General features: G+C 49.4%; 1 protein-coding gene across 1 annotated transcript; it reads right to left on the minus strand.

Annotated features, from left to right (window-relative positions):
- Positions 1–13,335: 13,335 nt before the first annotated feature.
- Positions 13,336–34,214, minus strand: LOC111156933 (family with sequence similarity 167 member A). The gene is made up of 2 exons (XM_022518091.1): positions 33,558–34,214; positions 13,336–13,599 (listed from the first exon to the last, which is right to left on the minus strand). Exons 1-2 carry the CDS (start codon positions 33,924–33,926, stop codon positions 13,336–13,338), a joined length of 633 nt encoding a protein of 210 aa, XP_022373799.1. The 5' UTR covers positions 33,927–34,214.
- Between the last annotated feature and the right edge of the window lie 36,949 nt (positions 34,215–71,163).

Raw genomic sequence — 71,163 nt, forward strand, 5'->3', positions numbered from 1 at the left:
GGTGAATGTTGTATCCCAGATGTACCAGCTCTGTTACCATCTGTGATTGATAACGTTATTGCTCCTGGTGAGTCCAACTAATTACAACTGAGTTACTTTTCCCAGGGACACACGGGTAAGGGGCATCAGAGAATACAGAAAACAAAGTTCCTTGGTGCTTGGACTTGAATCGGAGGTCTGTCGTTTCCTCTGTGATCTTGGGAAAGTCACTCAGTTCTCTGAGCCTCAGTTTCCTTTGCTGTAGTAACAGAGATGACACTGTAGTGAAGAGGGGATGTGAGGCTCCGAAAAGAAGCGTATGGGAAGACGTCTGGCCATGGACCCTCATATCCAATGTGGCTGTGGAAGGTTCCCGGTGATGGTGACTGTAACTGTGCATGGGCTCAGCCAGCAACTGCTACAGAAATAAAGTCAGCAGAACCTATAAGTGATCGTAGACAGGATCCTGTCCCTTGTGCCTCAGTGACACCTGGGGCCAAAGGAGGGGAAAGGCATTTCACAGAAAATGTTATCTGCTTTACGCCTCCTTCCTTCTGGCCCCTGCCTCTAGGAATGCATAAAGTTGTGGTTTTCCTTTTCATATATTATTTATTAGTGTTTTTAAAACCTCCTTTTCCCCCAGACTGCTTAGGGTTTTTTTTTTCAATGAACTTTATTGAGTTATAATGTACTGAGGAATAATTTATCATGTGTCCACACCCCATTTTGACGAGGGTGGACAAATGTATATGTTCACACAACCACATCCAACATACTGGATATTCCTGTTACCCCCAAAGTACCCTGTGTCTCAACCCAAGTTAATCCCTGCCTCTGCCCCAGGTAACCACTGATCTGCTTTCTGTCACCATAAACTGAATTTGCCTTTTGTAAATGGAATTATGCAGCATGTACTCTTTTGTGGTTCACTTCTTTTGCTCAGCATATTTCTCAGATTCATCTATGTTACCATATCAGTGGTTGATTCCTTTGATTGTTAAGTGGTATTCTATTGTATCCCACTTTTTTTTTTTTTTTTTGCAAGAAAAAGTGTGCATGCTTGAGCAGAGGGTGGGGTGGGGCAGAGGGAGAGGGAGAATCCCAAGCAGGCTCCACGCCCAACTGGGAGATTGACCGCAGGGCTTGGTCTCATGACTCTGAGATCATGACCCGAGCTGAAACCATGAGTCGGATGCTTAACCGTCTGAGCCACGCAGGCGGTCACCACAATTTTTTTATCCATTCATTTACTAAGGGACATTTTAGATTGATTCCACTTTTTTTATGATTTTGAGTAAAAATGCTATTTTTATCTCATTTTTATGTATGTTGTGAAGGCTAGCATTCATTTTCTTTCTATGTGAATAATATAAGTGTCCAGGTGTTCCAGTACGATTTATTGAAAAAGTTATAATTTCCTCTACTGAATTGCCTTGGCAAATTGTTGAATATCAATTAGTAATATACGTGGGGATCTATTTCTGCACTCTGTCTTCCGTCCATTGATCTCTGTGTCTATCCTTACACTGATACTACACCGTCTTAGTGTCACTCCACAGTGTCTTGAAAGCAGATAGCGAGGGCCTCTAACTTTGTCCTTCTTTCCAAGTTTATTTTGGCATTTGTGGGTCCTTTGTATTTCCATGTAAATTTTAAAATCAGCTTGTCGGTTTCCAAGAAAGCCTTGGTGGAATTTTGTTTGGAGTTGCATCACATCTACAGATTAGTTAGGGAGATTGAGCTTTCTAATCCATTAAAATGGCATATGTCTCCATTTATTTTGGGCCTCTTTGGTTTCTCTCAACAGTGTTTTATATGTCTCAGTTACAAGTCTTAGCCATGTCTTGTTAAATTTCTCCCTAATTATTCATGTTTTGGAATGCTTATTTTAAAAGGAGCAAGTTCTGGTTGCTAATGTATAGAAATACAATTGATTTTTGTACATCAACTTTGTAAGTTGCAACACTGTAAATTTCATTTATTAGTTCTAGTAGTTTTTTGCAGGTTGTTAGGGTACCCTGTATACATGACCACACAGTCTGTGCTAAAGACAATTTTACCTTCTACTTTCCGTGCTTTCTGCTTTATATTCCTTTTTCTTGCCTGGTTACATAGGCTAGAATTCTCAATTTCCTGATGAAGAGAAGTCATGAGAGTGAGCATTTTTTGCCTCTTCCCAAAGGAAGGATGAAAGTATTTAGTCTTTTGCCATTAAGTATGAGGTTATCCCTAGGCTTTTCATAATTCCTTATCTGTTTGAAGAAGTCTTCTATTCTTAATTTACTACAAGTTTTTAACATCCACAAAAGTAGAAGCTCTTCAATTTTTTTCCCTACATCTATGAAGATAATTTTTAAAACAAAATTTATCTTGTTATGGTGAACTATGGTTTTTGAATCTTAACCAGCCTTAAATAGCTGGGATAAATCTCATTTTCTGTGTATTGCTATATTGAATTTGTTAGTATTTTTTTTTTCATGAGAGATATTAATCTGTACTTTTCTTTCTTTTTTGTAGTGTTTTTGTCTGGTTTTGATATCAGAATAATGAGGATCTCATACAATGGGTAGGAAAGTGTGCTCTCCTTTATTTTCTGACAGAGTTTCCATAGGATGATCATCTTCTTTTTCTTTCTAAACATTTGATAGCATTCACTGATGAGTCCAATTAGGCCTGGAGTTTTCTTTGTGGAATGACTTTCAATTAAGAATTCAGTTTCTGGGGGCTCCTGGGTGGCTCAGTGGAGCCTCTGCCTTCAGCTCAGGTCATGATCCCAGAGTCCTGGGATCAAGCCCCGCATCAGGCTCTCTGCTCAGCGGGGAGCCTGCTTCCCTTTCTCTCTGTCTGCCTGCCTCTCTGCCTAATTATGATCTCTATCTGCCAAATAAATAAATAAATAAATAAAATAAAATAAAATAAGAATTCAATTTCTGTAGTGGCTATAAGGTTACTTAGATTTTCTGTTTTTATTTTAGTTAGTTTCAATAATCTTGTGTCAAGGAGTTTTTCCATTCATCTAAGTTGTCAAATTTAGGTAGAAGGTTTTTCATGATGTCCCCTTATTATCACTTCCATAGGAATCTATGGTACTGTTCTCTTTCACTCCTGATATTGATAATTTGTGTGTATTCTCTCTCTCTTTAGTTGATCAGTTTAGCTAGAGGTTTATTAATTTTATTGATCTTTTCAATTAACTTATAGTATCATTGATTTTCTCTATTGTTTTTCCATTTCTAGTTAATTGATTTATGTAATATTTATTGTGTTCTTTCTACTTGTAACACATTTAATTTGTTCTTTTTTCTAAGTTCTTAAGGTAGACAATTAGAAAATGTATTTAGGAATTTTATTTCTTTCCAATAAAAATGTTTAAGCAAATTCCCCTCTAATGATTGTATTAACTGGAATAGCATAAATTTTGATATATCATGCATCCATTTTGCATGGCTTAAAATAGTTTCTTTTTTTTTTTTTTGACTTAATGTATTTTCTGATTTTGTCTTTGACTCATGGACTGTTCAATAGTATGTTTCTTAATTTTCCAATTATTTGGGGATTTTTCAAATGGCTAGGTCTAGGGAAGGAGAAATTTGCACAGGCTCATTTGGTTTACCCCTCACAACTTCTGGCTCCTCTAGGACACAGTATGCTCAAGACTTCTTTTTATCAGTTATCTCTAATGTGTGCTAAAATAATGTTTTCTGTTTTCAAAAAAGATTTTATTTATTTGGGAGAGAGAGAGCACAGGTACACACAGAAAGAGAGGGAGAAGCAGGCTTCCCACTAAGCAGGGATCCCCATGCGGGCCTTGATCCCAGGACCTTGAGATCATGATCTGAGCTGAGTGCAGACACCCAACTGACCGAGCCACCGAGGCTCCCCTGTCTAATGTTTCCTAAACCTGATTTTTTCTGAGAGCCAGGTGTGATGTCTTCGTACCAAGGATGCTTTGATGTTGGCTGTGCCTAGAAGGCGTCTTGATTTGCCTTATTCATGGACAGTTGGAAGGAGCAACAGCAGAGGGGGTCAGAGACTCAGGCCAGGGGAAGTGACTGTCTAGCCGTCTTCTGGCTTAGCTCAATAGTAACCATCGGACAATGCTGTTCTTTCTCAGGATCCAGATAGCCACGTTCTGCAAACACTTGAGGTAGGTGAGACTCAGAAAATCATTCTGAGCCTATTCATTTATTCAGGGCCCTGACCCTTCTGGGTACTGAGTTAGGTGCTAGGAGTATAAAGAGGAAACTTCAGCCTTACTGTGGAGTCAGGATAAGCACAGGAAAAGAGGGTCAAATGCACGAAGGGGCAAAGATAAAATCACACACACACATTTTAATCACTGGTCTAGAGAGTGGGTCAGAAATATTCTGATGTTAAGAGTTACTGTACAGTTTTGTTGCTTAAAATCAGGAAGTTCACACTTAACAATTTAACATTTGGTGACCAACATCCATTTGGAATTTGGGCTGGTCTAGAAAGAGACAATCGCACACCCGACGCCTGATGTTATAGAGGTCATTTGGATGTTTTGGGTTGTTTAAACCTTCCTTTCAATCATTTTTGCATTCAGGTTTTGAGAAAAAAGACGATAGATATAAATTGCATCATTTCTTGAACTTGGGTTAAGAGTAAGTTCCAGAAAGCCCCTCCCTCACACTTTGTTTTAAGGAACTTTGTTCGTAATGTGTCACGTGGACTTCGCTGTGATGCTAATTTAGATCTTGGTCGGCTGCCAGGGCCAATTAAGGTGAAAATATGCTGTTTGTTGGAGAGAAAGGTGGCCATCTGGAGAAAGGGGTGCAAATCTGAGAGGCATCTTCTCCTAAAGGTTAAAAAAACAAAATAAAGCAAGCAAGACCATAAAACCAAAATGAATTGAGACACATCCAACAGAGCACAATTAGTCATGAGGAAACACACAATAGGGAAGGGAAAGGGCTTGCGAATTAATCATTTTGCTTCTAACTCATGGGAAGAAAGATGGAGTGGTGGGGGACAGCAGAAAGATGGAAGGGGCAAAATGAATTGCTTGAGTCACTGTCTTAGAAAGTTGTCTCTCTGGGGGAGAAAGCCAGATTGTAGCTGGAGGCCGAGGAAGACTGCTAGAGCTTTGAAACTGGGTGAAGCCAGTGAGGGGGGATAACCTGGAGTAGTTACGCATTTTGAGAGAACAAGTGACAGAAAAATGGAAAGCTTTCTCCCTTCACACCTGTAATTGGGAAAATGGTCCCAATAATTAGGAACTGTAGCTTGGAAAAGTGAGAAGGAAAGCACCAAATGAAACAATAGATTTAAAAACTTCCCATATGGTTTTCAGATTAGCGGCTAGCTTATTTTCTTTGTGAAGGACTGCATTCTGGAACTGAGATAAAACATGAGTTTCACTTTATCTATTTTTAATGATTTTACTTATTCATCAGAGAGAGGGAGAGAGAGCACAAGCAGGGAGGAGAGGCATGTAGAGGGAGAAGCAGACGTCCATGAACTGGGAGCCCCAAGCGGGACTCAATCCAGAACCCTGGGATCATGACCACCAAAGACACGCTTAACCAACTGAGCCACCCAGGAGTCCCGAGTTTCACTTTAGATAGAGTGAAAGAAACCAAAGTGTTTGTTTCTTGGAATTGGCATAGTGCTTGGCACAAACTAGATATTAAAAAATATTAGGAGATTGATTACATGGTGACAGAGTGTTCTAACTAGAGATTTTGGGTTTTGAGTGGTGGAAAGAGCATCTGAGGTTTGAATTTTTTTAGCAAACATGAACGGTAACAGCACACACGCCGAGAAAATCAGCAAGTATCAGGGTGTAAGTGACTGGTGTTGCTGAAACTCGGGGTGGGGGGTGGGGGGGGGAATCCACACGGAACTTGATTCCTCGGTTTTTCCAGCAGAGGGCACTTTAGGGTTTCTGTGACACACACGCGTCTCCATGACAAAAATGAAAAAATCTTTTGTTTCCAGAAGAACTTCACAGGTTTGTTATCTCAGAACTCTGTGAGGTTCCAGCAAGGTGATAGGAGGTGGGAAGGCTGCAGGGAAGACAGGGTGTTGGGAAGAGCCAGGATCAGGATGCATTTCTAGCTTTGTACCAACTGGGTGGTGACCTTGGCCAGCCACTTCAGCTTCTGGACCTGCTTCGTTATTTGCACTAGGGAAAGACCGTGTTCTGATCGCCAGAACCCTCTGACCTGACCGCATGGGATGCATATCACCTCAGCAGCTTGGGGTCGGTATAAGGCCCCTTTTATATTTTGGAAGATTTAATTCTGAGCCCCATTTCATCATGGCAAGTCTGTGTCTTTCCTCTCCGTTCTTTCCTGAGACTCATCCCTCTCTGAGGCTGCCCCTGGCTTTCTGCTTTGCCCCTTGAAGTGGAGACTGTCTTCTCCTCTAAGGTCTGGGCTCCCAGCGTTCCCGTCCACAAAGGTCTGGTAGCTCTGCACGTCTGTGATTGAGGACATCCAGCCTTCCCCCTGAAGGAGTCAGACATTCGGCTCTAGAGGAACTTCAGAGAGGCTTCAGTACTTCAGAATCTGCAAAGGCATCAAGACCCCTTTCTTTGGAATGCTTCTAGACCCTGACACAATTTGTCCACTCCTCTCCAGCAGTCACAGCGGGAGCTGGGGAGGATGGTCTTTGTCGGTGTCAGGAGTCCTGGCTCACCCTCCCCGAGAGGAGTGCTTACTGACTTGCCTTTCATCTACTTCCTGAAAGGGACCACTCAGGAGGTTTTTCTAAGGGAGACTCACTGTCTCCTCTGCTAGAAAAAGAAGTAGCTGGAAACTTCTGACAGAAACTTGCTCTTAGAAAATCTAGTTCCACCTCCTGGGGCACTTTGTGACATTTTTATGATGGTTTGTTCCATCTTGTCTTTCCTTAGAATTAGTAGAATCAACCCAACTTTAGGCTGGGGTTGGGGGGTTGGTCAGCAGATGACATTTTGTGTTCCTCTGTCTCCTGCAGGAGCAGTGGGGACTTCCTCCCTCCCTGTGGCCAGCCCCCAGGCTCTCCATGATTGCCAGGTGCCCCTCCCTCTGGTCCTTTCAGTAGGGCCCTGGGGGAGCTGTACAGGAGGTGGCCTGCCAAAGGCCTGGCAGAGAGGAAGAGCAGGCACTGAGATCAGCTGCTCTGCTCCAGCTGGGGTGTGGACGCCAACAGGCTGTGGGGTGCCTGGCAATTCCTCTGGCTGCTGGGCCTTGGATCCACGCCTGTCCCCCAGGACTCCATCTCAGAAACCATGATTTCTGGGCCCTGTTCTAAGACTTGCCCAGGACTTTATTAAAAAGGTGGGGGACTCAGCACAGGAAGGGGACGTCATTCCATGTTCTTGGACTTGGTGTCAACGCTACAATTTAGAAAATTGTCTTTTGCTTCTTCTTGTGCCTTCTCTCTGGCCTTATCCCCCTTTCCTCTCTCCCTTCCTCTATATCCTTCCTCTCCCACCCTCTGTTTTCTGCTCTGTGGCCAAGGGGTGCAGAGCCCAGAACTAAGGGGAAGGAAAGCTGTATCCCTTACCCAAGGACTCAAGTGCAGCGAGCAGCTGCTGGTGTCCACAGAGGGACATACCTGTGTGTCCTCTCAGGAGAAAAGCACTGATCCCTGAGTTGCGTGTGGCCCAGCCTAGCACTGTGCAGCTGGCTCAGATCCAGGACCAGTGTCTGCAGGCTAAGGCCCACATGTTTGATGCTGTGCTCTATCCAGAAGAAGTTTTGTGCCTAACTTTCCCCCCGCCCGACAGATTCACACTTCACAGCATCCATTACTGGACCCAAGCATTATGCACATTTAAAACATACTGAAGATAGAAAGAGATGAAAAATATTCATAGGAGTTCACCTCCTTTCTTCTTGCCCCCTATGGCACCATCCTGCACACTCCTGGTGTCTGTCCCACACCTTCGAGTCTGCCGGCCAAGTTGTCCTCAGGGCTACAGGCCCATGGGGTCCCAGGTGGCTCAGGGTGAGGTGGGGAAGGATGGTGGGCATGGTCATTCATCTCCTGGTCCTGAACATTCCAGTTCTCCTCTGCCCTGGCACACGGTAAGCTTTTCCTTCCTCCTCCACCCAAGGATTGGTGGGGCCATGGGACTTGTTCCAGCCAAAGAAATGTGAGCAGAAGTGATCAGAATCACTTCCAGGTGCAAGCTGCTAGAGCCGGGGCTAGAGGAAGAGGGAGATAAAGAGGAACAGCAGTGACTTCGTCTGTAAGAGCTGTACCGAGTCCTCCCGACTTGTGGTCTCAGTAACAGCCATATGCGGTCTCACTGTGCTGGAGGCAGCAAGTTTGGGACTGAGGTGTCCGCCAGGGTGGGTTCTCCCGAGTCCTCTCTCCTCAGCCTGCAGACGGCCACCTTCTCCCCGTGTCCTCACACAGTCTTGCCTCTGCGTGTGTCTGTGTCCCGATGTCCTCTTCCCCTAAGGACACCAGTCCCAGGCTTGTGACCTCACTTTACCTAAATGACCACTTTCGAGGCTCTATCTCTAAATATAGTCATGTTCTGAGCTACAGGGCACTGGGACTTCAACATTTGAATTTTGAGGGAACACAGCCCAGCCCATGACCCCGCACGAGGCTGTTATTTCCTGGTGGAGGGCATCTGCCAAGCCTGCTGAAGTCCAGCACATCACTCCCTAGCCATCACTTTCCAGACCTTCCAATGATTCTGTAGCCCCCAGTTCCCCGTGTCAGATCCTTCCCCTCCTGGAATGCTGGCTGCCACTTCTGCTTTCCCGCCCCAGCTCTGTCTGGTACAGATGGGACAGGGCGAAGAGTGTTTTTTTGGCCCCCGGCCCATGTCCCTTGAACCATGGCAACCCCTTCCAGATGAGGCTCACTGTGCAACAGGTGGAACCCTGCGGTGCCTGGGCCAGCAGCGGGGAGGCAAGGCCCCCCGGGGTGGGGGAGATGAGGAGGATGGCTCATCATTCCCTCACTCAGGTTGACCTTGGGACCCCAGATGCCCTCTAGCGAGTCATCCTTTCTTAGCATTTCAGCCATCCCTGCGTGGAGAAGTGGGTAGGCAGGGTAACAATGGGGGTCGGCTCTCTGTTCGGTGAAATGGTTTAGGAAACACTAGGGGCGGGGAAGCTGGCACAGGGAGCACACTGCCGGTGCCATCCCTGCTGGTTGGGGAAATATCCACACTGAACTTGGCACCCTGTGGTGGTAAGGAGGGGGACCCTGCTTGCCAGAGCCCTCAAACGTTTGCAGTTTTCCTTTCCTGAAGCTACTTCCTTTGGAGACTACCTTGCTCTCTCTGTCACTGTTGGCTTTGAGCCAGTAAACAGGGTGTTTGAAAAGAGTCAGGTCTGAAAACTTGCAGTGAGATGGGCCCATTCCCTGAAGAGAGAGCCCGCTGTTGTGATAGGCTGCGACAGGACCCCTGTCAGCTGTCAGCTGTCAGCTGTAGGGCCCTACCTACCCCTCCCCCAAGCCTTCCTCCCCAGCTGCCCGGGTCACAGACTCCCACCTTTGCCATGGAGAGTCAGGAGCGGGGACAGCCTTCTGCTCCTGCTAAGAAGCCAAAGGGAATGCTGTCAACAGAGTTCAAAACCCTTTCTAAATAAGTTAGATAAGATCTGCAGGGGGGTTTGGAAGCCACCATGGTGGTGATCGTAGTGACCTATGTCATCAGTCCTGGAGGGATACCCTCAGCTGGGGCTGCTGGGCAGCTAGTGTAGCGTCAGGCTGTGCCCCTGAATAGAGCATCCACACCAGCCCTAGAAGGTCACTTCTGCTCCTCCCACAGACCCTCCATTTGGTCTCCAGACCTCTAGATGCCGGAGTCTCAGGAGGTGGTACTTAGAGCCTTTCTCTTAGGTCCTCTCTCTCTTCCTTGAGGACTTATACAGGCATGGTGCTTTTAATATCATCCAAATACCCAAATCTAGACTCCCAAATTTGTGTTTCCAACAATGACCTTTTCCTGAAATCCAGGTCCCTATAGCCAACCACTCACTCACTCCCCACTGGGATGTACATTTAAATGTACCACACTTGAGACACAACTACTGGTCTTGTCCCTCTGCTCCAATCATGCTCCCCTCAAGGCATCTTCGTCTCAGTAAATGGTAGCCTCTCCATCCAGCTGCCGGCCAGCAGGTGGTTCTCCATTCCTCTGTTTCCTTCACACTCCATAGACAAGCTGTTGGCCTCACCTCCAAATTATGTCCCAAAGCATGGCCAAAGTCAATCTCAAACTCATCCTCCCTGCCTCTCTCCCTCCCTCCCTCCTCCCTCTCTTCCTTTCTCCCTCCTTCCTCCCTCTCTCTCTTCCTCCTCCCTCTCTCTTTTTCTTTCTCTGTGTGCTGTAATAGGAACGAGGTAAAAGAAAAGAAATTTCTCCCCCTTATGTAGTATCTCCTTTTGAGATATTTTTATTCACTTCTTCTAACAGCAATATAGAAACACAGAATCATAAAAAATAAGATTATAAATTGTCCATCAATTACGTAATAGCACTTGGTATTGCTACAGGGAGGAGACCCGGGGTTGGAGCAGGCCCTCTCAAGCCTCCCAGGCTCTCCAGGCCTCTGTGATCTCTGCCAAGTCCATGAAGGCATCACGCACTGCCGGGCACGGCGGTGTCAGTGGAGACCTTGTGGTTTACACCCAGGGTCCTTGGGGATGACAGAGATGGGTAGATGATGATTAAACTGCAAACATTGTGTACATGTGGCACACCAGAAGGTGGTCCCAGGATGCTGGCGATGCAGGTGAGGTTACAGGTGACGCACAGACATCACTTGAGCCCCATAAGGCAGGGAATTCACAACACTGAACCGACCTGCCGAGATATTTGTGTTCCCTGGCGGAATAAGGGGCTAACGGACACGGGGGGATGGATGAGTAAGGAGACGCACCCAGTCCATCCTCCTCCACTCTCATCTCTGGTCCCCTCCCCTTTCTCCTCCGTCCTCATCCCCAAATTAAATTCTCTTGGGGTGAACAAAGCAAAAGAGCTGAGACATCTAACCTATTCCAAAAAGTGTGCCTTGATCTCCGTTTCTTCTCAGAGAACAAAGAAAGGAAGGGGACATTAGGCGAGCTGAACAACTAAATGCCCAGTTGATGCCAATTCAGTTGGACCGACCAAATCAACGAAATCAGCTTCCGTTGAATCCAATTTTTTCAATTACTGTGATGACTGATTTCTAGAAAGTGAAAAAAAAAAAAACCAGTTTGGCATTATTTTCAGAAGATGGGATGGGCTTTCCTGCGTGGGTGTGAGTGCGTGTGCCTGTGTGCCTCCCCGGAGCGGGTGGCGGGTGCGGGCCTGCCCGCTCCCCTGCCGTCCCAAGGACGCATCTCAGAGAAGCCTGGCAGGAATGTCTCGGTGGGACTGGGCAATGCTAGTACATTATCCCTGAGAAGAGACGGCTTGGGGTGGAGAAAATCCCCCTCCCTTCCTGCCTGTGGGGGAGCAGGTCTAAAGGGTCGGGCATTCCACCAAGAGGTCTCCTCTGTGGACCAGTCCTCTGGGCCTCACACTTCAGTCACTGCTCAGAGTCAGGCAGAAAACACATCTTAGCTATGTTGCTCTACCTTCTGCAAAGGAAGCATAACGCTTCTGGCTCTTTGACGTCACCAGAAAGAGAACAAGTTCTTTTCTAACTAGGGACCACTCGTTCATATCCTCCCACTGCCAGCCCACCAAAGAAGAACAACCTTCCCAATGTGGGTCAGAGCGTGTGTGTGTGTGTGTGTGTGTGTGTGTGTGTGTGTGTGAGGTGTGCATGGGCCCAGAGAGACTCTACGGGAAGATGAAACATGAAAGAACATCAGGACACCTTACTTCGACTATGGAAGTGTGATGGGTAACATGTGTTCTGTGGGTCCACTTTCCAGGCATTGCTCTAAGTTGGACCCAAATATTCAGGACTACAAAGTGAGAGGTACGCTTGGGGGCTGCACGAGGTGGAGCGTAGAGGGCTTGGCAGTTGGTGGGTTTGGCAAAGCATTAGGACCATCTTTGGGGTTTAAGTTCCTTGATATTTGATCTGTCTTGACATTCTCAATAATGATTTAATCTGTTGGCTGTCTGTAGCCACTAAGGAGTCGCATAATCTGAGGGAAGTCATCCTCTTTCCCTGGCTTCACTTTACTCCTTCATGCACAAGGAGGCTTGAACCAAGTGACGTCAAAAGCCACCCCCCGCTGGCAGGAGAACCCGTACCAGGTGGCGTTCTATGAGGCTAACTTTCCTCCCTGTTGAGGCCTCGGTCCTCGCCTTCCTCATCCTCATGCTTGTCGTCAGGGAGAACCTTTCAAGTCAAATCCTGAACTACTTCACTTGACCTACCCAACTGGTGTCGACACGTGAACAAAAATCAAACAGCTCTGAACACGTTAGCAACAGATTAGTAACAGTCTGATTCAATTAAAATTAGTGGTTTAAATCAGGCACAGAATGTCAGAGGCGGCTCAGGGTGAGCTCCTGTGCTTCCTCAAGTTGTTCTGGGGAGGGCAGGAAGGGGACAAAGGTGACGCCACCAGGAGAATTCGGTGCTGGGAAATCCACTGACAGACTTGCCTGGTTCACTTGGGCACTCCCCTGGAGGAGCAGGGTGACGGCAAAAGGGCTCTTTGGAGATTGGGATTGGTGTGTGCGGCCAGGGAAGGCAGCAGAGAGGACATCCAAGTTTGCTCCGCCCCCGTGGCCCCCGTGTGTCCTGGCACGCACTAGAAACAATCGACACAGCCCTGGTTGTGCCAAGGTCTAAGACTGACAGGAGCCTGGGCGGCCACTCAGCAGAGAAACTGGCGATGGCTATGGGGCCTGTGTTCCCAAGCTCCACTTTGTCACTCCTTCTGGTTTTCCTTTCCTCCTGGGTCCCTGTCAGGGCTGCTAAGTCACCTGTCTGTGGTGAATCTGAGCCAGTACTTAGAGGACAGCAATGGCAGATGGGCTCATCTGAGGTACCTAATCACCTCCTCCCTGGGGGCTCAGTGCCCTTGGGTAAGTTTTCTGCAAGAACCATAGCATTTGGTGGCCCCCCTTTGGGATCTCAGATCATAGCACCAGTGATTCTGAGGAAACGGGAATGCGGGTCAGTGAGGGGAGGATGGAGATGCGTCATGCTAGGAGCCAGGTCTCACTGAACATCTGGATGGAGTGGCCCTTCTGCAGAACACTTTGGGTTACGGACAGTCAAGGGGTTGTGGGGCTCCAAAGCCGGGGCCCCCTGACAGAGGACCTGCCATGGGTCTGAGGGCCCATGGTACACCAACCACAGGGAAGCCCTGCCCCTGGGGAGACTCACTCAAGGTAATGCAACCTCCATGCCCTTCCCGCCTCCCCTCCCCGCCTCCCAAACATTCTGTTCTGGCTCCTCTGACCCCTTCTAGGGCTTCTCAGCACAGAGAGAACCTCCTGGAGTTTATATTCATCTTGGTGACTCCAATGAGCTTGAGTGGGGTGGAGAGACTGAAGGAGGAGGCCAGCGGAGAGTCGCAGAAGAGATCAGACAGCTCGTCCCGTTCCTCCAGCTCGTAGGTGGCATCATTGAGCATTCTCCTATGCAGATCACAGGTCTGCTCGATCTTCAGCTTGCTGATGTCACTGCGCAGGCGCATGAGCTGTCTGGCCAGCTGCTGGTCCTGTAGCCGCATCTCCATCTGGAAGGGAGGAAGGGAGGCATCAGCAAAGAGGTGGGCTGGGGTTGCAGCTCCATAGTCTCTGACAAACACAGACCTGCTGATGGGAGACCTAATTAATGGCTTGTACCACCAGCTGGTCCACCTGGAGATACTGGCACACTCCCTGCTCAGGAAGGTGAAAAGACACACACAACAAGATGACAAATGGGGACAGATGGTTTCCTCCAACAACACTTCATGCCAGGCTAGATTCTATGTCTAAATACTTCTGGAAGAGGCACATGTCCATCCTGGCTTAAAGGTTCAGTCTCATTATTAACAGACACACATGGGTAGAGTAAGAGTACAAAGGACTGCACGGGAGTGGTTTAAGTACCAAACTGAGAAGGCTGATTACCTCTGGGTGGGAAGGAAAGAAGGTGGTTAAGAAAGTTTATGGGGGCTTCAGCTTTATTGGTAATATTTCATACCTTATGTTGGGTGGTGGGTCTGCTGTTAGATCATTCTTTAAATCTTTAAACATTTTAAAATGACTGCAATATGTTTTTTTTTCCAAATATTTTATCTATTTGAGAGAGAGAGCAAATAAGAGAGAGCATGAGAGGGTAGAAGGTCATAGGGAGAAGCAGACTCCCTGTGGAGCTGGAAGTCCGATGCAGGACTCGATCCTAGGACTCTGGGATCATGACCTGAGCTGAAGACAGTCGCTTAACCGACTGAACCACCCAGGTGCCCTGTAATATGTTTTTTTTAAAATATTTAATTAATTTGTTTATTTGAGACAGAGAGAGAGAGCAAGCAGGAGGAGGGGCAGAGGAAGAGGGAAAGAGACAATCTTCAAACAGACTCCCTGCCAAGCCCAATTCAGAGTTCATGACCATGAGATCATGACTTGAGCTGAAGCCAAGAGTTGGACGCTAAACACACTGAGCCGCCCAGGTGCCCCTGCCTGTAGTATTTCTTAATAAAGTTTCAAAACAAACAAACAAATATGTAAATATATGCTAATATTCACTGAATGTTTTACTATGAACCAGGCATTGTTCTTAGTTCTTCAGGTATGTATTAGTCTGCTCAGGCTGCCATATAAAACACCACAGACTGGCAGGCTTAACCAGTAGACATTTATTTTTCATAGTTCTCGTGGTCAAGAAGTCCAAGATCAAGGGGTGGGCTGATTCTATTATTACTGAGGACCTTCTCTTGGCTACCTTCTTGCTGTATCCCCACATGATGGAGAGAGAAAGCTCAGCTTTCCTTCTTTTCAAAGGGACATTAATTTCATGATGGGGGCCCCACACTTATGACCTCAAAATCTAATTACCTCCTAAAGGCCCACCTCCAAATACCATCACACTGGGGGCAAGGGCTTCAACATATGAATTTGGAGGGGGGGGCACAAAGATTCAGTCTATAGTGGGTACATCAACATGCTACAGTTACTCTTCACTACAACTTTGTTAAGTAATATCACCATCATCATCTACAAGTTAAGAGATGAGGAGGCAGCAACTCATGAAATCAGTCACTGTGTCAAATCACAAAGGGCAAAAATGGCAGAGTTGCGATGAGAAACCCAGACAAACAGACTCAAGAGCCCAAGCCACTGACAAGGCACTCCCAATTTTGGCTCAGGTCATAGCTTTGGGGTCCTGGGATCCTTGCTTATTGGGGAGTCAGCTTGAGTTTCTCTCCCTCTTCCTCTGCCCCACCCCTGCTCTCTCTCTCTCTCTAAAATAACTAAATAAATCTTCAAGAATATTTTATTGATTTAGAATAGCAACAAATTAATGATGGCAGACTCATCAAAGAGCAGCTGGTTATCCATTCATTCATTATGGAGCCCTTAGTCATGCCTGAAAGTGGGCTAGGTGTTGTCTGAAACCTTTCTGAAGGAGATGGTCATCAGATTTGTCTGAAAGACAATGCCAGCTCACACCCATTGCTTTATCTAATATGGTCTTCGAGGAGTCTTTTTTTTTTAATTTTATTTATTTATTTGACAGACAGAGATCACAAGTAGGCAGAGAGGCAGGCAGAGAGAGAGGAGGAAGCAGTCTCCCTGCTGAGCAGAGAGCCTGATGCAGGGCTTGATCCCAGGACCCTCAGATCATGACCTGAGCTTGAGGCAGAGGCTTAACCCACTGAGCCACCCAGGCGCCCCTTGAGGAGTCTTGATTGAACCATTTCTCTGGGGTATTTTCTAATTTGAAGATAGAGCTCTTTGAAAAGATAGGAACTTCATGGTTTAGTTTTGAACTCTGGGCCCAGGAACTAGATCTTAGATCTGAAAAGATCCTTTGAAGTTGGAAAGTTTCAGGTTTGAGCAGGTGTCTGGGAGTATCTGTGAGATGGGAAATGTAGGGGTGCCTGTTGGGGGAAAAGGTCTGTTTTTCTAGGGCTAATAGATCCAGACAGAGATCAGAGGAAAATTTAGGGTTGAAATCCCATCAGCGTTAGTTGGACAGAGGGGTGAGTGTAAGGTACGTGTCCAGTTCTCTTTGGTGGGGCCAGTTCACACACACACTCGCTGAGCTAGGATTCATTCAACTTCGCGTAAGGGAAAGAAGAGAAGTAAGACCACACTTCCCATGGGGCTGAGGATTCTGCCCATTCTACTTGTTTTGCCCCAAGGACCACGAGGGGGACTGGAAAGCTGCTGTTTTCTCAGCAGACCCTGGTTCTGAGGGCGCCTTAGTGCGAATATCTGCCCCAGGAGTCACTCAGAGTATCTATGTACTATGATCCCTGAATGTCAGTCCGCTGCAGCATCTGATGCTCAGAGAAACAGTGTTCCAATGCCACCGGGAAAATTGGCCCTGTTGGCCCTATTCTCACTCACTAAGGATTTCCCAAGGGTGACTCTGTACCTTGAACATTAATTAGAGTCCCGCCCCTTCCCCCTGCCCTTAAGAGGTAACTCTGCTGTAATCAGACCAGATCCAGACAGAAATGAGCTCCCACAGCTAAAAAAAATAAAAATAAACAAAAACCAAAAAACACCTAAGCAAAATGTGCAGTCTCCCTGCTGCTCCACCCCTAGAATTTTTGTTTGAGAGAAAGAGAGAGAGAGAGAATGATAGAAGAGAGGTCAGCAGGAGAACAGACTCCTTGCCTAGCAGGGAGTCCGAAGTGGGACTCGATCCCGGGACTCCAGGATCATGACCTGAGCTGAAGGCAGTTGTTTAACCAACAGAGTCACCCAGGCAACCTAGAATTTTTTTTTTTTTTCATTTTTTTTCATTGTGGTAAAATACACAGAACATCAAATTTTTACTGTCTTCATCACTGTTAAGTGTACAGCTCAATGGCATTAAGCATATCCTCACTGATATGCAACCATCTCCACTATCTACCTGCAGATCTCTTCACCTTGTCAAACTGAAACTCTGTCCCCGTTAAACAACTCCCCCTCCCCCCTCCCCCCCCCAGAATCACCATTTCACTTTCTGTCTTTATGAATGCGACTGCCCCACCTGCCTTTTGTAAGTGGAATCACGCAGAATCTGTCCTTTTGTGACTGGCTTATTGCACTTAGCCTCATGTCTACAAGGTTCGTACAGGTTAAGAGGCTTTTTAGATTTTAACCTTTGCAGAAATGTTTAGTGAACGTAAGTCAGTCTTCAAGGCTCCTGCTTGCAGTAAGTTGGAAGAATGGCAGCTCCTGAGGAAGGTGGGAGAGCTGGGACGGGGTCTGGCTGGGGGGATGGAGGCCCTCCTGCCTTTTCTGTCTTCTCTGCCAAGGAGGTATTCAGGCAGCGATGGTCTCACATCCCATCTTCTGCCACATACTGTCAGGTGCAGTGGAAGCATAGCTTTAGATGAGAGCTATTTCGATCTGTGTTCCGGAAGAGGAAACAGAGGAAACCAACTCAGAGAAGTTTAAGGGACTGTCTGTGATTGGCCAGCCAGGGTGTGGTGCACTCGGATCACCCCAGGGCCCATCAGAGCCCAGAACTGGAGGCCTCTCAATGGCTTCCGCTGACCTGGAGGTGGGCTGGATCCCAGAAGCAGTGAGAAGTGGGAAATCCATTGCTCTGGGGTTAGACTCTTGGTGCCAGTGGAACCCCTCTTTACTAGCTATGTGGTTTTGGGTGAGTCACTAACACTTCCTGAACTCCTGTCTCTTCTTCTAGAGAGAAGGGATCCTGTTTATTCCAAGGACTATGAGAAGCATAGCAGACAATGAGTGAAAGCCAGGTGAGCTGAACGCTGCCAGTCAAAGGTAAGAGGTTCACCTTTAAGTTCTTTCTCTGGGCCTAGGTGCAGAATGTGGAAACTGGCCAGAACCTCCCACTTTTAAGATTTCATTAAAACAACTGAGATGCTGGCCCTAAAACCTGGTCCCGGTGACTCAACGATCAGTGTGGGTTAATGCTCTCCCTGGCAAAGACTGCACTGTAGGACATGCTGATTTCTAATCTCCCTGCCCAGGGTGGCCTGTTGTTCCTGCACAATAGAGGCTCTTGCTGGATTCTCGGAGGAGCACCCACAGTGGCTGTAATCCTGTAATTAGGGCATAGTACTTGGTGAAAGGGGGAGAAATGTCAGTGTGTGGTGGCTGTTAGCACATTGCAGTGACAGGGCGTGTTCCCACTGGGTGAGGAAGCCCAGGAAGGAGAAGGTGGCCGATTGATGGCCTGGCAGCAACCCAGGTAGGCTGGCCAGCTGTGGAAATTCATGGATGGACCTCATGGGAGAGGGCTCTGCTGGGAGGTCTCTGGGGCCAAGTCTCAGGGGGAGTTAGAAGACAGGCTGACTCCCGCCTCTGGGCTGGGTGGAGTGAAAGCCGACGTTGCAGTGAACTGATGGGGAGAACAGTGAGGCAGTTCCTCAAAAAATGACACACAGGATTGCCACATGACCCAGCAGTGCCTCTTGCGGATAGATCCCTGCAAGAATGGAAAGTAGGGGCTTGAACATTAACTGGTAGCCCTGTCCATAGCAGCGTTACTCACAAGAGGCGAAGGGTGGGAGTAACCCATGTGTCCATGGATGGATGCAGAGATAAACAAAATACGGTCTGCCCATACAATGGCGTGTCCTTCCGCCATCTTGACATATCATGGGAGACCTCAAGGATGATATGGAAGAGAGAAGCCAGCCACAAAAGGCACAAGTACTTTACAATTCCACTTACATGACATACCTAAGTAGTCAAACTCGTAGAGACAGAGAATTGAATGGGGGTTGCCAGGAGCTGGGGGGATAGGGGAGTGTGTGTTTACTGGGGACAAAGTCTTGGTTGGGGAAGAAGAAAGCCTTTCTGGAGATGGATGGTTGTGAGCACCACAGCACAAGGCTGTGAATGTACCTAATTAATTATACACTTAAAAATGCTTAAAATGGTAATTTTATGTGATATACATGTATTTTACCCCCATTAAAGGAACAACAAAAGCTACACATTTGGGGGGGTCACTCCGACCTGGTTTGCCCAGGACCTTTCTGGTTTTAGCTTCCCAAGTCCCACGTCCTAGAAGTCTCTGCGGCCCCGGGCACGTGTGGACGTTGCAGGCGTTGGCGAGGAGGACTTGTCCTGGTCAGCCAGAGGCCCGTCTCTCTGTGGGATACGTTCTTTAACATGGGTGGCACTGGGAACCCCCCAGACCCTGAAGGAGGTGGCGTGGTCTGGGAGGTTGAAGGCTTCTCTGAGGTAGGTTGGAGGAGCAGTGACCAGAGAAGGAGAGACTCAGACCAACTGCCGAGGAGAGAGTATTTTGTTCTTTGGCAACGGCCCCAGCAGTGTTTGGGAGAAGAGGCATTTTTGTGGCAATTTGGATGATTTGCTCCCTTCCTCAGCACCCCTTGCCCACTTGCCCTGTGTTCACTTGCTCAGTCTAAAACCCTGAATGACACCTTGGCATTCCAGGGAAGCCAGCATGTCTGTTTCTTGAATAAAGTCTTAAACGTGCAAGGTTCGGCTGATACCTTTATTCCTAGTTGCCCATAGGATGTGCTAGAACACTTTCTTGGGTCTGCTCTCTGCAGGTCTAAAATGCCCTGAAGATTTAAGGAGTTTGAAAAAATACAAAAGGCACGTAACCAGCAGACCTTTGGGAGCACAAGAAGCAATTCTTCTGAATGTGCTGCCTTTGCTCCCCACAGCTCCTGCTTCCTAAAGCGAGTGCCAGTGCATGGCCTGTGGGACACACCCTCCTCTCTCCAGCACCGGGCCTCCCCGAAGTCCTGTTCCTGACCTGCTTTGTTTTCTTCACTTTCTGGACAATCATGCACCTTTGCCCCTGAAAGCTTCTGTTTTCTTAATTTGGAGAAACAACAAGATGGGGACCAGGGCTTGAGACTCGGCCCTGTGCACCCCTGCCAGCACATCTGGGCAGAGGTTTGCAAATCTATCTCTAAAGCTTACCCCAGAGAAGACCCTATGCCCAGGGCAAACCAGAGGAGCCATGGATGAGCAAGACTGAGTCCCACAGGGATTAGCCCAGGTCCCAGAAGACACAAAGAATTCCAAGGTGATCAAGGGCATTTCATTTAATCCCTACTTCTGAGGCTCAGATCTAAGCCACCCCAGCCCCACAGTCACAATTAGGCTCTGACTGATGTTGACAAGAGACAGAGTAGAAAAATCCAGGCCATTTTCAGAGTAGAAAAATCTGGGCCATTTTCTCAGTTGCGCATGAAAGGACAGAACGCGCTGTATTCTCTACAAGACTTCATTCTTGAACCTTAGAAGTAGTTTTTGTAAGCTGCGTGGTGATTTATATAACTTAACCGAAAGGTCCAGCTTATTGTTTTCATCAGTGCTGGGTAGGAACACACTTAGAAGCCTGGAGAAAATATTATTCATTATTTGATCTTGGGTTTGGCCTCTGAGAAAGAGCCAGAATAATGCTGTTAGGAAAGCAAGTAAGTAGTGTCACTGAAATGTGCTGCTAGAGGCAACTTTAGGGTCTGGGAAAAATTAAAAAACATTTTTTTCTAACACCCCTAGAAACCAAACTGTTTGGGGATTGATTTTCCAGCAAAGCTGTTGACTTGAGAGGAGGCTGGAACATGCTTCTCAAAGGTCTCTACTCCGGCAGCAGGAGACCACTCTTTCTGGCAAAGGAGAGGCTGTGCTCATGGCTGCCACTCTGACGCCACTGGCCTTGGGCAGGTGCCAGGCTGTCCCTGGCCCAGGGTGTGGGTGGGCGGAAGGGCACCATGGCTCCCATTGTCTGGGCAGAAGATAACCACCTGTCTCAGCAACTCCAAGGTGCTCTTGTGCCTCCTTGGAGCCACTGTCTAATGGGAGGGAAAGTTTGAGCAGAGCCCAGAGCCAGAGAAGAGATCAGGACCCTGCAAGGGGCTGTCTGTCCTCTGTGGCAAGAGTCAAACTCTACGTATATGATCAGGCCTTTGATTTCAAACCTTCAAACTTGGAAGGTCCTAGACCAAACTGCGTCTTCACTCACAACGCTGGCCTTTAAAAAGGACAGCCTGATGCACCCTGAAGAGCCCCTAGATCTGTCCCCAGAGGCTCTGGGTTCCAGTTTGCTTTGGTCTGAATGTTTGTGTGACCCCAAAATTCACACGTTGAAACCCTCACACCCAATGTGACGGTATTTGGAGGTAGGGCCTTTGGGATGTGCTTAAGTCATGGATGGGATTGACACTTATAAGAAACTCCAGAGAGATCCCTCCACCTCTTCTTCCACCATGTGAGGACTCAGCAAGAAGTCTGTGACCTGAAGAGGGCCCTCTCCTGAACGTGCTGGTCGCCCGATCCTGGCCTTGCAGCCTCCAGCCTGTGAGAATTCGATGTCTGTGGCTGAGAAGCTACCCAGGATGCGGTATTTTGTTGCAGTAGCAGCAAGAGACTAAGACACAGTCCTAGATCAGCCCCTAGTGAGATGAGTGCCTCTGGGCTATGGTGTGACCCCTTTATGGAAAGGGGATGCTGATCCCCTTCCCCTACCTGATAAGACTGCCTACTGGACATGAGGTGGGCCTGGAAGCTCCACACCCAAGAGAGGAATCCTGTGTCCTTTGAGTGAGAGCAGAAGAGATGGGCGCTATGGCCGTGTTGGGAAGGACAACTCCCCTCCCACTGTCTGCCCTGGGCCCTACACTCAAGAGCCTAATGGACAGGTCTCCCCACTCTCAAACCTATCAAAGGTACCACCAGCCCTCCTGGCTCCCTTGGTCTCTCTAGCCTCAGCTCTCCCATTCTGAGCCTCTTTCCCTCCATGGCAGTCACACTGGGTCCTTATTCCCTCCCCTAGAATACTTCTTCCCTTCCCTATCATCCTTCAGGACCAGCCCTTGCCCCTAAACCCTGCAGATTGGGTGACACTCCCCACCATGGGTGCCTCCTACCACAGTACTTACAGGCTTAGTTGACTCATCTGTCCCCACACCAGGTGGCAAAACACCAAGGAGAAATGACTACCCTGTATTCACCAGGCCCATCCCAGTGCCTGGTGCATAGCTCTGGTGCTCAAAAGCCATTTGTTGAGTGAATGAATGAATGAATGAATGAAAGGAAGAAAGGAAGAAAGGAAGAAAGAATGAGTCCATCAATGGATGATACCTCCCCAGAGCCATGTTTTGATTTTCTCCAGGGGGCCTTTCCCATCGTTCTCGCCCAGGCTGCCCTCCAGGCCTGTGGAGAGGCAGTGAATAGTATGAACAGAGCACTGACTTGTGGGTTCACAGTCCCTCATTGACCACTCGCTGATGGTGCAACGCTGGGCAAGTTGCTCAAGCTGTCTGAGCTTCGATTTCCTTATCTGTGAAATGGGCATAATCATAATGTCTGCTCTCGAGAATGACATGAGTAACACACATATAAGACACTCTGTATAGGACATGAGGTTCCATAAGTATTAGTTCCACTTTAGCCTCCAGAACTGCAGAGCTAAGCAATTAGTTATTTCCCGTTTGTCACTCTTATCTCTCCCACTAAGTCAGAGGAGTCTTTGAGTGCCGAGGTCTGGTATCATTCCTCTTCCCTCAACAGCAGGGCCCGGAGTAGAGCTGGTTGCCAAATCATGCTTCCCACACACTTCACAGATTATTACTGGCACCTAACACCTCTGTCGCTCCTCACACTTAGGCACAGCCGGGTGGGGCTGGCAGGGTAGCGTTAACGTCCCCCTTATCACGTGTCTTATCAGGGTTCACGGAGCTGGTAGTGCCCAGGTGCTTCAGGATTTGAAATGAAGGCAGGGGACCCTCCCAGGTGGGGCGTTCTCAGTTTGGCCGGTGCGGGCCTTCCCCAACTTCCCGGCCAGTGCCCTGGACAGCCAGGAGGGGACTCGCAGAGCTGTGCCGCTCCTGGCAAGCTGCTGGAGAAAGGCCACAAGGCAGACTGCAAGGAGAGCCTAGCTCCCTGGCCTCTCTGAAGCAGGATGTCCTGCTGGGGTGTCTCTGGGTGGGAGAGCTGCCAGAGAGGGGACCCCATGCAGGGCTGGGTGCCTGCTCCCCCATGAGCCCCTTGCACTGCCTTCACACTGTATCTACAGGGAGCACTATCAGTTCCGGGTGGGGGTGGTGCTTCCTTAAGACATTGCCTGGAGATCAGGCATCTGTGGCCAGGGCAGCTGTCAACTGAATGAAGGGGGCCAAGGCGCCCTGACTTCCGTGGAGAGCCCCGAGAAGACCCCTAGAGCACACCTGTTGGGACTTCTAGACTTCTCCTGGGTTCCGGGCTTCCCAGCTTGGAGACGGACAGAGTGGGAGTTTCACACCAGAGGCTGAGCAAGCCCATGAACCAGCCAGAAACACTGGCTGACCACGAGTGAGGACCACTGCTTGTGGGCCAAGAGCTCTCTGGGGCTGGGGCTTGTATGAGTAATCAAGGCTCTGGGGCACCTGGAGGTTCTATATATAGATTCTCACAGTGCCTTCAAGAGGAAGTGAAGCTAATCTATTCTCTGCCCCACCTTCCAGGCATGACTGAGGCCATTTCGCTCTCCAAAGTCATTTCACACTCCATTAACCTGGAGCCTGCCTCCTTAGAAAGAACAGATGGTTTGGGCCTCATCTGCCTGAGGGAACTCGCAGCAGCCTAGGGCCGCTGGGGTGAAAGCAAAACCCACCTTGGGAGAGTATTTGCTGCACCTGGGAAGCGGCTGTGACCCAGCTACCCCCATCAGAGTCCAGAGTTAGGGCCCGAGTCAGGGCTGCTCCCCTCCCCCACACACCCCAGGAGCTTAGTAAGGTCACCAACTGGTGAGTGCTGTGGAATGTGGCCAGTGGTGGCCCTGGGGCTGCTGGCAGAGTGTGAGCTGAGGAGGGGGTGGATGGAGAGGGCTGGGCAGCGAGCCTGGGACAGCTGACTGATGGGCACACACAGGATCTCTCTGCGCATCTCCTCATTGAAAAACAAGAGTTGATCAGCCCCTTGGTTCCTTCCTGCTCTAGCATGAGGCGGCTCTGTGCATCCTTCTAGCTAGCGCTGTAAGAACTAGCTCTACCAGAGACGATCGTCCTCAGCCGCTGGTGCTGGCGGGCATGCCTGCCCTTCGGGGGAACAGTGAGGGAGGCAGAGAAGCCAGGAATGCCCACTGGCTTGGGAGTCTCCTTCTCCCCGATTGCTCCTGAGTGCCAGGCCCTCGGTGCAGACGGTGCAGACGTGGAAACCGTTTCCCCTGCAGAGGGCTCAGCTGCCTTGAGTGAGCCTCTCTGTCAGCTTTCTGTGGCTTTTGCCTGCTCACTGGTTGTGTCTGGCTCAGGCCCGTGCCCAGGGACATGACCAACAACGCCCTTCGGACAGTGCTCGGGTTTTTTTTTGTTTTGTTTTTTTATCTATTTATTTATTTTTGGCCCTGGCGGAGGCTTGGGGACAGGGGTGGGTCCCAAAGCTTATAAAATAACACATCCTTCAGAAAGGGGATGTTCAGCCCAAGGGGATGTCTCAATCTTGAACAATTCTCTCTGAACCTCTGTGCCACCAGACCCGGTCCGTCTATATTAGAATAATGAAGACTTCTCCAAGGGAGAGGGGAGTTCTTGGAAAAAGTGCAAAATCGAGCAAACTTTGGAGAATAACAGCCTAGAACTCCAGGAGTCGATAGGATGTGTTGAATGAGCCTAAAACCTCATGAAATACAAAGTAGATTCAAGCTCATTCGATCCCAGGAGCAACCGATGGTATAGCAGCCATTCAAAGCAGGGGTTCTGAGGTCAGTCAGCTCTGAGTTCAACCCTCCCACCCTGCTGGTTGATCTTGGCCAAGTTACTCTACCTCAGTTTTCCCATCTGCAAAATGGGAACAGTGCCTGCCTTAAAAGAGCACTGTATGAATGTTGTGATGACTATAAATGTTCACAGGACATTTAGTGCAGAGACCCTGACTATCTTGGTAGGTATTTATTATATACACTCTGCCACGTAGGTATTTATTAGATCATTTTACAGTGACAAAACCTGGGGCTAGGTTAATTGGTTTTCCTAAAGTCACACAGCTACGGTATGGTAGAACCTGACTGGAAGTCTGGTTTAGTCACAAATTTTATTCTTTTCCCACCCCACCTGTGTCTGGTTGGTGACCCAGTTACATTAGAACCCCCCACAGGCACTTGTAAATTTCCTGACACCACCACAGATTAATGGAATCTGAATTTCCATGGAGAGTTGGGAGGGAGCTGTAATTTTTTTTTTTTTTTTTTTTTTTTACAGATTCTATTTATATGTCAGAGAGAGAGAGAGAGCACAAGCAGGGGAAGCGGCAGGCAGAGGGAGAAGCAGGCTCCCCACTGTGTAAGGAGCCCGATGAGGGACTCTATCCCAGGACCCCAGGATCATGACCTGAGCCAAAGGCAGATGCTTAACAGACCAAACCACTCAAGCACTCCAGGATCTGTATTTTTTAACAAATGCCCTGGATACCTTTTCCAACACTTACTACACATTAACATATGGTGTAGTTATTATAACCTGAGGGGTGCCCCTCAGAGGAATTGGGTTTTCCTTATTATTGGAAAAATGTGAATTGGAAATAAGGAGCCGCTTAATGTCAATCACACTTAAAGACAGGGATTTGGTTGTGGAAGAAGGTAGGGATTTGTCTATTTCCTCTTGGTTAATTTGATTGTCCGCTGTGCCTGGCACACAACGACCACTCAATGTGCACCTCAGCTCCTCAAAGCATTTTGGAACTGTACTTATTATACCTCTAGCATAGTTCTTATCACACTGTGTCATTGTGTTTTGTGTCTGTCTCCTCTACAAAAGGGAGAACCCCATAAAGGCAGGAACCCTGTCCCATTCACCCTGGCCCCCACCTGCACCCAGCTCCTGATTTCAGGCACTCTGTGAGCTCTGGCTATAATGGGTGAGTGGAGGATTGGATCAAAGGATCCCCTTACCACCGCCCTGCCTGTCTCATACAGCCCCAGGGCTGCCTTCTGCTGCTATTCTGGGTGGGTACTCCCATCAGGCCTCTGCTCCTGTCTTCCACCTCCCTCTCCTTTCAACTGCAAGACACTTAAGGAAAGGAAAGGGGCAGGACCTGATTCTTGGAGTTGGCTTCATCTCACTGGCCAACGGTCCCCACCTCATCAGCCCTCACTGTGACTGGGGAATTTCTGTGGATCCAGGTGTCAATTTTCTTATTTTAGTCTAGGAGAGTCTATGCCTTTCTTAAAACCTGCAGATTATAAGGTGAGGAACGTGTACCAATTACATTGGCAAGACAGAGAGGAGCTTGGAACTTTTCTTTCTTTTACCTTTCATTTTAAAATATTTTTTCTTCCTAGTAGTATATAATGCATTCCTATTTTGGAAACCTCAGAAGCTATAGAAAAGTTCAAAGAATAATATTGGCATTCAGAAATAAAGGTCACTGATGTTTTGTCCTATTGCCTTTGCTGGTGACTTTGTTTGTAAATACTTTAGTAAAGACTGAAGTGTTACTAAAATGTGTGGCCCGATTACTAGAACAGTCTTCCTCCTGCAGATTGCTCATGCCAGGCAGGCTGAAAGCTCCCAGGTACACTGAGAAGACTCAGAGTTGGGCAAAGGAACAGCCAGACTAGAAACTCTGGGGACTTGAACCCCAGCTCAGCCAACACCTCTCTGGATGGCTCTGAGCATATCCTTATCATAGAATGGCCACAGCTTTCCCAGACCCTGCTACACGGTGGTTGTGAGGCATTGCTCACCCTTTACAGGTGTCCTGTTCCGTAATTAGCAGGGTTTTATTTATGTATTTCCTTTAAAGATGTTATTTATTTATTTGACAGAGAGGGAGAGAGAGAGGGTAAGCAAACAGGAGCAGGGCTACCAGCAGAGGGAGAGGGAGAAGCAGACTCCCCTACTGAGCAGGGAGCCCAATATGCAGGACTGATTCCAGGACCTTGAGATTATGACCTGAGCCAAAGGCAGACCTGAGGGGAAGCCCAACTGACTGAGCTACACAGGTATCCAGCAGGGTTTTAAATACAGGCTTTTGGACAACTCCTGGCCTCACCAACTAGAACACCGAGAGTGTCAGTACCTATACCTAGTACAAAGGTAAGCGATCTGGATCCAGAGCCCAGAGATGTGGGTCTGTGTCCTTGTTTGGCCATATCTTTGCATGTGACCTTGGGCAAGTCACTTAACCTCTCTGATTTCAGGCTTAGTACCTTTCTGAGCCTCAGTCTTCTCCTCTGTAAAATGGGAATAGCAAGTACCTCCAAGGCTTCTCCCAGGATACTGTATGTAAAAGTGCTTTGGGGACAATACCATGCTCCCTAGACAGGAGGCAGGACCACGACGATAATCAAACGATGCTTGGTGTATTTGAATTGCCACTTGGCCGTATCATTCAGTGGAAATGGGTAACACTGGCCTTGTTGGACATGCCTGGGACACAACAGTCATGTGCTTGCCAAATAGGCAGCAGAGGCAAGAGAGGCTTAATCAGGAGAGGTTGAAATCAAGCTGTGGCCACAGATAGGGCCAGCCAACTTCAAGTCCATGACCTGCCACAGCAGGTCCTAGAATTACTAAAACTTGTCAGGTTCCTCTTCCCTTTTTCTAACAACCATAAACATATTTTGGGGGGCTTTCTGTGGGTATCAAACACCTGCATGAAACTACAAGAAAAATATTTCTCACGCCCAAGGATTCTGGCCCCAAAGACAAACCCTGAGGACGCAGGACCGTTCTGTTTTGTTTTTAGTTTTGGCACCGCACAGGCCAAGTGGAAGATTTTCCCCGTTTCTTTATCTGTCAGGTTGGCAAGGGGAACATTTTAGCAGGGTTGAAGAGAGGAGACAAGGGAGTGTCCCTTTCCCCCTTGTGCTACAAGCTCTGGGACCAAGCACAGAGGTTTGTGAAATGTTCTGAATTCCAGACTCAGCTAGAGAGCCGAGTCCCACATGATGTGGGGCGTGCCCTTTCTAGCTCACTCTTTCCTGGAGGACTACCCCTACATCTTGGCCTCCTAGTGAGGCGTCCCCAAAGGCAAGGACCTGAGGCTGGGACTTTCTGACCACATAAGCAGTCTGGAATAGGCAGAGATGCACCACGGCCACTGGACTGGGCTCTGGGTCCATTTCTTGCACAGAGAGGCTGCAACCCTGCCTGTCGTAAGCAGATGGCGACAGGCTCCCTGGATACTTGGGAAAACCAAAGGTCAGGACTTCCTAGTTTGGAGGAGTAATGCCGACAGTTTTGTTTGAGAAATCTCCACCTTCCTCGTATCCTCCAATACATGAGACTGGGAGGAAAAGTCTGCTCTGCTTACAGGTCCCTGGAGCATGTCAGGAGTGACTTGCTGTTTTCCCTTAGGTGAGAGCAGAGAGGGAGAGTGAATCTCTGAGGGAGCTCTTAGGATCCTTTCTTGGCTTGGAAATGAGATCTAGGCAGTCACTCTCTGCCTTTGAGCTGGCCTCGGAGAAGATAGGGGGTGGACTAGCCCGTCTGTCCGGACCCAGCATGGCCTGCCCCTGAAAGGGTCAACAAGGACAACAAACGCCTCCCTGGTTTTATTAACAGTGCCTGGGACAGCCCTGGGGTAATCACAGAGTCATCTGGGGCCTGCCCACTGCTGGGCGCCATCTAATCTGGGGTCAAAACTTCCAACAAAGGGAGCGTTTGGCTTCCGGGAGGGAAAGCAGCCATGTGATTGTCTGGATTACAGATTTTTAATCCGCTACCTTTAGCCACATGAAGAGAAAAGACAAATTTGCCTATGAGCCTGACACACTGGTTATGTTTTCTTTATAGCCTGCCCAGCTATAAAGAAAACATAACTCTGGGCTTAAAATAAAACAAAGGTTATTTGAAACTACTTTCACCGGGTTAGAAAAACAGGTTAATTAAAAAAAAAAAAAAAAAGATTTTGTTTATTTGAGAGAGCATGAGAGAGCATGAGTGGGGGCGGGCAGAGGGAGAGGGAGAAGCAGACTCCCCGCTGAGCAGGGAACCCCAAGACATGGGGCTCAATCCCAAGACCCTGGGATCCTGACCTGAGCCGAAGGCAGCTGCTTAACCGACTGAGCCACCCAGGCCCCAATAAAAAGGTTAATTTTTAATGCCCCCAGCAGTGAGTTGTCAGATGACAAATTAGGAAAACAAATGACTTGAAGTTAAATGTTTTGACTGCAATTCTCAAAATATGAGAATCCGTTTGCTGTGCAGATGTCGAGCTCCGTGTTTTCCAACCAGTCGGAGGATTTTATGAGTTGCCTGTTACTATTTAATCCCCAAAGTGGAAGTGGTCAGAAGTGCACATTCAAGTGGGCCTGCCCGCCAGTCTGCATTTGAGCTGCTTTTGAACTCAGACGTACAATCTCTGATGGAATCTCAGTCTTGGACAACTCAGTGTGGGATGCTGGGACTTCCTTCCCAGAGGCCCATTTATAGACTGAGCCCTGAGCCGAAAGGGAAGCTAAGGCAATGAGAATGGCTCATGTCAGGGTGTAGGCCTGGGGATCCCTGGGGCTTCCTTCCGTGGTCTCTCGCTGGTCCCCTGGCTCCAGTCCTGCCTGCCTTTCAGTCCTGACTTCTCAAAGTGTGGTCCGTGGACCCACAGCATAGCATTACCTTGGAGCTTGTTGGAAATTTGGAATCATGGATCATAATCTTTATTTTAATGGGAGAGCCCGGTGATCTGTATGCACATTAGTTTGGGAGTCACTGTTCTAAGGAGTGTTTCTGAGTAATTTCTGGAGCACAGATCTGCACCTGTGGTTGCTCATTCAGCATGCCCAACTGGGCCCTCTGCTGGAGGGCTGGCTCTCCTGTTTCTCTCTTCATAGCCCTCTACCCTCGATGGAGAAGGCTGAGTTCAAGCTTTGCCTCTGGCGCTTACTAGTCATATAGTCCTAGTCAGGGCCTCTGACTTCTGTGAGCCTCACTTTACTCATCTGTAAAATGGAGACAATTACAGCAATCACACAGGTCTGATGTAAGACCAAGAAATAATGGTGTGAGGACTGGGATTGTCATTCAGTCTTACTTCTCCCTTGGCCCCCACGCCCATGCATTCTGGTGACTGCTGGCATCTTTGTGAATGTACATTTTTAGGAATCACCCAGCAAAATCCATTGCCTTTGGAAGATACTACATAGTATGTTGGCTAAGAAGAGCATGGGCAACACAGCCAGATGGACTAGAGTTCAAATTTTGACTCTCTTACTTACTGCTACATTCCTGTCTGAGCCTTGGTTTTGTCCTCTATAAAATGTGGTTGACAAGAAAGTGACATCACAATCAAAAGAGGTAATACATGTGAAGTGTGTGGCACACAACAATTAGTGACAAATCTCGGTATTATTATTACTATTACTATTATTACCCAAACCTGGTAGCACAGAGAAATGGTGGGAAGGGTGGTAAATACCATTCAAATGAACCAGCACTGCCACTCTGGAAAACAGTATGGAGTTTCCTCAAAAAGTTAAAAATAGAGGGGCTCCTGGGTGGCTCAGCGGGCTAAAGCCTCTGACTTGGTTTCAGCTCAGGTCATGATCTCAGGGTCAGGAGACTGAGCCCCACATTGGGCTTCACGCTCAGCATGGAGTCTGCTTGTCTCTGTCCCCTTACTCCATCTCTTAAGTAAATCTTAAATAAATAAAATCTTTTTTTTTTAAGTTAAAAATAGAACTACCCTACTATCCAGCAATTGCACTACTAGGTATTTGCCCAAAGAATACAAAACCCCCAATCCCCAGTTAGAAGGGATACAAGCACCCTGATGTTTACAGCAGTGTTATCTACAATAGTTACACATGGAAGCGGCCCAAGTGTCTATCGACTGATGAATGGACAAAGGAGATGTGGTGTACACACGATGGAGTGTTATTCAGCCACAGAAAGAATGAAATCCTGTCATTTGCAATGACATGAATGGAACTACAGAATATACTACTAAGTGGAGAAAGACTAATACCATATGATTTTGTTCATACATGGAATTTAAGAAACAAACCAGTTAAGGGGCGTCTGGGTGGCTCAGTGGGTTAAAGCCTCTGCCTTTGGCTCAGGTCATGATCTCGGGGTCCTGGGATCGAGCCCTGGGAGCCTGCTTCCCCCTCTGTCTCTGCCTGTCTCTCTGCCTACCTGTGATCTCTGCCAAATAAATAAATAAATAAATAAACAAATAAACAAACAAACAAATAAATAAATAAATAGAAAAAGAAACAAACCAGCTAAGGGGAAAAAAGAAGAGTGAGACACAAACCAAGAAACAGACCCTCAGCTACAGAGAACACACTGATGGTCACCAGAGGGGAGAGAGTGGGGGGGATGGGGGAAATGGAGGGGGTGTAAGTGGGAGGGTTAGGAGGTGGGGGAAATAGGTGATGGGGATTAAGGAGAGCACCAGCTGATGCCCGGAAGTGTTGAATCACTATATTGTCACCTGAAACTAATATTACACTGTTTGTTAACTAACCGGACAATGTAAATAAAAACAGGAAAAAACGACTACACCGTATATGAAAAATAAGAAAATACCATGCAGGGCGCCTGGGTAGCTCAGTTGGTTAAGCAACTGCCTTCAGCTCAGGTCATGATCCTGGAGTCCCAGGATGGAGTCCCACATCGGGCTCCCTGCTCACTGGGGAGTCTGCTTCTCCCTCTGACCCTCTCCCCTCTCATTCTCTCTCTCTCTCTCTTTCTCTCTCTCAAATAGATAAATAAAATCTTTAAAAAAAAGAAAATATCATGCAAATATAAAGCATTATTAATGCTGATATTCCCCGTACTTATTTCAGCCAGCCTTTGGCAGCCAAGTTAGCCCTGGCAATTAGCCCTCCTCTCTTTGCCTACAGAGCATTGCTCTCTCCATTACCCATGGTTGTCCTTGACCTGGCCCACCTGCTTTCCCTCAGCATGTAGTCTGCCTGAGGCACTCGCGCAGCTTGGCTTGCAGTGGCTGGGCAAGAAAAGGGGCACAGGCTGCAGAACTATAGCATTGCTTTCCAACCTAGGCTGCATTGTTTGGAAGCATTGAGGCGGTGGGTGGAAGTCAGGGTGGGGTGATCTTTAAAACCTACTGATGCCTGGGACCCACCCAGGGTCTATCAAATATTCATTTGATAGATCTGAGGTGCCTCTAGGTTCTGGGACGTTTTAAGGTTTTCCAGGTGACTAATATGCAGCTGGGGTTGAGAGACCCCTCTCTCATGCAGAGGATGAGGAGGACAAGCTCTAGAGAACTCCCTCCTGGTTTACGCGCAGGGAATACCTTCTCTACTCTCTACCCCAAAGGGGGCCCACAGGGAATGCTAATTTATTTCGAAAGCAAACGCATCCACTCCCAGAAGCAATAAAACCTCAAAAGGACCCAGAGCCAAGTAACAGAATCCTTGATGGATGGGGATATTTTTGTTCTCTTTGTGAAAACCAACTAAAGCAGTTCAGCCTCAGGAGTTTAAAGAGCAGCTTTAAAGAGCCCGGCCCACGGTGAGTCCCTCTCAACTCACCTCCTGAAGCCCCCAGGAGCACCCAGGGGCATGGGGTGTCCAGAGACCAGGTGTGAAGCCACAGGTGCCCCATTTACTATGCAAGCCAACTGGCACTCCAGTTACTAAAGACAGGTGTGGTGGAATGGTGTTTGGGGAAGCAGTTCCAATGAAAGATTAAACATTAAAACAAAAAAAGACTTCCAATGGATGGGACACCTGAGTTCCTGAGCCTTCCCTCTCCCGTGCCCCAATGATTTATTTCAACCCTTGAGGAATTCCAGGCCCCAAAGGGGATTTATTTTTCGGGGTTTTGCAGAACAAACCAGGGAGACCTCTGCCTACCCTGATGACACAGGAGTTACAAGTGGCTCTCGAAGGCACTGGCCGTTGGTTGCTGGCTCACCTGTGGCTACGGAGGCCCGACTGGGCAGGTGTGACCTGGCCACAGGTGATGGGGAGAGGCAGGAGTTGAGATCATGGCAAGCATGAGCATTGTGCCCAGCTTTGCCAAGAAGCCATCATGCCTGGGACCAGTGATTCTCCTTTGGGCTATGGGCACAGAGTTCTGAACACCCATTCCCTTTCTCACCTGCTGAGAGATGCCCCTGTTGGGAGCCTGCTGTCCCCTGGGCAGAGAAAAGGTCAAGCTACTGCCCCCTACGCCCCAAGGATACCTGTTGCTCATGGTCATCCCCTCGAATGCGCCCCCCCTACAACCAGGTCCTGACTTCTGGGCAGACTCCCACTCGGCCTCTGAGACCCAGCCCAAAGCTTTTAGGGCCGATCAACCATGTCACCCTCTGGGCAGCCCCTTAAACACAGTCCTTCCATAAGTACCTGTGACTACAGGACTAGGGGCTGGCTGGCTGGCGTGCGGATCTCATGTCACTGTGCGGTATGAGGTCTACCCTGGATTTAACAGGAAAATGACAGATGTGCAGTTGGGAGGGATAGAGATGGGGAGAGACAGAGAGAGAGAGACACAGCAGAGAGAGAGAGGGAGAGAAACAGAGAGAGGGAGAGAAACACAGAGGGGAGAGAGGGAGAGAGACAGAAAGAGGGAGAGAGACAGAGAGAGGGAGAGAGGCATCTTTTCCAGGGTTGCTTAGAGGGGCAGCCACTTACCAGTTCCTTCCTGAGCCAGGCTATAGCCTCGTCGATACTTTCAAAGCCTTCCAGCTTGCTGGCGGGCTGGGGCCCAGCGTCCTGGGGGCCACTCCCGTTAGGTGGGAAATGCCGCCTGGGCTCTCTCCTCGGGGATGAGGGGTCCTCCTCCGCACACTCCCCCTGCTCAGCAGGGGGCCTCGGGAAGGGCCATGTCTGCTCTTCCAGCCTGGCCTGCCATTCCAAGTAGGAGGGCCTTCGGGTCTCCAGCCTCAGTTTCTCAGTGAGGGCTTTCAGGCTCCGGAGGTGGTCATCCGGAGGCAGGGCTGCTCCTGCCGGCTCTTCTTCCCCACCTACCACTTCTTCTACTTGGATCTGAGGCACAGACATTCTAGAGTCTGCTGGGGCGGCCAGACATGGGAGGCGGTGGGAGGTGGTGTGGGACTCTTGGTGGGTGGCAAGGTTGGGTCCCACTCAGGAATGCTCTCATCCGGCTGGGGTCAGGGCTCCTGAGTGCATTGCTGGGATGTGAGCAGCTCCCGGAGCTGACAGGGGCCCTCCGTGGATGAGCCACACAGGGTGCCCTCCAGGGCAGCTGTGGAGGGTCAGGATTTAAGCTTCTTCCCGGAGTCCTGCGGGTGCCATGTTTCACAAAAGGCAGGAACAGACAAGCGTCAGCAGGAATCTTTGGGGGCAAATTTGCCAAGAAGATCTATCAGTCCTGGAGGTGCAGGCAGATCTGAGACTGGCGGGAAGGCAGGACTGAGCTCCCTCCTCACGGGCCAGGGCAGGCGGTGAGAAGCTGCTGGCTGGCTGGTTGGAGGCCCTGCAGGAAGGATGCAAATGAAGTCAGTATTAATCCCTCCCCTGGCAGGAGGCCTGCCACATTCCTGAGTTCCTCAGGAGGGGAAACTGAGGCTCAGAGAGGTTAGGTGACAGGGCTGCTGATGGCTCCCTCAGGACGAGAAGTGAGGCAATTTTAAGCCTTAACTCAATGCACAGAAGTTAATAACACATCAATGCTCTGTACAGTGTTCCACCGCTGACGACATGATTCCACCTCCATTATCTCATTCAGTCCTCAAGGCGGGTCTGTAGTTGCTTCTTTCTGTCCCCATTTTACATGCCAGGCTCTGACAGTTTGGATGACTCACCTGAGAGCTCCTGGCGATCAGCAAGGACAAGACTGGGTTGTCTGATTCTGAGGGAGCTGGTCTCTCCTTGGAGCAACAGAGCCCTTGTGGGTCCCCAGGCAGACACAGTTGTGCCCTGGGGTCCGGGGATGCTGACCCTGCCCCGCCCCATCCACCACAGCCCCTGTCCTCAGGCGCTGTCTCCTCCAGGTCCTCCTGCACACCCTCAGCTTCTTCCTCCAGAGACAACACCTTACCTCACCGCTTCCGAGGAGGAAACAAATAAACCTGCAACCGCTTTGGGAAGAGCCGACCTCCCTCAAGGAGGATTGTTAAACGGAGCGAGGACTATGACTCACCACCCTTCTAGAAAGATGGTTCTCACATTTACTTAAAATGCACGCACTCTAGCGCCTCGTGGACAAGGGCTGTGGCTCTCTGATCTGATCTGGCCTTCCCATCTCCGGGGAGGTGGTCTGAGCACAATGTAGAGAAGGAGCTCCAAGTCTGAGTAAGAGATTCCAGCCTCCCAGCGGCATCCCTGCACCCACAGGGTCCAGGCAACTGGAGATAGGTACATCAGAGTAGGGGACATTTGACTCAGACCAAGGAGAGAAGTCCTTGGTTCTCAGGCTGATCTTTAAAAATGTGTGCTAAGGGCATGCCGAAAAAGAATGAATTCGTATGGAGCGATGTCCAAGATAAAGCTTCCATGGAAAAACAAAACAAAACAAATTATTTGTAGTCTGGAGGGTGTAGAAAAGGAGGAGAAGGGACAGATTTTTATTGACTTCTATGAGAATAAAATGATCTCTGGAAGGAGAAAAACTAAAACTAAGAGTTCTGATTACTTGTTTGGGTGATGAGAACTGGACATGGGGTGTTGGGGGATGGCATAGGAAGAGGCAGAGATTCAGAGGGAGCAAAATAAAAACATAGACTCATCCCTCCAGGGAAGCTCTGGGGCCTCCCTCCCACCTAGTGATGGAGATGTTCAGGAAGAACAGACCAGGTGGCTCAGCCGGTTAAGCCTCTGCCTTCCGCTCAGGTCATGATCTCAGGGTCATGGGATCAAGCCCTGCATTGGGTTCCCTGCTCAGTGGTGAGTCTAGTTCTCTCTCTTTCCCTCTCCCCTGCTCATGCTCCCTCCCTCTCCTTTCTCTGTCATTCAAATAAAGAAATAAAATTTGGGGGCACGTGGGTGGCTCCATCAGTTAGATGTCTGACTGGTTCAGAGAGTCCTGGGATCCAGCCCCATGTTGGGCTCCCAAGCTTGCTTCTCCCTCTGTACCTGACTGTGCTCATTCTCTCTCTCTTTCTCTCTCAAATAAACAAATAAAATCTTAAAGAGGAAGAACGGGGAGGAGGAAGAGGAGGAGGACAGACCTTGCTGTCTTTTTGGACTGTTTCTACAATCTCTGCCTGTCACGTGATCTGACCGAGGGATATCTGGCTGTCCTCCCCATGCTCTGAGCCTGGCCCGTCTGGAGGTATCCCTGAGGAATGAGGGAGAATAGTCTACCCCAACGAATGGCAGAGAAACCTAGTTCTCACCTCCAGCCACCCAGATGGAAATCCTCAGGAACTTCCACAAAAATGGATTCCCAGACTCCACTCCCAGGGGTTCGGATTCCATTAATGCGGGGGGGGGGGGGGGGGGGGGGGGGGAGGCTCAACCATCAGCATGTTTTTAAAGCTCCCCAGGTGGTGTGAGGGAGCGGCCAGGGCTGAGAACCCCTGGTCTGGAGCTAGAAACCCTAGACTAGGGGTCAGAGGGCCGAGCTGCAGGTGCTGTCAGGCTTGCTGGGCCTCAGTTTCCTGGCCTATAAAATGGGGGTGATAATATCAATCTCCTAGGTTTGGGGGATTGGCAGAACTAAGGTTTGTACACGCTTTCTGCAGGTGTAGCATGCTTTGCCGATGCAGGGTATTTTCCTGAGGGGCTTTCTGCGCCTCTCAAGGTCACACAGGCTTCTCAGAATCTCTCCGAATCTAAAGACCTATTAGCAGCCCCTCCCAGGCGCCAGTTGCCCCTTTGCTGAGCTGCCAGAATGTGTTTTGAGTGTGCCTCGGGGCAGCTCTACCTTACAGGACTTCTTTCCACCAGACAGCTCTGATGGTTTCCAGTGAAGCTTTTGGGAGAGGATCTAAGGGAAGACAGACGGTAAGCAGTGCTCTCTCTCTCCACACCGCAGTTGCCTGAGCAGATGACACGGACCGGAAGTCGCCCTCATTCTCTCCCTGGGCAGCACGCTTCCCTGCAGAAGTCAGGGGCAGCTGTGGCGGGAGGGAGAACCTGCTAGGGGAGGGTCTTCCCTTGGGAGTGGGAAAGAGCTATGACTCCATGACTTTAGGAGGCTGCCTCCAAGGGTAGGGGAGTTTATTTTAATTGGTGGTTTCTAAAGCAGCCCCGAGAAACCCTGTGAAGACAGTGTCAGAAGGACTTGGAGACATTACCAGGAGCGCCAATGCACGGTTGAATCAGCTAATGATGAGTCTTTGATCCGCTGAGCTTAGGGAGTGTGTGAAAGAACCCTTGGATGCATCCTCTTACTCAAGCCTCCCAGTGGCCCTTGAGGAGCTGGTGGGATCACCCCATTTCACAAAGGAGAAAATCAAGGTTGGGAGGGGTGGAGTAAGTCACCTCTGACCACAGACGGGGCCAGCAGCCAGACTTGGGCACAGTCTTCAGACAGTGGCTGGCCTCTCTGTCTACTCCCAAGGACACCCAGTTCTGTGATCTTGGACATGTCGCTTCTCGACCACTCCATGCTTCTGTCCTCTTCTAAGAAGTGAGGGTAACCGGGCTCGTCTACATAATTTGCTGGGCTCGGTGCAAATGAAAATGCAGCGCTCACTGTGGAAAAGTATTTAGGAATTTCAAGATGGCAACCGTAGCGCATTTACCCAAGCACGGGGCCCAACGGGGCTGCCGGGGTCCCTTGCTCATGAAGCCAGCCCTGGTGGTAATAACATCAGCTTCATGGGCCATTTCAAGGATTGAAGTAACAAATCTCCAGCCCTTTCCACTGTGACTGTTCTATGGTAAGCCCTAGGCAACAGGATACTTTAAAACTATTATTCTTAAGATGATGAAACCTATCCGTGCTACATCTGTCATGTGACCAGATAGCCCACTCTGTGCAGCACGGGGCAGTCATCCCGTTCATCCCAGACCTGTTAGGTTGCCCGAGCCACTCCTTGCACCCAGCATCCTTCCCTGGGAGCTCACATCCCCCCAGAAGTTCAGGTGTCCCCCTCCGAGTTTCATCACACAGTGGTGACTAGCAGGTCTGCCATGGGAAAGAGAAAAAAAGCCCAGTTTAGGAAAACACCATTCTTCCATCCCCACTCCTTTCCCTCCCTGCTCCTATTCTAAACACCCCCATCCCCAGCTCAGGGCCCCGGGAGTGACCGGCTTTGACAGTGTGTTATCCACATGATAAGAGCAAAGGCAGGGGGGCTGAATGCCTCAGCCCTGGCCCCAGGTGTGCTCCCCAAAACCTCATTGCTGGGACCTCCGTGTCCTCCTCTGTACAAAGAGGCTTCCTACCCCAACCCCTCTCATGTGAGGATCGGCTGGAGTCTGGTAGGTGAAAGCTCTCTGCAACCTTTGAACCCACCTGAGGATTATTATCGCATCAAGGCATGTGTGGGTATGGGGTGGCCTGAGTCAGGGACTCGCCCCTTGACGTGTGCAGCCACCCATAGCAGGCAGGGACTGAGCCCCAGACTGCTTCCCACAGCACATGCACGTGGTGAAGATTTGCTCAAATAGGACTCGTTGTCTGGTCTTCTGGTCCTCCGACAGCATCCCGGGGATCGCTGCCCCTCTGGAAGCCTTGGAGCCTGAGAGCCGCTGGGGGGCTGTTCCTACCCCATCCAGCTAGGCTGCCAGGAGCTGAGCTGGAATGTCACTGACTCAGGTCACCGTAGGGATGTGGGCACTTAGTGGGCACTCCACTGGGTGCAGGGGAGCAGACGCCAGCCCTGGCTTCCTGGTCTGAAAGAGCGGTAGGGACTTCCCTCTCCTTTGGACCTGGGAACACGGGCACTGAGAGGAAGAGCCCACCAATACCTGAGTGGGGCGGTTGCTTTATATCTAATCTAAGTCCTTCCTGCCACTGGGGAACATATTTTCTCTCACTCTGAGCCTTGCAAAGGCAGACAGCCTGGGGAGGAAAGCCAAAGCACGTTGGCACAACCAGGAGCCCAGAAAAACAAGGTCAGACCCTCATCCCACCAGGCTCGGGCGTGCCCTGCCAGGCAGGCCACCCGGCTGCCGGGAACATAAGATTTCCCGCAACAGAACACGACCCTCAGGGGCACATCCACCTTTTTGTAGCAGTGACAAACCAGAGCCCGGGGACCTATGTTGCCCAGGAGGACTGCTGCTCGAACATGCTCCTGGCTAACTCCAGCCCACAGTGGCTGCAGCGAAGGAGGCCAGGCCAGCCATGAGCTAATTCTTGGGCTGCTGGAGAAGCCAGGTGGGTGCATCTCAGTCATCCGGCCAATTAGGCCCTTGTGCCATTATGATCTAATCTGTTCACTTGGACAACTTTCAAACCCACTTCCTAGATGGACTTCATGGGCAGGAAAGGGTGCAGAGGCTGCTGATACGTTCTCTCCTTCTCTCCCTGTCTCTGTCTCTCTCAAGGATGAAGGTGGGCTGAGCCCATTCCCCGGCTGCACTCACTCCCTGTTGTTCCACGTTCTAAGACACTCTAAAGCCACCCTCGCCCTGTTTGGATCCCCAAGCTCATGCCTGGTCCCCCCAGTCTGAGGTTCTTCGGAGAACTGTTTCATATCTTCTCCACAGTATGCAATTTCCTCAAAGCTCCTGTCCCATGGAGGAGCACGCTCTCTTACACCCTCGGGGCTTTGCACAAGCTATTCCCTCAGCCTGGAACCCTTCCCTCCCTCTCTCCCTCTGTCTATCATTTCTCAGGGGTTTTCTTTTTCAGGAAGTGTTCCTTGACTCACCCCAGCTGTGTGTGCCCAGGATGCAAGGAGAGCACACCAGAGAAACAATGATCTCATCACGACAACATGAGCTAACGCTTACTCAGAGCGGACGATGCCAACCATTGTTCTAGGAGTGTTACATGCACGAGCACATGAATCCTCACAATGACCCTACAAGGCAAGTAGTATCACTGACCCATTACACAGATGAGGAGACTGAGAGACACAGAGAGGCTGAGGAGCAGAAGTAATGAATGAGAAAGCAGGGATTTCACCTCTGCCGTCTAGCCCTGGGCTGGATCTTCAACCACTGGACATACTGGCCCTCTCAAGCCATAGCACTGCTACAAGGAACTTTCCTGATGGTTCCTTTACCAGACTCTGAGCTTCATGAGGGTGAGAACCAGGCTTTGCAGCCTGGAACACGCAGCACTTAGCCCCACGCTGCTCTCTCTAAATGTCTGTGGCATGAACAATCAATCAGAACAGATTCCCCCCCCGGGCCTCCACCCCATGCCCCGTGGCCTGTGCTCCCACAGTCTGAGCCAGTCTGGACAGGCTCACAGAAGCAGAGGGAACCTGTCCCCTCCCCACCTGTCCTTACGAGACCCGTTCCAACCTCAGAGTCCCAGGCTGTCAGGTGCTAGGAAGACAGGAAGAATCTCATCCTGCTTCAAGTGCCAGGACAGGGAGGGGGCACTCAGGCCAATCCAGCATCACAGGTATAGCTGAAGGATCTCCTCTGTGTCCAGGGTTGTGAGGTAATTTGCACCCCTTGTCCTTTCCCTCTTCCAGAAAGAGCATTTCTCTGTGTGCTTCCTGTTGAGTAAGGGACAGGTGGGGCTAGGTAAGGAGAGACAGGGGGCCAGGTGATCAGGCTCACCAAAAATCCCAGAAATGCTGAGGCGTAACAGAACCAGAGATAAGGGAACAGAACCATGCCACTTCGTTTGTCTTAACAGCAGAGATGAGACAGTCAAAGGAGAAGCAATCATGGTGCTATCAGGGGTGACATCAAGAAGATTCAAGTTCCCTGGTCAGTGTTCAATAAAAGACAGACCATAAAAGCCCTCAGGGGTCCCTATTCAAGTCCCCTCTCACTTTAGGGAGCTTTTTTTCTTTCCTTTCTGTTTTCATCTTCACTGAATAAACTTTCACTTCACTTCACCCTTTTGTGCCTGAAAGACTCATTCTTTGACTCAGTGAGACAAGAACCCTGAAAACCTTTCAAGACGGGCATGCCTTCTCTGTCCTGAGTAGGTGGTCACACGACCCCAGCTGGGCCAATCAGAGTCCCCCTAGGTTTCTGTACCAGAATTATCCAGAAACCAGCCATGTTCCATGCTGACCTGGGGTTCCTGGGGGCCATTGTGCTCAGCACAGGGAGAAACTGTGTTTCTGACATTTATAACCAACATAAGCATGTGTTGGCCAAAGAATATAAAATAACACAGTGGGCATTTGTCCTGTTTGTTTATCATATACTGCTTTCAGGGGGCTCTTCATCTTGTGTTGGACGACAGGCTGGGTACCTCTCCTCTGAGCAGAGAGGATCAGATCCTTCCTCCTTGCCGTCCCATGCCCTGACACCCAGGTGAGAGCATGGGACTTGAGCTTAGCCAATGTGGGGTGTGGGGAGCATGGGTGACTCAGTCAGTTAAACATCTGCCTCCAGCTCAGGTCATGATTCCAGGATGCCGGGATGGAGCCCCTGCTTCTCCCTCTCCCTCTGCTGCTGCTCCCCCACCCCCGACTTGTAATCTCTCTCTCTCTCTCTTTCTCTGTCAAATAAATAAATAAAATCTTTATTTAAAAAAATGTGGTGTGCATGAGGCCCAGAAGGCTAAATGGTTAGGATTCATTTGTGGTCACATGGGCCTTGGAGGCAGATGTGAAGTGCAGGGGAGGGGGCATTATCTCAGCCTGGTCATCCCTGTAAGGGACTGTGGGAGGACATGATATGTAACAAGGAATTATATTTGGTTTCCATCCCCAAGTTCGGATACAGAACTCCTGAAACCCTTGGCATGTCCTAAGTGATGCCATGAGAATGAGGGAGCGATGAGAATATTTCTTGTTGTAACGTCTGGGTTTAGTCCTTAGATTTTTGTTGTTGTCGTTGTTGCTTTTAAGATTTTATTTGCTTTTTTGTGAGAGAGAGAGAGCAGGAGTGGTATGAGGGGCAGAGGAAGAAGCAGGCTCCCCGCTGAGTAGGGAGCCCAATGCGGGACTCAATCCCAGGACCCCGGAATCATGACCTGAGCTGAAGGTAGACGCGTAATGGACTCAGCCACTCAGGTGCCCTTGTCCTTAGTTCTTGAAAGACCCCTAGAGCCAGAGAGGTGAAAAGAGTGTCCTTTTAACTGCACCGGAGTTTTTGTTAATGAGGGGACTCACGGAAAGGGAAAGCCCACTCTGTGATGAGAAGGTGGGAACTTTCAGCCCCGCCCCTGCCTTGGGAGGTCGGGGGAAAGGCCTGGAGATTGAGTCAATGGCAGATAGCTAATGATTTAATCAATCATGTAATGAGCCTCCATAACAACCCTACCTGAAGGGGTTCAGAATGCTTCTGGGTTTGTGCACACACGGTAATTCTGGGAGGGTGACACACCTGGAGAGGGCATGTGAGTTCTGTACCCCTTCCTCCCACGTTGCCTTATGTACCCCTTAATTGGCAGGTGAATGCAAGTAAATGCTTCCCTGAGTCTTGTGAACCATTCTATCAAACTAGTGACTCGGAGGAGGGGGTTGTGGGCAATTCCCCATGTACAGCCGGTAGGTGAGAAGTATGCATAATAATCGGGACTTGTAGTTGGCGTGGGAAGCAGAGACAGTCTGCGAGACGGAACGCTTCCCCTCCGGGGTCTGACACTGTCTTTGGCTCAATGGTGTCCAAATTGAGGGAGACTGTAGGACACCCAGCTGGTGCCTGCAGAGAACTGGAGGGCTGTTTGGTGTGGAAAAATCACACATCTGGTGTCAGAAGTATTTTGGGGGTATATTGTGAGTAAAAACCTAGCACCCCACGGAGTCTGTCTCAGTCAAGCCATTTAACTCACAGGGTCTTGCATCCCACTCTTTGTTTTCTGGAGCTGCCTTAGTTCTGCCTGTTTTCTCCCTTGGGTCTCTACCGCCCACCAATTCTGTGAACTCCTTACAGCAACACTGTTTCCTGTTGCTTAGACCGAGAGCCCTGACTGGAAGGGGAGGGGGATGTATAATTTATTTGGGGAGACAGAATCCACCCCTGAGGGCTCAGCAGTGTCCTAAAACAGCATGCCAACCAAAAAACTCTCCCCTCCCCACATTTCCACACGCCCCTGAGAGGCAGATGGGGCCCCTCCAGCTGAGAATCAAAGGGCCCCCATTTTGAAAGTGGGGCTGTTGCAGTGTCCACGCTGCAGAGCTATAGAGAGGATGATAAGACAGAGTGAAGGGAAAGGGCTTGGCGGACCATCATGCATCTTATAAACTTAAATTCAGGGCAGCTCAGGCCACAACAACTCACACCTGAATATTTTTCTTTCCTTTTCTAAAGCAGCTAATTTTTTTTCTTTTTTTTTTTTTTTTTTTCCCAGTGAGGGGTCAGTAGGTCTGTGGCGTGGAGGCAGAGCTTTGACAAGGCAGGCTTTTCCAGCCAGGTTTAATTATAACCCCCCATGCTTATCTTAAATGGAGGGTTGGGGGTAGAGTTGATGTTTCAGGCCTGACCTCCGGTGGTGGCCCACACAGGCTGTGAATTTCTAGTGCGTGCTCTACACTGGCCATCGGCAGGAGTGCCTATGACCCGGGCTGAGAGGCTGAGGGACACAGCCCTGCGTCCTACAGAGCTGCCCAAAGGAGCCAGGGAGCTTTGAGGAGCTGCCAGAAAGCAGGTTTTCTCTCCTGTCAGAGGTTGCCATGGTGACAGAAGCAGGAGGGGACACCCGCTGGTCTGGACCTACATAGCTCATCTTTATTCCATGTCTTGGTCTGAGCTGGTGATGGGAGGGAGCTCCTGAGATGATGGAGGAATGACATGTTGCAGAGACTGGACTGTGGTGGGGGTGAACTGTGCTGGGACATTGTGTGTGTGTATGTGTGTGTGTGTATGTTTATACTGTTGCATGTGAGCTCTGGGTGTGCGGAGGGGGATGAAAATAAGGGAAGGGGGACGGTACCAGTGTTGTGCATGTCGATGGGATCTTCCTCAAATGCCTGTCCCCCCGCCCCCATGATCTACAATCCTCAGAGGACAGCTCACCTGCAGGGACCGAATGCTGCCCCCGCAGAAGAACCCTTCATTTCCCACTTCCTGGAGGTCATCTATTTGCTGCCTGGATGCCTCCTCCCGGCAGGCATCAGAACAAGTCTGAGCTGGGAAGCAGGGTGGCTTGGGGGGCTGGCCTCAACCTGATGTCTTATCCTTGCTCCATAACCTCATGTTTGAACATGACCAGGTCTTTGAGCCAAACACCACCTCATTCTAGAACCTTCTGTGTTCTTTCTGAATGCAACCAATTACTTCTTCCCCTAACAAAATTTTTAGCACTTTTCTGCACCAACTAGTCTGGGTATTTGCCATTTCTCTCCTTGGGCTCCATGAGTTACATTATGATGTAGCTGGTAGGTGGATGGGTGTCTTCAGCATCCCTTCTGTGGGGCCTATCCCAGTGTCATTTCAGTATTTGGAAGGGACTGTGAGTCCTAGCTCCCTGCCCATCACCCTCACCCCCAGGGATGCTCATGTGACCCAGACTAAGACATTCATTCTAGCTCTTACTCATCCAATGGATGTGTGGAAGGCCAAGCAAGGCCAGTCTGTATATGTTCATGGGATTTAAATACAGACATTTGAAGAAACAGGGTGGCTATTCAGCTGGAGTTTCCAGGGTGCATCTTTCTCAGCCTCACAGAGAAAACTCATTTGCACTGAGAAGGAGTAAGACTTTAGGGAGGAGAACCAAAAGAGAGGCAGAGACAGAGAAATGTCAACATCTTCAGAGCCATTGGACCCAACAGTGTCCAAAGACAGAAACTCCCACTCCTATGCACTAATACATTCTCTCCTTTGCTTGAGCTAATTTAAGCTGCACTTCTGTCCCCTGTCATTAAAGGGGCCTGAGTCACCTCCCTGTACTGACTGTGGGATCTGTCTAGGCACAATCTGATTCCAATTCCTCCCCATACTTCTTATGGCTGCTGGTTTGGTACCACCAGTTCAATTTTAACACCTATTTTTGGTATAAATAAAAGAAATACATGAATGGCTATTTCCTCTCTGACTAAATACAGGAATAAAAATACAAATTCCTAGAATCAAGAGGAAGAGGGGAAGAGAACCATTTTCTAGTGGCTACCATGGGCCAGGCACTGTGCAAACATCTAGTTGAACCCTTGAAATGGCCCTGAGGTAGGAAGAGTATCTAGAGTTTCTGTGCCTGACAGGTCATACACAGGTGAGCGAAGAAACTACCATCTGAGCCCAAATTTTCCCAACTCCCCCACTGTGACCACGTCCCCACTGGCCTCATTTGTAGAAAAGTAACAGGAACACATGCTTTATAGCGTTTCACTGTTTTAAAGCCCAGGTTCTTAGGAATCCCAGGGGGAAATAATGCCATTTAAATAGTCCTTTGGTAATACTTCATTTTCCTATAAAATTGATGTGGGCAGTCGAGGAGGATGAGACCCAAACAGCTAGACTGATGTCCCCTTCTGTTGATACTGGTGAGCTAAACAGCATGAGGGCCTCTCTCCTAGGCTAGAGGCTGCCTCCCAGGGCAGGGCCTGGCAAGTGAGGAGACCTGAGCCTCAGGAAAGTTCTGCCATTCATGACTATGACACCCCCCTGGACAAGTCACATGACTTTCTGGAATGTGAGTGACGTGCCAGGTAGGGGAGACAGAACCGATTTCTTTTGACCGTGGTGTTGCTGTTGGGGGCCTGGTGGCTCCCAGGCCAGTTCCAGGGGCAGCTGGGATGCCCAGACCTGAGGATGTAGGCACGGGAGGATGAGCTGATGGGCTGAGGCCCAGGTGGGGATCCCAGGAGGTGCAGGGAGGCTCAGTGGGCTGGGTTCCTAACTCCCCTGGACTTCCCTGCTCCAGGCCACCCAGGCAGCCTCCCAGCCAGGGTCCCAGCCCTGATGCTGGTAGATGGGAAGGAGACAGCCATTTTAGACAAACCCAGCCCAGGGTCGGAGAGAAAAGAGCCCCTAGTCTGAGAGTCAGCTCCAGGGACCCTGTCCCATCCTGAGCGATGGAGGTGACTCATTTCCCCTCTCAGGGCTTTTGCTTCTCCCCTGCAAAATGCGCAGTTTGGGCACAGCGGCCTCCACACTTCCTCCACCTTGACACGCGCAGAGTCTAGACCATAGCAGGCGGTGGGTGGTCGCCATGTCCATGAGCTATGAGAACAGGGGGGCAGAGGAACCCACTTACCCACATTCCCCCGGGGGTCTCCCCGTGAAGCTCGGTTTCCGGTGTCCTGTGCTAATGGTTGTACCTCCACTTATCATTGAGAGCTTCTGTTTCCATACCTGGAATAATGAGAACAATCACAATGATTTTGAAATCACCCTCTACACAAAAGTTCACAAGTTTTTCCCCACACACTATGGTCTGGGCCAGAGAGCCCTTCCTGAGAGTTCAACCACAGACAAACTGCAAATCAGAGATGTCTCGAGACTCGCCTGGGGTCACACAGCTTTGTTAGTGGGGTTGTCTGGGCTCGGATTCCTCTTCTGACTCCATGTTGAGCTTTTACTGTCTAGAATACCGGGAAGCCTTGCTTCATCTCACTGGGATACTGTGAGGCAAGATTCTATAAAAAAACACTTGTTCAGACCTTTGCACATTCAAAGTGCTCAGCCCATGCTGAATAATTGATGGGCTCTGCTCCCGGCAGTTCAGAGCAGACACACAGGCCTCCTGCCACACACAGGGCTGGGAACGTGGAAACCTTTCCTATCATTTTGCCCAGTGAAAGAAGGTGCCCAGAAAATCACCAAGAAAGACTTGTGCTTCCCTGTTGCTGTGGGGAGAGGCCCGGGCTCCTGGGCTCCTCAGACCTGCAGATCTAATTTATGGCCTCAGGGAAAGGAGAGAAGAAAGCACAGGGCTGCTGCAGGGAGGGGGCTGCTGGGCCACCCCGGGGTCGAGGCCACAGTGTCCCCTCCAAGGCTGTGAGGTCCTGGGAAAGGGCTGCTCTGCTCTGACAAGTAGGGATAAAGGTGCCTGAGAATCCTCAAGTCCTCTGGTGGGGAGGGCTAAGGAGGGGGGAGGCGCAGGGAAGGGAGAGGGGGGAAGGAGCTATGGGAAATGCGGAGTCTGAAGCTGGGGCCCTCCTCCAGGGAGAGCTGATGGAGGCAGAGACGCCCAGGAGGGGGCTGAGGCAGCCCGTTGCTGCTCCAGCCCACTGCTGCCTGTGACCACAGCACTTTTCTGGCCAAAGGCCATGGCACTGGGGATTAAGGGGTTGAAAGCAGACACAAAGTGGCCTTTAAAGCAATTCGCAGAGATCAAAGTAGGACACAGTTCAAGCGGGTGTTCTGGCTATCAAAGTAGGGAACATTTCACAGCTGACTGAAACTCAGGGTGCCATTTCACCACTAAGGGCGCTGGGGTGCCTGTCGTCCCCTGTGGGGTGTGGCCCACCAAAGTGTCTCCAGACGGGGATGTGTCTCAGCCCCCACACAAGACTGATTTAGGAGTTTCCAGATCCAGGATAATTGGCTTCAACTTCAAATAAGCAGAATCGACAAAGTTCAGCTCAAATAGGAATTTGTTTTGATGACAGGCTTTCTATTTTGCTCTGCATTACAAGTTCCAAAGTCTCATGGTTTAGCAAGGACTTCTTAAGAAGTTTCATGGTGTGCTCTGGGCTTGTGCAAATCACTTCACTTTCATACTCCGTCTGGGCGTGCGGACCTCTCCAGGGACTGAAGGGCCCTTAGCATTTCCCTGTGTTTGGGCAGGGCCCGTCCTCAGGAGCCTGGGATGGGGGCAGGGGTGATTCCAGGCTGGACTGAGGCTACCTAGCAGTGTCTAGCCTGCAGCTAACTTGAGGGCAGGACAGCACCCACACTGGGCTCTGGAGGGAACAGCTGGCTGTGGCAGAACAGAAAGTGGGATGTGTGACTTTGCTCCCCACTCGTGTCAGCTTGAGCGGCTGGGCTGCTGAGCTGCCAAGTCCATACCTCACAGAGGGTAGGACTCGGTACTGGGAGAAACAGATAGGGCAGGTTAGGGATGGGGCAGGGCTGAGTGTTGGGGGACAGGGGCTGATAGCCCAGTCCCAACACTTACTAATTCTACCACATTGGGTAATTGATTTAACCCTCTAGGCCTCAAGTTCCCCATCCATGAAATGGGGTTCATACCAGAACCTACTTCAAAGCTTTGGAAGGTCCCAATGAACTAGAGGGTACGTGAATTCTTAGTCACGTCACTAGTCACTAGACTGACTAGTCTACGAGTCACTAGTAGGACTGTCCCCTCCCATCCATGACAACACTTGGCTGGGCCTCTCCTTGGCCTATCAAAGGGCGGAACGGCTGCTAAACCATTCAAGAGAGCTCACCTACGTCCGTGTGCTCCAGAATGCTCGGAACATCACTCTCCTGTCAGCTCAGTACTCTGGGCTGCTTGAATGGTCTTTCTTATCCTGCAACCCTGATCAGACTCCACACTCCTCGAGGGCAAGACCATTGTTTTATCTGTCACACGGTGTCTATAATTGATCTGAAAACCCTTCTGTGTGGTTTCATTAAGCTAGCTGCAACAAGGGCACATGGTGATTGGGACTCCCCGCTCCTGGCCAGCCACCTCAGGCAGAGGGTCTGCGCTCCAGGGGGACTCTGGCAGGTGCTCTGGCTGTCCTTCTCTCTGCTCCACACCAGGCATTTGATAATTAACAGAGTAAATGTTAGAAATGCAGTCTCCTTGGTGACAACAGAGGTATTCAAGATACGTGGTTGGCGAAAATTACTCGAGACATCTTGACCTGGAAAGGCAGGGTGAAGGGATCTAGTGAGCTCTCAGGGGAGGCGTGGTCAGGACACCTAGTGGGACAGATGGCTGCGACCTCACCCAGCCCAAAGAACAAGCTGCATGAATTCTGCTGGACCTGTGTGCAAATAGTTGTTCAAAAGATGTCTATAGTGGCACCTGGGTGGCTCAGTCATTAAGCATTTGCCTTTGGCTCAGGTCATGATCCCAGGGTCCTGGGATCCAGCCGCACATCGGGTGCTCTGCTCTGCGGGAAGCCTGCTTCTCCCACTCCCACTCTCCCTGCCTGTGTTCCCTCTCTCACTGTCTCTCTACCTGTGAAATAAATAAAAATCTTTTTTTTTTTAAAAAAGTGTCTACATAGGGGAATGCCTGGTTGGCTCAGTTGGCTAAGCGTCTGCCTTAAGCTCAGGTTGTAATCTCCAGGTCCTGGGATCGAACCTCATGTCAGGCTCTGAGCTCAGTGGGGAGCCTGCTTCTCCCTCGCTCTCTGCTGCTCCCCCTGCTTGTGCTCTCTCTCTCTCAAATAAATAAATAAAATCTTTCTTAAAAAAATGTCTACAGGGGTGCCTGGGTGGCTCAGTGGGTTAAAGCCTCTGCCTTCAGCTCAGGTCATGATCCCAGGGTCCTGGGATCGAGCCCCGCATCGGGCTCTCTGCTCAGCGGGGAGCCTGCTTCCCCCTCTCACTCTGCCTGCCTCTCTGCCTACTTGTGATCTCTGTCTGTCAAATAAATAAATAAAATCTTTAAAAAAAAAATGTCTACATATACAGCACAATGTGGTCTGAGGCTTGCTTTTATCCAACCTGCTAATGAGGTTCGCCTTCACCTTCCTCGCAGGGGTTGCCATCCAACAAATAAACAAAAACCAACCCAGCCAAACTCTAGAGTTATGACTTAAGTCAGTTAATAGAATCTCAGTGTCCCCAGGGCACTGCATATGTCAATGCTCACCGGGTTAAGGAGGTAGTGTCATTTTCCTTTCACATTGTGGGGGTAAAGGGAGGGGGAGAGTCAGGGCCCTGAGAGGCCTCCCAGGCAAGGATCCCGATCCAGGACCTGGGTACTCATCACCCTGAGAGTTCCCCAGCTGGCCTCCGGGGCTGAAGTGCCCAGTTCACACTCAGGGCTCTGTTGGTTTCCTGGAATGAGGAAATGCTGCTCGGCCTTCAGTAAGCCTTGAAACTGTGGCCACAATGAAGGTCACTGTCTGGGCCCATTATGTAGGCGGAAAAGGAGCTCTGAGCTGGGCCTTCCCTTCGAGGTCTCAAGGGACAAGATGTATGAGGAAGTCTTTTGGGACCCATTACTAGCTCCCACAATTAGATCAGATTCTGGGTGTGTGGGGGGCAGGTTGGGGGATGGATTTCTGGCCATACTGGAAAGATTATCTTGAAGAAATGGAGCTCAGGCTATACCCCTGGATAAGCTGAACCCTGGCCCCGTCCCAGGGGTCCGTAAAGGTTGCTGGGCAGGGGCCTGTGGGGAGGAGGCCCCTGATGCCAGAGAGTCGTTACTTCTCTACCCCTAAGGATGAGAACCTTCCCTGGACTGGGCAGTGCCCACAAGGAGATGGGCTGCTGCCCTATGCACTCCCTTCCCTAAGGACTTTTCCTGGTTCCTGGGTAAGCCTGTTCCATGCTTGGGGTAGGGGGTCGGGGAGCATTCAGAAGGAAAGCAGATGGTGTGGGGAGTGCAAGCCTCTAATCTCTCCTCCTGCCCACCTTCCTTCTCCTTTTCTTTCCTTTCTCTCCCAACTTCTCCAGAGAGAATTGGGGCGGGGGAAGCTCTGGGCTTTCACGCACCAGGGCAACTGTCCTAACCATGGAAAAGCTGACATTTGCAGCCTTCCAAACTCATGTTGGCAAGTCCACCCTCTAGGGCAGCCCAGACTCTACAGGGTGATTGCCAAGTTCCCGACTAAACCCCTTTCCCACCTCCCATCTCATTCTCCCTGCTCCCACCCTCTCTGTAGCCCTGCCTCACACCTTCCGAGGTCAGCCTGACCACTGCTTCAGAATTTGCCTTTTCCTTCCTTTCTCCTCACCCCAATCCACGTCCCAGGGTACATTTGTGTATTGAGAGCCATCCAGGCTAATCCTAGGAGATTTCCAATTAGTAAAAACTCCCTCAACCTTATTCTATAAACCAGGAAGCAAACTGGTCAGCTTATCATTCATCTTCCAGCTTTGCAAGCAGCTCAACATCCCAGTCAAGCAAAGAGCCACGGCCAGTTACAGCATAGCTCCCGGAGGGGTCTGAAAATTCCAGATGCTCGTGTGGGACCACAGGAGCTTTCCACTAGCAAAATTTACCTAGAGAAAACCACCCGAGTGTGTGAGGAGCCTAACAAGCAGTTTCTTCCCCCTCAGCCTGGGGCTCTGTGGGTCTCTCTCAGCAAACAGTTAGGCACTGCCTTAATTTACTTCCCCATCAGAGTCTTGTTTTGGAGGGAGGCCAAGCTGGTAGATACAGAAATGGGACTATTCATCTTGTGCAAATCCATGCATGTATTTGGGAGGACAAGAGAGAAACAAGTGCCTGAAAAGTTGGGGACGTCTGGTGGGCAGGGAGGAGAAGGGGGTGAGGGAGAGCCCTTCTTTACACTTGAGACAAGTGTGGTTGAAGCAAACCAGTCCGACTGCAGAGCCTTTCAGGTTCCTGACGCAAGAGGTGGATTTCCTGTCTGCACGGGGTCCCTCAGGATGGTAACGCACAGTCCCTGGACACAGGATAAGCCCTGCCACAGAGCTCTCATTTTCTCTGGGTGCAACTGGTTTTCTCCTCCTCTCTGGACCTCTTCCCTCGGATCTCCTAAAGCAGTCTTCCTTTGAGAGCACTGTCTTATGAGTCAGGCACATGAGGCTGACTCTACCTGCTCTTTCACTAGCTACCTGAGCCATACAGAGTTACCTAGTCTCTTGGAGTCCCATCAGCAAAATGGGGATACAGTGTCCCCTCCGGGGGCTATTGTGAGAATAAAATGACCAAAGGATGACAAGGGTTCTCAAGCGGTGCCTGCTTGGTAAATGTACTTAGAAAAGAGCTGTCATCTTTATCCACTCTAAGCACAGCTCATGGCTGCTCTGCCAAACCTCTTAAAAACAGACTAGCAGAAACGAGCGGTCGTGGTCAGGCTAGAGGCGCCATGGCCTCCTCACTCTTCCTGGACAGGACTCTCACAGAGGGACAGCACTCTCCCCTCTCCACCCCTTGCCCGGTGGGCGGCAGGACCATCTCTGGGACATCAGAAGGGAAGCTGCTTTGGATCCCTGGCTCCCTTAGGCACTTAGGGGATTCTGCTGTTGATGGTGACCTGAGCTCATCCCACCTGGGATTCACCAGGAATGGCTGGGAGTTGATGGCAACTTAATCTGGGAGAACGTGCCTGTGAGTTTAAGAGGAGGTCATGACCCACCAACCTAGAATCAGTCTACCTTCGGACCTTCTCAAGAGGAACCACATGCCACAGAGAATGAAAACCAGACACAGACAATAAGGGATTATTTTAAAAGCAGAACATCCAACCTGACTTGGTAGAGGGAGACACCTGTGCCCAAGTCAAGGACCACAGACCTTCCTGCCTTCTCTTAGTGAACCCTGGGGTGGGGTGAGGGGACAGTTTCAAGGCTGACCTGCTCCTTCCCCTGGGGCCCTTTGGGTGGTACAGTTCCCTCTGATCACACTGGCCTCAGCCCTTCAGAACACCCAGGGCCCAAGTGCCCTGGGTCACTTCTTCTGAGTTAGGGATTGCTTCCTTGGGGCAGGACCTTGATGTCACTGTGCCTGAAGTAGGTTGGAGGGGATAGGGCGGCCTTAGAGACGACAAACAGTCTGGGAATAGACCTGGAGGGACTGAGTGGGGCTCCTCCCTCTCAGTGTACCCCAAATATCCATCAAGATCTTAGCCATGGAAGGGGACAGCAAGGATGTGGGAGATAGAGTCCAGCAGGCTGTCCCATTCCCATGAGACAAGTGAGCCCCCAGGGACGGTGAGGCAGGATCCCGCTCTCCTGAGGGAGGGTTGCGGGGTGTTCACTCCAGGGTGCTTTGGGATCGGTGCTCGCCAGCCACCCCCCGCCCCACCCCGGCCCCTGCCCCGCCAGACTGCTCTCTGCCTGTGCCTGCTCTAGGGACCTGCGACCCCAAGCCCCCTCCCCTGCAGCCGCCTTTGGGCCACAGCTGCACCACCCTCAGCGGGGCACCCAGCTCCAACCCCAGTCCTGGGAACGCCTCGCCCCGGTCGCGAACCCACCTTCCGAGGTGCTCCAAGGCCCTTTCCAAGGGAGTCACCTAGCCCCAGCCTTCTTCTCAGGACGTGGGCTCCGGGCGCCGCAGCCTCTGGCTCCGGCCTCTGGGATGAGCTGGCTTCTGCCTCCCTTTCTCTCTGCTCCCGTGAATTCTCAGCACTATTCTTTTTTTTAAGGGACTTTTTTTTTTTTTTTTTTTTTTTTTGCGTTGCGTCAGGGCGGTTGCCTGGCGACGGCGGAGCTATTCCACCCTGAGCTGTTTCAGTCCGGTCTCCGCCAGCCTCTCATTCAAGCCTGTCTACCCGCCGCTCCCGGGACCTGGGACCCGGGACCTCGGGGTCCAGCCGACGGGCAGCCGGGTCCTAAAGCCCCCTAGTTGCTCTTTCCCACCAGGACCCGAACCGGAGCCGCCGCCCAGCCACAGGGAGAAGCAAATCACACACATTTGCCAAACCCTAGACGAAACCAAACCCAAATATCCCCCTTTTAAAAAATTTTATTAAATCCAAACCAAAGCAGTCTCCCCCACCCCCAAGCACGGCAACGTGGCTTTGCCACTGTCAGCAATTTGCCTGCATGGAGGGGGAAAAGAACGACCTTGCAGCGCGTGTGCGCGAACCCAGATCCGACACCACATTTACAGGGGACTTGAGTTCAAATTTGCAGCAGCTCGTCCCATTACGGAGTGCCTAATATATGCCCCACCATCCCAGCGCCTCTGCAGGGAGATGTGGGCATTTTCAGCTTACAAATGAGGAAACTGAGGTTCAGAGAGACTCCGCAGAAACCAGAGGTTAAGTGGAAACAGACTTTTTCCAGATCTGTCTCCCAGAGGAGCTGGGAGTGCTTCAGAGGGGCCTGCCCCCAGAGCACGTGTTTTCCCCACAAATCACGGGATGCCTTCCTGCATGTACTTCTCTGTGGTGTGTCAACCACTGGAGATAGTTACATTGGAAGGTCCAGTCCCTGCTGTACCAGCGCCTACAGCTGCAGGAACCTACAAGTCATCCCGGACCCAGCCAGGGCTGCCCTCTCCTGGCCTTCAGCCTCAGCCCTGCCTGGACACCCAGAACTCCGGTCCAGAGCTCAAGGGCTCCACTTTCTCCTGGAACCTCTGACCCCAGGGGTGATTACTGGAAGTTCGCTTCATTCTTAGGGCAGCCTGGGACATGGCCAAGTTCCTTTCCTAAGACCCTTGAGGTTGGCAGGATCCTTTGAAATGATCTAATCTACCATCCTGACAACAACACGGAGTGGGGGTGGGTGCAGAGCAGGCGTTGTTTTCCAGATGAGCAGATGTACACAGTGAGGTGTGGGACTGCAAAGTGACTTGCCGGTTCAGTGGGCAGGTCTAGTTGTTGCAACTCAGAGACTGAGCCCCTTGTGCTGCCCCCTGGTGCCCTGTCCCTCACCGCAACTCCCCATTTGGGGCCTGTCCCACTTCCTTCCTTTCTGCCTTCACTAGGATGTCTGCCCAGGGACTTTGTCTAAGGAGACATCCTGCTAATGTGAGCACCTCTTTTTGCTAACAGGTTAATGTTTCTAGCTCACAAGTGTACTTCAACGGGGATTTCTTTGAAAAAAAAAATCACATTATTGACTCAAACTTGATTCTGGAAATATCGATCCAATCCTTCCACTTCTTCCCATCCCCTCTGCCACGACCCTGGCCCAAGTCACCGTCAGCCTGCCCCAGCTCCAACACAGCCTCTTCCGGTCCGTGTTGCACCCACTCTTGCCCCCGCCCCTGAGCCAGTGACTCGCCCACAGCCAGAGCACTCTTCAAAATGGAAATCCGATCTTGTCTGCTCTCTGCTTAAAGCCATCCAACAGCTCCCGTTCCTCCCAAGATAAGAAACCAGCATGGCCCATCAGGCCTGCGTGGTCTGGCTCTGCCCACCCCTTGGATTCCACCTTGCGTTGCTGCTCTGCTTTCCACACCGTCATTCTTCTGGGTCCTTCTCCACTCCTGCTCCTTCCTTCCACATGGGGCTGGCCACATTTCTGTCTCCTGAAGGAACCTCAGGTTATATGTCCTCATAGTACTACCTATCTCTCCTCCCTGGACCAGCTATAATTTTTATCTTCATTTGTGAAGTTATGTGATTGATTAATATCTGTCTCCCTCTAAGGCTGTCAGCTGAGTGGGACAGGAGCCATGTTTGCAGGCAAAGGGACTTGGTCCAGATTCAGGGACTCAGGCTTTTCTTGGGCGGTGTATACCTGGACACAGGGGCCTGTGCTGAATTCTGAGTATTTGCCCTCCTTTGGTCCAGTGTGTTCTGGCCCCAGTGTGGAAAGTGCTCCAATGTCTTCTTCCTGGAGATTTCCCACCCCATCTGGAAATGTCTCCTATGACCTTTACGCCCCTCACTTGGCATAAGGCTCCTGTTCTGCTTTCTGAAGAGTGCACTGTCTTCTGTCTTCATGTGGACAGGCCGGGGCAGGGATCGGATCTTACTCTGAGCCTCCCATTCAGCCTGGCATATGCCTGGGCAGGAGGGTAGTCGGTGATGAAAGACTGGGAGAGTCAGAGAGGAAGGTGAAGAAGAGGAGAAGGAACCAAGTTTCTGCTGGAACAGTCTCAGCCTAATATCTAACCCTACACAGCGATCAAATGAGTTATGTTTAGACCTCTAGCATAGGGCAGTATGTAGTCATACAAATATTTTCAAAAAATATTTGATGATGTAGGAAAATGCTACTGATTTCATGCCAAGTAAATAGGGCAGGGATACCAAACGTCTATGTAAACAAGACATTATGAAAGCTTTAATTCTAATATCTAATGTCTAATTTTTTTATATGTGGTAAAAAAAAGATTAGGAAGGTATATGCATATATGAGCTGCAGTTATCTCTGGGTGGTAGACTAACAGGATTTAAAAACCTTCTATAGACTTGCATTAATTTTCTGTGTTTTCTACAGTGACTAGTTTTTGTGAGTAGCAACATCAGGAAACACCACTACAAACTAAAACTGGCCTTGTGTTTGGGGTACCTGTGTCACCTACTTTCTACAGCCTTTTATGCCTTTTATGGGGGCTGCTGTGAGGTCTGGCTGGAGTCTGGTGATGGGTGGGGATCCACATCGCCCAGAGTGGTGGGGCCATCTGGGGGCTCTTCCCTGCAGTTGGCCGTGTGGACCAGGGAACACTGGGCCAAACCTGCAGGAGTAAGTAGGACAGCACACTGGTGCTAGGGCTGCCTTTTGGGTCAGTCCAGTTGTCCAATTTGACTTTCCAGGGGCAAGACATGATGATCTAGGAGATGGCCGTCCCGGGTGTCAGGAGCATGTTAGTGAGCGCGAATGCTAGCCAACAGCAGCCTCACTGACATGAGCCCAGCTCTTGACAGGTGACAGAGTGGGTTCCTTTCTAGCAGTCCTAAGAGGAGTGGGACAATGTCTTTCTTGTTCCTACAGGAATTCTGTAGGGGTCAAGAAACATTCTCCCTCCTAGCTCTAAGGGTGCCACACTTGGAGAGGTTAGGGGACTTACTCTGAGTCACACAGCTGGTAGTGTCCGGGCTCCCAGAACTGTCGGACCCAGAGTTTAGGGCACAGCCTGTTGCTGCCCTCTGATCCTACAGTCCCTGTGAGCAACGGGCCAGGCAGCCTCAGTGACCACAATGTGCTTAACCCATGCATGGCAGGCAGGGATGACCTCGTCAAAGATTAGAGCAAAGATTTGAAGGAGATGAGGGACCTGGCAGACTCTGGTAAGGTCTCACCTTCCTCCCAAGGCGAGCACAGGATACCCAGCTCAACCCTCCCACATGGCAAACCTTTATCAAAATTCATCTCATTTGTGCCCACTGGCGTTTCTAAGATACTCAAGGGCAAACTCCATTGTCTAAGGCTCCTGAGTATCCCTCAATGGTGATTCAGGTTTGGTCCCCATTCACTGAATGAGAGAAGGAAGGAAGAAATTTCTGTTTGGCCTGATTGTATGGTGGTGACACCCTCTCCTGCCCAGGGAGCAATTAGGACTTATAGTCCTGGGCCAGAGTCCGCTAGCTCCCACCTGCTGCCTTTAGGGGAGACTGTTCCATCCGGGGGCCCAGTGTGTCAAGAGGATCCAGGAAGTGTTGGTCATTTGGCACCGATCTCGCAACAGTAATGGCTCTCTTCTGCTCTTATCTCTCAGAAGGGGTTAATTCAGGCTGAACACAGAGGGAGACCGGGGTTGGGGGTAGCGTCCCCTCTTATGGGGACCTCATTAGTTCAAAGAGCATTTGTGGGCGGCTCACTCTGTCACCGGGTGCTAGGCATTGGGGCGTGATGCCTGCAGCTGCTGAGTGTAGGGAGTTAATTAACAAAGCATTGACCTTAGAACTGGAGTGAGGGAGGCAATGGGTGCCCTCTAAGTCCAGATGAGGAGGATAAGTGGGTGCTGGTTAGGAGAGGTTTGGGGGAGGCCTGAGGTAGAGGGCAGAAGAGGGACTAGTGTTTGCAGGACCGAAATGCACTTGAGCAGACTATAAGAGGGCATGATGGGCCCACATTAGGCCCCTGGACATGGTCCAGAAGGCAGGGAGTTAAGAAGGGAGTGTGTCATGGCTTTCGTATCTCAGAGAGGCCTAGTGGATGTGGGGGTCAGACAGGAAGCAGGGTGACCACTAAAGAGATTGTTTCCATTTTACTGGGGGTGAGAGGCCATAGAAGTCCAGACCCATGGCAGGGAGAAGAAGCTCACTGCATTTCCCGGGTGAGGATGGGTGATGGGGGAAGTAGCATGGTGAAGGGGGACAGCAGGTGTCTGGAGGCAGGCAGACTCAGGTCCAAGTCCTAGCTCTTCTGGTTGCTGGTGTATGCCTGTAAAAAGTCACTTGAGTTTTCTGAGCTGCAATTACTTCATCTATAAAATGGAAATCCTTTAATAATACTGTCCTTATAATGGGGAAGAGGACCTGCCTTGGATTCCACACTTTCATTTATTTATTTATGTATTTTAAGAAGATTTTATTTATTTATTTGAGAGAGAGTGAGTTGAGCATAAGTTGGGGAGGAGCAGAGGGAGAGGGAGAAGCAGCCTTCCCGCTGAGCAGGACCCCGCTGCGAGGCTCAACCCTGGGACTCCAGGATCATGACCTGAGCCCAAGGCAGACACTTAACCAGCTGAGCCACCCAGGCACCCTGGATCCCACACTTTACAGACCCTTGCTCTGGGCCTCCTTCAGATAAGGTGGCCATGCCTACTCAAGGTCCACACCTTCCCTTCTACTCCAAGCTGTAAGTATCCAGGACCCAGGACTTTCCTGCCCTCATTTTGGCCTGTGCAGTCCTCTTTCCTGGTGTACGGAATGTGGGAGAGGGTTAGGGTGTCCCCCTGCTTTGGCATAAGGGTCCTCATGTAATAAAACAAAAAGGGAGGGCGGTGGGCAGGACTGAGGCCTTCCTCCTCCTGTCCTTCCTTGTTCCAGGAATTCACAGGTACAGAATTAGAATCTGCCTTTGAGGTTATAAAGATGTATTTGTCAAGGCAGGAGGAAAGAACAAATATTGTCCAACAGTTTGTTAGCCTGGTTTATAACTCTCAAATATTTAGACACATGACATGGGGGCCTCCATTTATCCATTTGCCTTGGACCTCTCTGGCATTAGTGGTGGGCCCGATTACAGGCCGGCTTGCTGGCTTGTTGACTCTGAGGCGCCCAGCATGCTGCCCGCCGCAGGCAAACATGAGCGACTGTTCTCTGGGTCACTCTCTTCCCCATAATGGAGTCACAGTGTCTTCTGCAGAGTTTGTCCTTTTGACTTGTGGAGACACCTAAGAATCATGATCTAGAAGACGCTGCTGAGAATATTTCTAGGTCCAGCACTGGCACGTCTTAGTGACGATGGGAAGGAAGCCACCCTGGGCATGTATAGCATTTGAAGGAAACCAGAAATGATTCCACTAATGAAGCCAGTGAAGCAGCCCTGATGGGCAAGGAAAAACCTTCTAGATTCTTCTAAGTATTATCTCCCCCAACAAGCCTGGTTCCTTTGAATGATGGAAAGAACTCTGGATAGGAACCAGGAGATTCAGACTTCGGTGTTGGATTTGTAACCATGTAGACATTTGTCAAATTACTTTACCCCCCCTCCCTGCCTTGGATGGTTTCCTTCTCACCAAAATGAGGGTTTCAAGCTCTGGCATCTTCTGACCCACGATTCCATGATACTCCCCACGCATCTGTCATGCTGGGCAGTGGCAGGGGGCAGGGCCAGAAACTGCAAAGTGGGAGGGTCTGGCAGATACCCCATGTCTGGGCCAGCAAGGGGTCCAAACCAGCTAGACAGAGGCCGGGACCAGAGCTAGCAGGTGAGGCACTCATGAACAGCCGTGTCTCCGTATCCTAGAGGAGAGGCTGTTTGTTCTCTGCCCTGCTTTAAACTGGTTGGGGGACTGGGTGGGTGATGAGGTGGTCACAGAGCCACGGGCAGAATGAAGATGTCTAGGACCTACAATAGAACTCTGTCCCCTCAGGAAGGGAGCACAGGGATACCCGGCTGCTTCATAAACTGAACAGTGTGCCTAGTGGCCAAGCCAACAGCTATTGCTAATGACTTCATTCTTTTCATTTTCACCAGCCAATGTCTGATGGTACCAGCAGCCAGAAGTGCGTGTCAGGAGGAGACATTGTTGCCCTCAGATGACAGGATGGACTTAAACGTTCTGTCACGAAGAAAACCTAGACCGTATGCATGGGCTTTCCAGGCAGATCCAGAGCTGCTCACGGAAGGGAACAGAGTGCTGGTCATTGGTCACAGAGCACTGGGGAGGGATTCTAGGGGAAGTTGGTCTGTGGATCTTCATATTCAGCCCCTTTCCGGGAATTCTAGCCAGAGGACGGAACTCCTTACCTGGGGACATAAATCCCCTTATAAGTAACTGCTTTCCTAACATCAGCTCAAACCAACTGCCCCCACAGGGGCTAAAGCAAGTGGGATATACGCCTTCTTTTCTGCCCCATCCTGACTGGTGAGGTTGAAAGGAAGTATGTTGTGGTGCATAGTTCAGGCTTTGGGGACCCTGGTCCTCGTCCTGGCTCTGTCACTTGTTGTTGGTCTGCTTGGGGCCAATATTTAACCCTTCCGAGGCTCAGTTCCTCCTCTAACATTGAGGGTACCAGTATCTTCCACCGTGGGTTATCTCAAAGATTAGACTTAATACCTATCAAATGCCTGCCATAATGTTTGGCAGAGAGTAATCACCCAAGAAACAATGTCTCTTCTGTTGTCTATGCGCCAACTGATACTTCGATCATGTACTAGCTGAAATGAGGCGTGCCTGTTGCTCTTTCTAGTCTAACGCACAGCGTGAGCAAATGTTAAGCAATCAAGCTGGCAGTCCTCCCAAATATCTTAGCTGCCTTGTTTGTCTTCTTTGAACATGAGGTAGCTCTGTTTGGAATCTGACATCAGGAAAACAGGACGAAGCACAGGGCAGGCAAACATGCCTCATGGCTGGGCCACGCCCAGACTCAGAACACCTTCTGGTGGGAGATGAGGCAAGCCACCTCAGCAGGGTCAGCTGTCATTCTACCGACTAGCATCTCATGACCAGGACTGTTCCTGGTTCACAGAGAGAACCGGATGGGAGACAGAGAGAGGGAATAGAGGCAGGCACACAGAGATGGGCTTCCTTACTGCACTCCGGGCTGGGAGAAACAAAGGTGCAATTGACAGATTGCTGAACACAGAGAAATTACTTCTTCAGGATCCCCCTGACAAATCACTTTCAGGTTCATGTTTCAAGATCAGCTCAAAATGTTTAGCAAACAGAATTACCTCTTGTTGAAAATGGTTGTCTGTGATGATGTCATAAGCCTCTAAGAAGGAAGGAGAGAGTAAGAGAGAGAGAAATAGAGTCGGGGAGAGGGGAATGGAGGGAGGGAGGGGAGGGAGGGGGAAAAAGGGAGAAAGAGAGGGAGAAGGAGAAAGGGAGGGAAAGGGGGAAGAAGAAGAAGGAGAAAGAGATGGAGAAAGGAAGAAAAGAAAAGGTGATATGGTCTGCACGTGTCCCCACAAAATTCATATATTGGCACTGGACCCACAATGTGATGGTATTAGAAGGTGGGGCCTTGGGAGTTAATTAGTTCACAAGAGTTCAGCCCTCATGAATGAGATTAGTGCCGTTATAAAGAGACCCCAGAGAGCTCCCTCTCCCTATCTGTCCTGTGAGGACACAGTGAGAAGACAGTCAGCAACGAACCAGGAAGTGGTTTGTACCAGGACCCCCAATCTATGGTTGCCTTGATCTTGGACTCCCAGTCTCCAAAACCGTGAGAAATGTATTTCTGTTGTTAAGAAGCCACCTACCTTGTGATATTTTCTTAGAGCAGCCCAAAAAACTAAGACGGTGGGATACATTCTTCCTCACTGGCTGGGCTCTTGGAGTCAGGAGCCTCTGCAAGTGAACACAACAAAGCCAGAATGAACTAATAACCTGACTCTTCCTCCTACCCCTCTGATGAAAGTCTTGCTCCATGTAGGCCCTGGGTGGTCTGTTGTAGGAAGGGCTGAGTCAGTCCGGGACTAAGGGTTGTACAGCTAAGCCTTAGCCACAGTATACCCCCACCTCAAGACAGCCTCACCATGCCTTCTGTCTGTAGGACCCACTCTGTTCTCTTTGAACCTGACCTCCATTTCAAGAGCTAATTCCCCACATGGGCATTTCTGCATCCTTGCATGTCTGGGCTCATGGCACTGAAGAGGTTGGGTTCTCTCAGAATTTTACCAGTGGGGTGGGGCGGACAACCTGTTGGCAGTAGGGAGAGGAGAGCAGCTTAGAGCTACTATATAAAATCCTCTCAACAACCCCCCAACCTGCCCTCCCTCACTGGCCTTTCTTACCCTGAAGTTCAGCTGTGCAAAAGACTCAGGCCTGTGCAATCTCAGAGATTAAAAGAAATCAGATGGAACCCAAAAGGAAGAAGTCAGAGGCCAAGTTTAAAATAAGACCCAAACTTTAAACATCATCATACTTCTGAACTACATCTTTACAAAAGACTTCTTGCCATCAGAAAAACCATTAGACTTTTTTTTTATTGCTTGTTTTTTTTTTTATTTCTTTTCAGCGTAACAGTATTCATTGTTTTTGCACCACACCCAGTGCTCCATGCAATCCGTGCCCTCTCTAATACCCACCACCTGGTTCCCCCAACCTCCCACCCCCCCGCCCCTTCAAAACCCTCAGATTGTTTTTCAGAGTCCATAGTCTCTCATGGTTCACCTCCCCTTCCAAAAACCATTAGACTTTTAAAACCCATTCACATACAAACATACTCATGCAAATATATCCCGTATTTGCAAACTATGAGGTTCTAGGCTATTTGCACTTGTGTGATTTACCTTAAGTGTTAGAAGGGAATAGAGATGTTTGTTTAATAAATCTGGTCAGGGGTACCTATTTGTAGATCCTATAATACATAGGTTATCCAGTCTCTCTCTAAATGTATTAATTCTGTTTCTCTCTTCCCTACCACCAATATCCGCTCCTTTAACCAGAACTGCTGCCCCTCGTCTGTGCTTCCCTGTCACCTGAGGCAGACAGCTACTCTAACACTTCACCCTGAGGTTTGTGTCTCCCATAGATCCCACACCCTGTGAGGTGAAAAATGGTGTCTTAATTCTGTTCCCAGTGCCTAGGACCAGGCTGGCCTCTGGTGGGCACCCAATCAGTGATGCTTGTGTAAGTGAACAAATGAGTGAATGAATGAATGAATGAATGAACATGTGTTCTTATAAAGCCTTGTGCTTAGTCTCCTCTGCTAAAGAAGGAACAGGAAGGAAATGAGCAATGTCAGGGATGCCAGGAATGTTCTAGATGGGCAGCTGGCAATGGGATGGGTGGTTTGAGGACTAGGCCATTTGTCCTCTCCCACCTAGCAATGAGCTTGCTGGGACTGGCCACCACTGGCCTCACCCACTCTGACCTAGGGAAAGACAGGGAGGGGACTCTTTCCTGTTATTAATGGACCAGTGCGATTGTTCCTCTTTCCTAAGGAGCTACAAGGGAGTAGTAGATGACTTCATTTCCTTTTCCAGGAAATCAGCAGACAGAGAGGCTCAGGCTAAAGAGAGGTCACTTCCCAAAGTGAAGGGAAGCTGGCCCTTCTCTAGTCCTGTAGCTAGTCTGGGACTTCCTTCCCCTCCAGACTTGAGCTCACGAGCAAGGCGCCTGGCAGTGTTTTCCATTCAGGAGTCACCACCTGGGAAAATTCCACAGTTTGCCTCACCTTTCCCCCAGGCCCAGGCAGCTGAGGTATTTGCACCTGGGTATCTGACTGTTCATGAGCCAACCAGGGGCAGAGCAAGGAAAAGCGGCCCCAGTATGTTTCAGGCCTCGAATTTGTTCCTGTGGTAGTTGTCCCTCCTCATGGCTTTGAGCCAGGGAGTGGGACTTTAGGCCCCCTCAGGCTTTAGGTCCTGTGTAGGCCAGAAACATTCCCATGTGTTTGGGAGACTATTTGGGGCTGGAGTGTGGCTAGGACTGAGGCCAGGCCAGAGTTGGTGGGAAAGAAACAGGCTAGGTTGGACGGTGTAGTAAGGGCAAAACAGTGGTGTTTGGCTTCTTGAGAAGCCTGAGGGGTGAAGAAGTGAGACCCAAAGGCCAAGGCAGCCTGGGTCTTTCTGCTGCTGACTCTGGACCCAGCCCTGCCAGACCTCGACCTGCTGGGGTCACCACAGAGACCCCCATTCCCGGGGTAGTCCAGGGACAGAGGTTTTGGAGACTTTGGTTTTAGTTTTGACCCCATTTCTCTGCAGATGTAGGAAATGTTAGAAATAAGGAAATCAAAATGTTCAAAAAGAAAAAAAACAATCATATGTATTTCCACCACTCATAATTATTATTACTATTTCAGCATATTTGCTTCTACATTTTCATAGTATATAGTATCCTAACAAGTACACTGGTTGTAAGTAGATCGCTTCTTTAAAAAAATTAGAACATTACAGGTAAGGCTGAGTCCCTTTTGACCAGCCTCTGCCACTTGCCCCTCCCCAGGACTATTTCTCTCCCCTCCTCCCAGAAATAACCACTGCCATGAGTTGGGAATACATTTTCCTTATTCATGATTTTAGTTTCGTACTCATACATATACAAAGTGCACACACACAGTTTCATTTTGTTTGTTTCGTCCCCAATGGCATCATCCTATATGTATTGTTCTGCAATTTGCCCTTTGCCTCCCCAGCAGGGTTTGGTGATGATACACATGAATCTGAGCCACTTGGATCCATTCCCTTCCTGATGGATATTCCCATTGTTCCCCATGAAAAAGTACAGTATCATCCTCATCTACATGGGCTGCCCCAACGTAGGTCGCTGGGGATGACATTGTGGGTGACTAGGCCTTTTCCCTTTTGTTAGATACTGACAGATTCCTCTCCATATAGAGATGTAGCCACTTACACCCCAACTGCTAGGACCCATTTACCCATTAACCAAGCCAACCCCTGCTATGGTCTGATGTTTTTGTGTGATGTGGGAGAATGTTAGCTTGCAGTTAGTTTTTGTTTCTCTGGTTCCCACTGAGATCGAGCATATGATTTTCCCCCGTACCTGGATGTCCAAATACTCTAACACCATTTATTAAATCATCTATCCTTTTCCCACTGGTTCAAAATGTCAGCATTTTAGTATATTTTATGTTCATATATACATAGCTCATTCTAGTCAGTTCTCCTGATCAAGTTGTCTACTCCTGAATCAATTAATGTCACACTGTTTTGATTATAGCTTTATTATATACAGGTATCTGTCTCAGTCATTCCGGGCTGCTGTAACAGAATACCATAGATTGGATGGTTTAATAGTGAACATTTATTTCTCATGGTTCTCACAAGAAGTCCAAGGACAAAGTATGATAGACCTGGTATCTGTTGAGAACCCTCTTCCTGGTTTGCAGATGATCACCTTCTCATGGTGTCCTTTACATGATGGAGAGTGAAATAATCTCTCTTACGTTTCTTCTTATAAGGGCACTAATTCCATTCAAGAGGGTTCCACCCTCATGACCAAGCCTCTCCCAAAGGCCTCATCTCCTAGTACTGTCACATTGGCAGATAGGACTTCAACATATGAATTTAAATTGGTGGGGACACAAACATTTAGTCCATAATAGTGCTAATGTTAGTTTGCTAATCCTCACAGAAATTCTGTCAGGATCATTTTTTTCTTCTTTTTGTAAATGAGGAATTGAAGTCCAGAGAGTTAATATGATTTGTCCATGGTGTATCTCATCCAGAACCCAAGGCTGACATGGGCTTCAGATGGGGTTCTGTTGATTCCTCGGCCTGTTTTCTTTTCCTCGGGCCTTGCCACCCTTTGGTGTGACCTGAACTGAACATGGCGCACAACAGAAAACAGCTTCATCCCTGAGCTTTTATGAGTAGCCCTAAGGAGTTATGTGCTACATGATATAACGCCCCACACCCCCAACCCAAAAGGACCCACCGGACAACTCAGACAACTCTAGAGCATTGGATGTACTTTTTTGTGACCTCAGCCTCAGAAGAACTGAGTTTTTTGAGCACCTGGCTTGGTTTTCTCTTTTGGACGTTGTGATTCTTGAGGTGTGGTGCTATGTTCTTCACTCTGGGTTCTAGAAAACTTGAGGCCAAGTTTGTGGCCCTCCTTAGCAAGTGGAGAGGACTTCATAGCAGGCTTTGGGGCTACTGTCCTCATTCCTGGCTCCATCTTACTTTTCTACTCATTCTCTCCTTTGACTTATTCTTTCTCCATATACTTTTAATATGTTTTAGTGTATTGTTGATGTGTATCTTTTTAGTTAGACTGCAACCCCTTCTAGAACAAAGTCATACGGCTACCTGTAAATGAGAAGTTAAAGTATTTCAGATAGTGGTGGGAGTTATTTGGGGCCTGATCTCAGTGAGTTAGAAGTTTCCGAAGTTGTGTGGGGGCCTCTTCCACTTCAATGGGGAGAATTCTCCAGATTCCAACCTCTGGAGCCACTGAGTCTCCCCAGCCTCAGTCCCAGAGCTGGCTTGTCTAAGGCTTGGTCTGTGTTCCACTGAGCTGCCTGTCTCTGTCTCAGCTTCTGTTTACTGTCCTGTGAGAGGACAGGACCCTCCTGGGCACACATCCCTGAAACAGCTTCCGCTGACTCAGCCATGACTCACCATCAGCAGGCCCCCAGCAGGCCTGGGGTCCCTTGGGGGGTGGTTTGGGGAGGGCCAAGAGTTGCCAAGCTGTAGACGTTGCTGACCTCTCTTTAAACTACCGAGAAAGTCTGATTTGTGGCCGCTCAGCCTTCAGGGTTTGAAGCTCCTGGAACATCTGCTCTCAACTCAAACCGGTCATTAGTGGGATTGTGGAATGGAAGTCTGGGAAAAGTTTTCTAAGCAGCCAAGTGTTGGAAAGAAAAGAGGACTGGACCCTGGGTCAGGAGAGCTGGAATCCAGTCCTGATGTTACTGCTTGCCAGCTTGCTGCCTTGAGCAGATCTCTTTCCTTCTCTTAACCCTGTAAAATGGGGATGGTAAGATCCGGATGAGGATTCCTTCAACTATTCAATAACTGTGATCAATTCAATAACAGTGCTAAGGACTGTTCAAAAGGCTATGGATACAGTGATGGATGAGAAGGTAAGGCCCCTTCTTGTGGGCCTCACTGTACTCTAGTGAGCGAAGACAGGCAGTAGCAACCAAATAAACCAAAGAACAAGGCAATGTGAGCTATCGATAAGTTCCATTGGGAAAATAAAGTGGTGGCTCAAAAGAGGACCCTGGGGAGAGAGGAGTTAGAAGTGCCAGAGAAGGCCACTGATACCTTGTGTTGGAGTGATAGCCATGAGGGTGGAGATAAATGGGCAGATTTTAGATCACACTGGAGATAGGACCCATAGGATTTGCTGATTGGGACTGAGATGACTAGTAGGTATTTTAGATTGAGTAATAGAGTCAATGACATTATTGATGCATTGAATGGGAGAAGTGGGTCTGGGAGGGAAAATTGAGAGATTGGTCATGGACATGTTAAGATCCTAAGTCGATATCCAATTGGGGATAAGATGAAAGCAGTCAAGTATCCTATTTCAGAGTGTGGTGTAGAGATGCAGAGCAGATTCTGAGGGCTCACACATGGTGAAGGGCTAGCAGAAGTGTGGGTGCAGGTTTCTGGGGCTCTTTACATATTTTCCACCTATTCCATCCCCTTTCAAATGTCCTCTCACTGGTCCCCTCTCCTAGTGCCTTGGGCATCCGTGCTGGCCCCAGACTTCTTCTGTAGGTGTTCTGGGGCTGTTCTCACTTCTCAGCACAAAATCCATACCTGTTACATCCTGGGCCCATGGGCCCAGTTAGCAGACTAGTAGGAAAGCAGCCACAGAATCTTTTATGCTGAAGATCAGTGACATTGGGCATCTTTTCTCTGATGGGGGTATTTTTTCCCCCTCTCTTTTTTTTCGGGGGGTGGGGTGGGGGAGGGTTCATGTAGGAGCAAAGGAACAACGTCACAGTCCAAAGGCATTACTGATGAAGTTGTTAGGAAGTTTTAGGTCGGGGCCTGGATTTGAGCAGTTCAGTACCCTCTGAGGCCTTAGGATCTCTGTGTGAGGAGCTTTCCAGAGCAGGCATAGGCCCCTTTCCCTCAGAGAACTTTAGAAGATAAAAAGGCCGTTGGCTCCTGGTAAAGGGGTGCCCCAAAGACCCCACATGGCAGCTCTCATCCTTGCATCAGGCATGGAAATTATAGGATTGGGTTAACTCTGGAATAAGGAAACATCTTAGCAACTCTACAGATAATAATCTCCATTGTTTCCAAATTATACTAAAGTGATAGGAGTGCCCAATGAACTTCTGTTCCTTGCCCAATATGAGATCCTCTTCTCTGTTAATTCTTTCTAAACCCCATAATACATTCGTTCAGTAGATATTGGCATCTCTATTTACAACTGAGGGGCAGGATGGTTCATTAGGAAGAGACCTGGGGCTCTTGGCCAAGTTGGAATCTTTACCTCACCCACAGGACAAGGCCTGGGATCTTTGCAAGAGGGCAGGTGAGCTCTGACCTGCCCAAGGGTCTAGCAGAGAACAGTTCATGCTCAGGAACTGAGATGGGACTCAGGGGCCAGCGCCATCTTTGTGCTGCCAAAGGAGGCCAGTGGAGAGTAGAGGACACCAGTGTTACCCCATATAGGGTGATTTTCAAGTACAGTGTCTCTGTCGCCTCATCCTTTGGGCACGATCACACTGAATGACCAAGCTTCTTCATCCCCTGCCTGGTGGGGAAAACATGCACCCAGTGTCTCTAGCTTACTGACCCCTGCAGACAGCATGGGTGCTAGAGCCAGACTCTGGGTATCTATTCAGCTCATCCTTTTGCTGATCTTGTGTCTTTGGGTAAGTCACTTAACTTCTCAGGGAATAGTGAAAGAAACCATTCTATAGAGTTATTTGAGAACTAAAGGAGATAATACCCATAAAGGGCTTAAAACAGGGGGTGGACATAGTAAGGAGCAATCAAAGTTAGCTGTCATTACTGTCATCTCTACAGCAATCAAGGGGCTCTTGTTGGCCAGGCTGGGGTCTAAGACCAATCCTTGTTGTCAGAGAAGTAGGGTATTATTGCTGGTCAGGCCCTGGGTCATTGCCCTTCTCTGAGACCAAGGAGCATGTCTCCTATCAGAAATAGAGGGATGGGAAATTTTGAAAGGGAGATAGAAAAATCCAACAGAACAAAACAAAAACCAAAGCAAAACAAAAATAACAACTCTACAATCTTCCATAGATTGCCCCCAAATTTTTTTCTACTGTCTTAGGGAATAGTAGTAGTCAACTGAAATGAACACTTCAGCAGCATTTAGCCTGTGGGGGTCCATCCAGAGTTGAGTGTTATGGAACTTTGTATTGGTTAGCTAGGGCTGCCATAACAAAACACCACAAGCTGGATAGTTTATACAACAGACATTTATCTCATAGTTCTGGAGGCTGGAAGTCCAAGCTTAAGGTGTTTGCAGGTTTTGGTTTCAAGACCTCTCTCCTTCGCTTGCAGATAGCCACCTTTATCCTGTGTCTTCAATGACCTTTCCTTTGTTCATTTGCATGTCCTGTGTCTCTTTTGTGTGTTCAAATTTCTTTTTTTTTTAAGTTTATTTATTTATTTGAGAGAGAGAGAGAGCACAAGCATGTGCAAGTGGGGAGGGGCAGACAGAGAGGGAGAGAGAGAATCTCCAGTAGATTCCCAGTTGGACACGGAGCCCAGTGAAGGCTCAATCCCAGGACCCTGAGATAACGACCTGAGTCAAAATCAACAGTCAGACACACAACCAGCTGAGCCACCCAGGTACCCCTGTGCGTTCCAATTTCCATTTCTTATAAGGATGCCAGTCAGATTGGATTAGGGCCCACCTCAATGGCCTCATCTTAATCACTTCTTTAAAGGCCCTATCCCCAAACACAGTCACATTCTGAGGCAGCCTAGAACTATCTCCATCCACAGACTTCTGAGATATACAGAATACACAGACTTGAGGAAGTTTTCAGAAATCACCAGCAGGAACTCAGGAATAGCCAAATGGAAGAGATGCACAGGGTCAAATATGGTGAAAGGGGTTGGAGCTTCCATACCATCCCTAATGCCATACTCTCCTCAAATCTCCACGTGTTCATTTATGGGAGAAGAACTCAGAAGCACGTCCTTTTGTTTTTTAAAGGAGGCATCTTTACACAGGCATGATTGATTACATTGCTGGCCATTGGTGATTGAACTCAATCTTCAGCCCCTCTCCATGTCCCATAGTTTGGGTGGTGTGGCTGGAAGTTCCAACACTGTAATCATGTGGTTGGTTTCCTCTGCAACCAGACCCCACCCTTAGGTTATCTAGGGGCTTTCTAAAAGCCACCTTATTAACATAACAAAAGACAACTTTGTCATGGCCCAGCTTAAGAAAGTTTAAGGATTTTAGGAGCCCTGTGACAAAAACTGGGATGAAGACCAAATAAATATATATTTCACATTATCACATGAAGACTTGAACATTTGCCAGTCATCTTTATCCTGCATCCACCCCGGTCCCCCCAGCAATCCCTGATCAGTTTGTTTTGTTTTTTTTAGTCAAGACTTCCTGCGGAAAATAACTGAAAACTCAACTGGAGGAAATTTACAATCTCACAAAACTGGAAAGTCTACAAGTAGGACAGACTCCAGGCTTCATTTAACCCAACAAGCCAACAACATTGCAAAGGACTGGTTCCTTCACACTTTTCTGTTCTTCCAGTTGCAGTGTTGCTTTTGCCCTAATGCTGCTTCTCTATGATCCTAGGGTAGCTACCAGGAGCTCCCAGACCACATTGCAGAGAGAGGGGTAACTAGAGAAAGTAGGAAGTTCAAATCATGCTCTCCTATCTTATAATTCCAGACATGAGCTCTGTTATTCACCCTGGTTGGAACCACTTAGAACAATTTCCAGCTACGGCCTCAGGGATGGGATATATTGATCTGTACCCGGGTAGTTTGAGGCCAGATTTCCTCAGATCACTTGGACTTGAAAGGGAGAGGAGAGGATCCCTGAAAATCTGAGTTTTATGGAAAGGGGGAAGCAGATCTTACGACATTTTCCAACTCTCTCAGCTGCCCAGTCCTGGCAGTCCGGCAATGATGGGAGTCCTCACCCCTCTCTTTCGGGTGTGAGAAACTTATAAGTGCAAATTTTTCTCCAAACCCTTCTCAGTTCTCCCTAGCAGAAAGCTTTGATGAGTGTCTTGTATGTACTCTACACCTGCCACTCATTTCTTGCCTGGTTCTGATGCGTGAGTGGGCCAACTGCACAAATTCATACTACAGTTCAGATCCTAGGACATTCTGAGCACCCTGAAATCCTAAACAACCACATCAAGGCTCTGCCCAGCCTTGTTTTTGCATTTACTCCAAATTAGGTTTTACCTCATGTGCAGCTCTCTCCTCTGTAGCAGGGAGAGGCAGTCTGAGGGTGTTAAGAGGCCATTCTGAGCAAATAGTACAAGTACACTGCTTTTAAAAGATTTAACACTGACAAGTCAATATAGAGTTTGGCTGCAAACTGTCAGTGCAGCTATGCCAACATGGACGTGCCAGACGTTGAATGCTCCCTGCCCTCCCTGGGGAAACTTGGCTCCGCCCTCAATGTCACTTGTTTCATGAATCTACCGGCACAATTACAGCGATGATGGTAAGATTCTACGCAGCCTTCAAGTGTTGCTACCATGGAGATGATAAATGTCTACATGGGACTCATGTCTCATTACAGTGGTGATGGTCAATGTCTGTATGGGATCTGTATGTCATGAATCTTTCT

This window comes from Enhydra lutris, unplaced genomic scaffold, assembly GCF_002288905.1.
Source record: "Enhydra lutris kenyoni isolate GAN:26980312 unplaced genomic scaffold, ASM228890v2 scaffoldscaffold3, whole genome shotgun sequence".
Lineage (NCBI taxonomy): Eukaryota > Metazoa > Chordata > Mammalia > Carnivora > Mustelidae > Enhydra > Enhydra lutris.

What these genes read in the sequence shown, in the direction of transcription:
- LOC111156933 (XM_022518091.1), bottom strand. Translation starts at nt 33,926, where the DNA reads ATGTCTGTGCCTCAGATCCAAGTAGAAGAAGTGGTAGGTGGGGAAGAA. An exon ending in CCTGGCTCAGGAAGGAACTG is followed by an intron (nt 13,600 to 33,557) that starts GTAAGTGGCTGC and finishes CCTCCCTTCCAG; the next exon opens with ATGGAGATGCGGCTACAGGA.